We start from the raw sequence: 72089 nt of genomic DNA on the forward strand, positions 1-72089 counted from the left end.
CTATTTTTATAAATCTCTTTCTTCTTATCTTTATTTATTTTAAAAAAAAAGATTCTTATTCTTTATATAATCGCTTAGATATTTAACTATTATTCTTATTAATATCTTTTCTAATATATATAATAAAACTATTAATCTATATAATTTAAATTCTATATAATTATCTTTTTTTAACTTTTTTAATATTACTATATTAGCTTTCTTAAACTTTTAAAAGTAATATTCTCTTTTTAAATAAATTTAAAAGAGATAGATAAACTATAATAATAGTCTTCTTATTATAATTTATAAGAATTAATTTAATATTTTATTAATCTCTAGAGTTTTATTAGATTTTAGCTAAAAGATAATTTATAATATCTCTCTCTATATAAAAATATAATTTATCTATATTAAAGGGAAATATATTATTTTAATAATATTAAATAATTCTATCTAAAAAAATTAGAAAAAGAATATTATTTATAATATCGCTATTTTATTTTTAAATATAATAACTAAATTTTTATCTAGCTCTTTTAAAAAAGAAAATTAAAAAAGAAATTTTAATTTTATATTATCGTTTTTTATCTTTTTATTAAACTTTATATTCTCTTTAATAATTATAAGACTTTATAGATATTATTATTAAAGTTAATAGTCTTCGCTCTTTATAAAATCTTCTTTTATTATTAACGCTATAATTTATCTAATATCTATTTATTAATATTTTCGCCTTTTTAATAATAATATTATATTTTAAAATTTAGAAAGAGCTAGCTTTTATTAATAACTTAATTTAAATTATTATAATCTTAATAATCTTTTATAATTCTTTTAATAATCTTTTAAGATATTTATTAAATTATTTTAAGTCTTTGATTAATAAGAGAAAGAGAGTATATCTTAGTCTTAAAGTCTTTTATTCTATTTTCTTTAATTCCGCTATTTTTTAAATCTTTCTAGATATTATTAAAAAGTTCTTTATATATAATCTTATTCTTATTATTATTAATAAATAATTAAAGTTATATTATAAATTTAAAAAGACTTAATACTTTTATATTATTTTTATTATTTCTAATATAGTAAAACTAAGATTAATAGCGCTTTTATATTTTTTTACTCTTTATATTATCGCGTAATTTGATAATAAAATATTTATATATTTCGCTATAATTATAGCTATTAAACTATTTATCTTTTTATAATATATATATCTCTCTAAATTATTTTAATTAAAATAATATAGATTAAAATCGCTAAATAGAATATACTCTTTTTAATTATTCAATTATTTCTTAATTATAATTTAATTAAAGAAATTATTTCTATTAATTAATATTAAGCTTAAATTATATATATTATAAATAAAGATTAATCTTAATTAATTTTTACTATTATTCTATAAAATAAGATTTTATTAACTATTCTTTATATAATTCTTTATCTCTCTTTAATCTTTAGTAAATAGCTCTTATTTAAAACTATATATTCTTTCTCTCTATATAAAATATAGATCTTTAAAACTATAAATATTAGCTTTTTATAATTTTAAATATTATATATTAAATTATATTCTTATATATTAAATCTTATTATTATATAATATAGATATATATTTATATTTCTAATATTTAAAATATTAGATTAATAAAATTATTTAATTATATCTCTTAACTCTCTTTATCTCTTAACTCTCTATTACGCTATTTATAATTAATTCATTTATTATTTCTAAATTAGAAATATTAATAATTAGCGAGAAATAGCGCTTCGACTTTCTCTCTATTATTATTATTATTACTTAAAAATCGCTTATTTAATATATTTTAATAATTACTAGCCTTAAATAAATAAAAATTTATTATTATTTTTAATCTTCTTCTTAATTATTATCTAATTCTTTATATTAAATATTACGATATATATTCTATATATTATTATGAAAATCAATTTTCTAACGATCTTAATTAATTAATATATCTTTTTTATCTACGTAATATTATATTTTAATATCTCTCTAATCTTCTCTATTATTACTTTTATTATTAATTTTTTACTCTTTATTCTATTTATAACTACGATATATTCTATATATATCTACTATTTATTCTTAAATATTATTAATAAGTATTTATTAATCATATTTATTTCTTATATAGATTCTCTCTTCTTCTCGCTCTTTAATCTTACTATTAATTACTTTATTCTTTTTAAATTTCTTATTATAATTATATTAGATATTAATTAAATTGCTATTAGATTTTTTATTAGATTTCTAAATATCTTTTTAAATAAATTATTCTTACTTTAACTATTTATAAAGAAATTTCTATTATTAATATACTCTTTTAGCTATTCGTTAACGTCTATAAGCTTTCTAATTTATTTCTTTTTTAATAATTTCTTTAATAATATTCTCTTTTCTATATAAACGCTATTATTTAATTTATATTACTTCTAAAAATCTTCTAAATAAGCCGAAGCGTATTTAAATTCTTAAACGATATATTTTTAATAATCTTTAAAGATATAATCGCTATTCTAATCTAGATTAATATAATTTCTCTTATAATTTCCGCGTTAAGATCTTTCTATAGTATACTCGACTATAATATTATCTTCTTTATTATATTTCTTCTCTTTATTATATATATCTCCTCTTTTTTCTATACTCTATCTTTATCTTTATTTCTTTTATATTTCTTCGCTATAATATCGATTATATCTTACTTATATTTCTTAAATACTTTATCTTCTATTATCTATTATAGTAAGCGTACTTCGAATATCTTAATATAGAATTAATAATTAAAAGATATAATAATTTTAAATTTATAATTAACTATATATATAAATTTAAGATTTTTTAAGTTCGCTTTATTTTATTTTTATTATATATATTAATTATAAGATTATCTTATAAAAGTAAGATTAGAGTTAATAATATTTTAGAGATAAGATTAAAGTTAAAACTAAGAGTTAATTAAATACTTATATTAGATATCTATTATTAAGTAATCTATACTCTTAGCGTATATTAATAATTATAATTATAATAGTTATTAATTATTAATAGTTATAATTATCTTATCTACTATTAATTATAATATTAATTACTCGCTATAGAAATATACTTCTAAGAATTTCAAGTAAATATCTTATTATGATGTGGAAGGTTTATAAAAAATGAAAAATGAAAATTCGTTAGTTGATTCTCTGGTTTAAATGAATTGCCGTAGCTATCGGCTTTACTAGCTATTATTATTTCGAGACTTTCTCTATCGATATATTAACTAAGGCAACTAGAGAGGTTTAGCAGTTTTTTTAAAAGAAATAATTTAAAATAAAAATAGTTCTACTCTTTTACCGCTAACTCGATTGAGTAATATCACGAACTTCGACGAAACCTTTATCGAAGAGTTATAAATCTCTTTAAATATACTTATTCTTCTTTTTTTATTATATATATATTATAAACTTCTTTAATAATAAAGCTTTCATTATAACGATCTTTATAGTTATATTACTAGGTTATTAAACTATAATCGCTATTATATTACGTTATAGATATATTCTCTTAATAGAGTATAAGTAAATCGAGTTTAATTTAGATTTATAAACCTCTAAACGATTACGAAGAATTATACGCTTTATAAAAGATAAAATATATATTTTTATATATTATTTTAATCTAGAAAGTATTAATTATTAGTAAAGAATTCGTCTTAATTTTAAATTTACTTTATATTTAATATTATATAAGCTTTTATAATTTAGATTATTATATAAACTTATATAAATCTTTAAACGATTAAAAGTCTATTTATCTATTATTTTTAATAATATACTTAAATATTTACGAAGGTATTATAATTTAATACTATTATAATATTTAACTCTCTCTTATAATTAAACTCGATTATACGTTTATACTATTAAACGACTTAATAAATATTATAGATAAAGTATTATTTAGACTTTTATTAATAAAATATTTCGAAAACTATAAAACTAGAAGATAAGAAGGATTTCTAATACTTAGTTTATAAAAAATCTTATAATATAATATAGATAGTAGTTATATATTTAGACGATCTTATTAGAGTTATTTATAGTCTCTATAAAGAAAAGATAGTAGATATAAAAATGCTTTAGATATTTAAAGTGCTCGAAAGACTTAATCGAGTATTTAAAGAGAAATCTAAATATTATTATTATTATCTTTTTAGAAATAAAGTTTATATTTATTAATGTTATATTATATCTTCTTATATAAGCTTAGTCTCTATAAGAAAATAACGCTTTAATAAAACGATATTAAGTGCTAGAGTTATAGTAAAATATAATTTTAAATAAATATAAAATCTTTAAATCTTTAATGTCTTTAAATAGTAATTAAAGATAAATCTTTTATTTATAGAAGAACTTTATTAAATAGCTATATTATTAATAAATTATTATATTTATTTTAGAAATAATAAGAATATAACTCGCTTCGAAATTCGATTTTCTATTATATATTAATATCTTAATATTATAGAGTAAAATTTTAATACTTAGATTATTTATATACTTTTTATAATTAAAATTAACCTTTATTAAATTTTTATCTTTATTCTATTATATATATAGATTATTCGAATTATCGCTTAAACTATTAATATATTTTATTATTACTATATAGCTCTTAATTAAAATTTATATATCGAGAGAGATAAAGTCTTCTCTAAAGTCGCGAGTAATTAAACCTTTTACGTCTATTTATTTAATCTTCTTATAAGTAATATTTATACTAAGAGTAGATAATAAAATCGATATATATAAAACTAAGTATTTTCGTTTTTTACGTCCTCTATCTTCTAGAGTTAAACTTTATTAAATTTTTATATAACTATTTATTAATCGTTTAAGACGCCGTAAAGAGTATATATATATCGAATTTTATTTTTTCAAGCGCTCTCAAATTCGTAAAGAGTTTATTTTACGATTTTAGATATATTGCGAAGAAATTTTATTTAAATTTATAAGTATAATTACATATTTCTAATAGCGATTAAAGAAGTTTTTAAGAAATTAATTAAAGTCTTAACTAAAATACGATAATAATACGAAATATAAGTACTTTTTACGTAATTTCTAGATAAATAAATATATATCTTATATAAGACTATACTTTTAATATAAAGTAAAGAAATCGTTTTTCTATAGAAGGATATTATAATTTAGATTTAGATTTTTTTAATTTATATACTTTCGATAAGGCTTCTAATATATTCTATATATTATTTATATATATATTCTATAATCTTAGAAAGTTATTTATATATCTCTATATTATCTCTATTAATCTCTAAGATATCGTTTTACTTATTATATATTTTAAATCCTTAATTAATAAGTAATCGCTACTCTTTATTATTCTTTAATACTTATTAATAAATCTTTATTATATTCTATATAGCTTTAGTAAGAGTATATATTATATTATTTTTATAAGTTATTAAACTTTAAGTAAGACTTTTTAATATAAAGTTCTACGTTTTCTCTAGAAGCTTTTAATTTTCTATTAAATATATTACTTCTTTTTTTATATTAGTTAATATAAAAGTAAGTTATTTTATTTAATTCTCTATACATCTAATATAAATTAAATAATTCTTTATATTATTTTAATAATCTTTAATATCGTTAATTATAATATCTAACTATTTATTTATTTAAATTTTATTAAATAATATTTTAAATTAATTAAGTTAAGCTAGTAATTATAAAACTAATAATTAATATATAAATATTATAGATTAATTTATTAGACGCTTAAGGTATATAATTAAAGTTATTTTTAATTCGATAATTCCTTCGATAACTATAATTCTACGATTCTTCTTTTTTCTATAAAGCTTATTAGAGGTTTTCTTCTTCTTCTACTTTTTAATTTATTTATATAGTATATTAAATAGCTCGCTTATACTACTAAGATTCTTAACTATAATATATACATATAAATTTAAAAAATTATTATTAGAGATAAGATTATTCTTAAGAATAGAAAATTTTCATTTTAGTATTAATATTAACGAGTTAAATAATAAAGATTTAGATATAAAGCGATTGCGTAATATAGAAGAATTATTAAATAATATAAAAAAGTCGTTATTTAAGATCTCGTTAATATTACTCTTATTATTATCGTTATTATTTTAATCTATAATCTTATTACTACTAAATATATTATTCTTTCTCTTTTTATTACTTATTCTCTTATTTAGATACTTATAATCTTAATTATAATTTTATAAGTCTTATAGCTTCTTTTTCTTCGCTTATTTATTAATATCCTTTTTCGCTTTATACTTCTATATTATTAGTTTTTAATTATCTATTATTCGAGTCTATAGATCTTTACGTATTTAATAACTATATCTTAATTTAGCGTTCTATTTAAGCTAATAGCGTCTTCGTTCTAGATATTTCTTTATTTAACGATTAATACTATAAAAAGAAAACTCTATATTCTTTATATACTTTTCTTATATTCTTATCTAAAATATACGCATCGACTTCACTTTATATCTCGCTTAATATTTTAAAATAATATTTATAAGAAAGATCTTATCGTCTTTTATTATACGTTTTTCTAAGATAAAATAATAATTAGATTATCTTTTAGAGTAGCGTTTCTTTAATATATAGAGTTAAGATTAAGAGTTAATTAATATAGATTAATTATTATATAGCTTTATAGCGTTAAGATTATTTATCGATAGTAAGTTATTCTTATTACTAGCTGACGATATATATACTCTCTTTTTATCTTTTTTACTTCGCTTATTATTCTTTCTTTTCTTCTAAAAAGACTTTAAGTTATATAGATTCTTCTCTTTTCGCTTATAAAGAGTTATATTTAGATATTACGAGATCGTAGTAATATTAAGAGATATATATATTATAAAAGATAGCTAACTTCTTAATAAAGTAAGGTTAACTTTAGATAATTATAAGACGTCGATTATAGATATTTATATCTTTATAAACTATACAAGTAAAGGCCTATGAATTAAATTCATGAAGTTGAATTCTTCTAAGTTAAATCGAATTTTAGCCCTAGTCCTAAGTTAAATCGAACTCTAATCGCTTACTGTAAAATTAATTTAATCTATATAATATATAAATACATATATATCGAGAGGCGCGCTAAGGCCTAATTAGAAAGGTATATTAAGTGTAAAGAATTAATTCGTAATAATTGTCTATAAAAAATAGAGAAAGGTTATATTCTTATAGTAAGAAGTATCGAAATATCGGAAAGAAATGAAGATAACATATTAATTAGTGGTATAAATCCCACATTATCTCTTATCGCAGTAAAATCTTTCGAATAATAAAAGAGCTGTTAGAGTAAAATATTGAATGATTTTAATTCGTCTAAATATATATCGTTCGATATTTCTTCTATAGAGATCTAATTAACTATAATCGTCGTAGTAGATTCTTCTCTTATAACGTTATTATAGTAATATATTATATTAATATAATAAGAATAATAGACTAAGTTATAGTGGTGTTCTTCGCTTACTAAGTAATAATTTAATATAGAACCGTGGAGAGTATGTGACGTGGGATCTTAAAGAGCTGAGCCGTGTTTTTGACGATGGTGGCCTTATTACGGCTTGGTTTCTCCGTAGTATTCTCCGCATTTACCTATTGTAGTTCCTCTTCTTACTTCTTCTCTTATAGAGTATTAGATTAAATAACTAGCTAAGTAGCTAACTAAGTAAATAACTAATATAATGTGAGATCTTGAAGAGCTAAGCCGTATTCTTAACGATGATGGTCTTATTACCGCTTAGTTTCTCCGTAGTATTCTCCGCATTTACCTATTATAATTTCTTCTTTTACTTTTTTTCTTATAAAGTATTAGACTAAGTGGCTAGCTAAGTAACTAACTGAGTGGATAATTAATATAACGTGGGATCTTAGAGAGCTAAGCCGTATTCTTGACGATAATAGCCTTATTGCCGCTTGATTTCTCCGCAGTATTCTCCGTATTCGCCTATTATAGATCCTTCTCTTATTTAACTAAGTGCGAGGATATCGAGGGTAAATATATTTATATAGGTGGAATTAATAGAATTAATAGAGTGGTAAAAGAATAATAGTTATATAAATATCTGGAAGGATTATTATTCGATCCCGAACGCGTTTAATATAACTATTATATTTGAATATTAGTTTAACTCATTAATAGTAAGCTAAACTTTATAATTTTTACATCGTTAGAAAGCGTAAACTAATCTCTATAATTTACGAAATTATAAAATAATAGTATTCTTAGAGAGCTCGTTATTTTAGAGTGTAAGACTTCTATATATAGATTTTTAATAATTACGAACGCTAATTTATTTACCCGCGGTGTCTAATCAAAAAGCGTAGACCTAATAAATTGATAATTGGCTACATATATAAATTCAAGGTTTTCTAATTCAGCTCTATCTTATTCTTTTATATATACTAATAGTAAATATATCGATATCTAAAATATATTCTCGCTTAGTTATTTTATATAAGAGATATATATAATAATATTTAGATAGGTGAATACGGTGAATAGATTATTTCTTTATTTTTACTATATCTAAATAAGTAATTATACTAAGATCTAATTAGATAATCGAGCTTTTAGATTAGTAATTTAAATTATAAATTAGTAATTTAAAAGCTCGATTAAGTTTTAGACTACGCATTACCCTATATGGTCAGTTGGTGGCGTTATTACCCTTTTTGGTTTTAAATCAGTCTTTTAAATCAGTTGCTAAACCTCCCTATTGACGCCACGCGAGATCCTAGGCCAACATTTACAGCACAACCACTCAAAACTTCCGTTCTCCCCCGTCCGATAGGCTCAGAACTCAATTAACAAGTCGTTCTGTCTCTGTCCTTTCAGCTTCCATCAAAGATCGATGACCGGCATGAGCAGTCACTGATAGCGGGTTCGGACTCTCAAACTCTCATCCATCTGCGCATCCAGAGACACTTCTGCAACGCATAGAGTGATGGTACTCCAGTAAGAAGGTGGCAGCACGATCTCAGTGAGGCATCTGTCCCTTTCAGCGCAAGCTTTACCAACATCTCGAAACAGTCATCGCCATTATCCTTCGCGAAGAGATCGATTAATGCACACTCCGTGCAGCCCAAGGCATGCCAAGCCCGCTCTATGCTGTGCTACCCATCGACCGAAGCCTGCTTTGCTGGACATGAAAAGCCCATGCTGAGCGTTTCCGGCATGGTGGGGCCCAAACGACCAGGTCGATATTTTCCTTTGCCTTGTATGTGTCTGCAGTGATCATCGCCTGCACAGTATCCGGAGCGCAGGGCCGGCTCTGCCCTCCAAATAAATATTCTATCGTCCTTATGATCATCTGAGCTCTCATGCAAACCACAGAGCCCAAGATTGTCTCCAGGGGAGAAAGCGATAGTCGGCGCACTCGCAGTATCTCCACGCGTCAAGGCGCCCGATAGTCCGGACTACTAGTCCTGACGGCCGGACTAGTCTAAATTGAAGCTATACAAATTGTCTATAGTTCGTTTAAAGCCTGGACTAGTCTAGATAATTTAGACTAGTTTCGAACTATTAGTCTACTTATATAAAGACTCTTCTAAAGCTTTTATTATATTATCTTCTTTTAAAGTATTAATAATAGTATATAGATCTATCTTCGTAAAGATATCTAATTAAAATTATAATTTCAAATACTCTAATAGCTTAATAGTCTCTATTTTAGAATTATTTTTTTAATTTAATATCGTATACTTAGCTCTAGAAAATATATATTTTAACTTTAAGAATATAGTAGAAATTAAGTAAATATTAATGATTATCTTTAATAGTAGAGAATATTAAGTATATTATTAAGGTTCTAATTATTAATCGAATATTATTATTATATTATTGACGAATATAAAAAGATCGCGAATATATAGATCGAGTTTGTTATTGACTATAATTTTCTATTTTTTATTTCTATTCTTTTACTATAAGTTCTTATTTATAATCTCTTTATTAAACTTATTAGAGAAATATCTTATTAGATTAATAGAGAATTGATATTTAGTCTTCTAAAACTTCTTTATTATAGCCTTTATATTTAATTATTATTTAGAATTTTAATTATTAAAATAGCTTTATTTAATTATAGAATTAAGAATAATAGTCGCGATATATATTAATAATCTTTTCGTTTTATTCTAATACTTTAATAGCTTAATAAATTTAATTTAAAGAGATTTATATATAAATTTATAATTAGCGAATTACTTTATAACGTTTTTAAATATATTAGTTAAAAAGTTTATAATAGAAAGAACTTCTTTTAGAGTAACTTAATAATCTTTCGTTATCTTAATAGCGTTATAAAAATTATATAGAAAATTACGAATATAAATAAGCGTTTTCCACTCTTTAATAGTTAGTAGATTCTTTTAAAGATTAGTTTTCTTATTAATAATAGTTATAATAATAGTCTTAATTTTTTCGATAGCCTAATTAAGTATTAAGTATTAAGAGTTTTATTATATTTTATTATTATATCGTAATATAAGATCTTTAATTCGATTTTTAAAGAATTATATTCGCTAAGAACTTTCTATAATTCAAATAATAATATTATATAATTTATCGAAAGATTTTAATTTACGCTATTACTTTAACTAGATATCGAAAGAAGATATAATCTTATTCTTTAAGTACTTATAATTATTAATTATTTTTTTAAAGAGAAAGTTTTAAATTACTAGATTAATTATATAGTTATTATATTAAAGATAATATTACTTAGTATTATAGAAGACTCTCTTTTTATTTAACGAAGTAGTAATAGTAGCGATAAGAGTATTATTATTATAAGCGTTATTTATAATAAAATATCTTAATTTATTATAAATCTTATAGTTATTAAGTATATTAAGGATAATTATAATTTAATTTAAGTTTAAATATTTTCTTTATAGCTCTTAAAGGGCGAGAGTAATAGTGTGTAACTTCGATTTTTTATTTATAAAATATACTATTATAGCTAATAGTTTAAGATGATTTAATAATATCTATATATTATATATAATATAAATATTTAAAAGAGCTATAGCTAGTATATATCGTAATCGCTTTTTTTTTTCTTAAAAAAATCTTTTATATATATCTTAATAATAGAATTAGATTTTAAAAGTATTCGATTAATAACGAGATTAACGTATTTAAGAAATATTCGAAATTCTATATTTCTAACTTATTTAAAAGGAAGATTTGAAGTTATAGTCTATTAAAGATATAGATATTTTAGAGTATTCTTATCTAGATTAATATCTATTAACTTCGCTCTTCTTTTCTCTTTTAGTTATATATTAACTTTTACTCTATAAAGTATAGCTATATTATTATCTATTTTATCTTATATTCTCTTTTTAGCTATTATATTAATTATAGAATTAATAAAGTAATTTTTCTTTAAATGCTAAGAGATAGCTTTTAAGTTATTACTATAATTATAGATCTTTAAGTATTAATTATAGACGAATTTATTATCGCGTATAATTCTATATTTATAAATTATAGAGGTTTTAGTTTTTTATCTCTTATTAGATATCTCTAATATCTAAGAGATATTAGACTTCGAGTTTAGTATTTATAGTAAATCTAATATAAAATTCTCGAATTCGAAGAATATAAAGGTATTTTCTCTATTATTAAGTCTTTTTATAGATTTAATAAATATCTTATTAAGTATTAAATAATTATTTAAGATCTAAGAAATAGATCGTTTCTTTAGCTTAATCTTAGAAATTATTAATCTTTAAGAGTCGATATTTCGTATACGCTTAATAATCTTATTATTAAAGGTTACGAACTTTATAGTAATATTAAATAGATTAATAGTAATAGTAAGAGTCTTTAATAGCTCGAAATCGCTATTATTATATATTATAATAATATATATATTAAATAAAGAATAACTGTTTATATGACGTGTCTTAGAGAAAAAATCTAGTCTTTAATTACTATTAAAAATACGTCTATTAGACTTAAAAATATACGCTTATAAATTAATTATTAAACTATTAAGACTAATAATCCTAGATTAATTTATTAAATACCTGGACTAATCTAGGATTATTAATAAAATCATTGGATTAATCTGAACTATTGGTTTAGTAGACTAGTCCAGACTAATAGTCCGATAAATAGTCCAGGACTATCGGGCGCCTTGCCACGCGTCCGCCACTCTGGGCGACGTCGTCTTCGTTCACAATCCATACTCCTCGACATGAAGATGGATACCCTGCGCACCGGTACCTTTATGAACTGCCCGTTCATCTGATAACGTAGCTACACAATTTCGTACCGTGGAGGTCAGGCCCTTGCCCCCACAGACTATAACGGAGGTTTCTCCTGCCGACGCCTCAACGGGTTTGCGCACAAAGCTCGCAAGACTTGGTCTCCCGAATGTATACTGGACTGAGCTGCCTTTCTCAGGACTACGATCGTGGTGTCCTTTGTTAACTCTGATCCCCACACTATGCTCCTCTCCTTCTATCGAGCCTTCGATTTTGGAATCAACAACGACCTTGTCGAAGCTAAAGGACGATCGTTCTGTCTTCGTTTGCATCAGAGTCTTAGCAAGCGTGTCGAAAGAGCTGAAATTCGACGGATTGCCGATTTTCAATGCAGCGTCGTCTTCACAGGCTGGATCCTCCTCATTGCTTGTGACGGCAACCATGATATGCAACGAAACCTTCGGATTAGAAGCTGCAGCGAGCAGCCGTGAAACGTAGCCGTCGATGTGCGATTTATACCTAATCAATAAAAGGCAGTCAATCCTCCTTACGCAGCAAGGGTCTTTGAGGACAGTGTCAAGAATTGGGAGGGTAAATGAGGCACCGGTGGATGCGGAGATGAGAACGAGAGTCTCATAAGTGTTCCAAGTTGGAAGGTTGCCGAAGGGACCTGTCAGGAAGGCTGTCACCGCAGCTGAGGAGGTGGCCTGGGAGGAAACAGCCCGTCGGAATAGCTTTCGTGTGAAACCAGAGCGAGCGCGTATGATCAATTGCACTTTGTTGGGGCTCTTCTCGCGATTTCCTCCATCCGGGATGTTTGCGATTGTGAAAGGGTGCGATTCCAGAGGTCCTAAGGTTGGGCACCACAAGAGCACGTGCTGCCCAGCCTTCCAAGAAAACCCAACATCATGGACAGTCAGCACTGTGATTTCTCCAGCCAAAGCCTGTATTTCCGCGGAGTGGCCTAGTCGCTTGCCTGCAATCAAGCCGAACGTCTTTTTCCGAATGGCAATGTTACGGCAGAGCAAGATACAGAATTGGTACACTCGACCAGAAAGTGCGAAAGCCACTGCCATCCAGACGTTATATGATGCATACGCAGGCACGTGGCTATGCAATAGCCACAGGAAAACGCCGGCTGAGAGGATATGCTGAAGCACAAAGAATTCGTAGCACAGACGCCGGAGAGGGATGAGAGAGCTGATCGTAGTCCAGGCCAATACTGCCCAAAGTCCAAAGCCGTACTTGACCATCGGCATCATCGCCAATTCAATGCGAACGAAATCCGCCCGCACCCATTCACTTAAGAAAAATGAGCCGTGGATTGTGACCGTCACAAAAAGGGTTCTAGACACCCATCTATGCAGCCAATTCATATCGACATAAGATGATCCGAGAAGGTAGCTGGCAATGTTGACTTTGCCAGCCAGGAGAAAGATAAAAGGGACCTGTGTGACAGACACCCATGCCGCTCTAAATCCCACACGCTCCCAATAATATGCATCGTGGATAATAGACCCTGTTGTCAGGAACAAGGCAATGATGATCCAGTATGTAAGTATGACCAGCGACGGCCCTAGAGGCGGAGGAGTCAACCACGCGCAGCCCGGCCGGATGAAGTGGACCACTTGAGGATAAGACACTTCTCTGAAGATTGCGACTGATGTGGCATATGCTCGGGACGCCAAATCCCGAGGTCTCGTAGGATGAGAAAGGGAAAGCGCACGCGATGACCGTTTACTTGAAAAGAGCACAATCAGCATCGTTTCCCAAGGCTGCGGCTTAAGGGCCCGAGATCGCAGGCCGTCAGGTAAGGCAGGATACTGACCGTGACCAAGACTCGAAGGCTCCAAGACCTTTGAGGAACAATGCAGACGCGAAGAAGGCGGCGACGAGGTACCAGTACATGCGAGCCAGCATCTGGTTAAGCGGCCGAAACATGCCATCTGAGCCCATATCCATCCCCGTGCCCTCCATACCAGACATGCTATCAAGATTAGCCATGGAGGATGAGTCCATGTTCTCTTTCTCAATTCTTGAGCCGAGTCGTTTGCTTAGAATCTAAACTGTGGAAGACGCTGACGGCAAAAGGTGAAATAGGTAGCAGCTAATCGTATGGGAACACGCTTAAGTGTAGCGTGTTCCCATACGATTATTCTACGTCAGATGGTGCTTTGATGAAATTTGCCACATGGCGACACTCTTTGCTGAGTGAGGGACCGAAAGGGTCCGATCATCTCTCGTCTCGTTCAACTGCACATCGGCAGCAAGTGATAAAATACTAAAGTGGTATCATAACGGTCGGTTTACGGATATATCTTTCGGACCGTTTACACTAGCTTCATGTCGACGCCCTGCAGAAACTTGCTCAAACCCACGCAAATAATCCGCAAAGTCTCCGTCACTTCCCAGAGCACGTTTCAATGCAACGTGGGTATCTAGTGCATGTTCACAGGGTCCAAGGGAACACGCGACCGAGGCAGACCGATCTCCGGTACGCTACCAAAGCCACGGTATAGGTTGCCATATCCGCCCTGATGCTCATATTATTTATTCTCCGGCTTGTCTATCGGCCAATAAGCAATAAGACGGCATTGCTTTCGATCGTCCATTGCTCACCGGCTTTGAATGGCATCCAACGTCGATGACATCTTTTACCGCCCCTCTTCCCGAAAACCTTCTCAAACCCTCTCACATCTGACCATTGAAGGATGACAAACCAGTCTCCTCTGCTGCTTCATCGTGCTCGGCCGAGACGTTACTTTATAGATCAGATACATGCAATCGCCATCAATGTCATGCCGTCCTCTGGGCATCGGCCTCGTTCGCCGCATGTTTCTGCTATTCGTTTGGGGACCCATGCTGACTACGTCTCCTTCTCCACATACGCTCCTAGTGCTCCAGCAAAACATCTCTGATGAAATGAATATTTTCCATCTTGATGCACCTGTGTTGTCTATCAATTCTCACGTCTCCAATATCACTCACTTCATCACACCGACATGATGGATATGTCCTCTTCGTCTTCCGCATCCATGCCCATGCCCTCCTCAAGTTCCATTACAGCCACGATGTCTATGTCCACCATGCAAATGGTCTTTTACACCTCTACCACTACACCGCTCTATTCCACCTCTTGGACACCCTCAACCACGGGGCAGTACGCTGGCACCTGTATCTTCCTAATAGTTCTCGCCACCTTTTTTAGAGCCTTGTTCGCGTTACGGGCGGTCCAAGAGCGGAGATGGCAGCAGATGGAGTCAAGGCGCCGGTACATCATTGCGGGCGCAGATGAGAAAGAGAATGACAGTAGGTCGAGCGCGGATGGGTCGAAGATGAGCGTGTCCAGCGAGCAAAGTAACGAGGGGAGCATGGCTGTCTTGAAGGGGAATGTTTCGGCCGTCCGGCCGTGGAGAACAACGCAAGATGTGCCGCGAGCGTGCTTGGATGTGGTAATTGCTGGGGTTGGGTATCTATTGTAGGTTTCATTTCGGCTCTCTTTTCACCTTGATATTACTGACTATGATTCAGAATGGTGGCAGTCATGAGTCTGAACGTAGGGTACTATATGTCTGTTCTTGGTGGCACATTTCTCGGCAATCTGCTTGCTGGCCGTTTTTCAGCCGCGCCTACAAGCCACTAAAGCCTGAGCCGCGAGGTCGAAGCCGAGAGTATTTGACACTCAAGTATCCATGCGAACACTCCGGATTCACGTGTCATTTTCAACGCCTCAACGGTAACCCTGTCTTACCCCAACGACAACTCATCACCTTAAGCGTTTCGAAATAGGCAGCGAATGATTTTTGAGCAAGGGCAAGAGAAAATAATGACCGAGAGATGGCGCTCTCATTGACAAAAAAAACAACACTAGTAATGTAATGAGGAGACAATTGTGACATACCTTTCGAGCGTCTCCGACATTTCGGACATCTTTGTGATGTTGTCGCGCTTGACTCCAAAGGCAAGCACGACAACGTCAACATCAACAAAGAAATCACCAGCCAGAGCTGTTTGCCTTTTTTCCTGCTCTTAGCCGATTGATTGCTAGCTTTATAGAAAAACAATGGAGCAGCTTCACCATGATCTGGCCACAGATCACAAAGTCATCATACAATGTCTTCGGTCTAGCGTGAGCAGGTTTGCGCATATACCCCGTTACATGGCCGGTAACTTGAACGGATCAGCGGTAAAACTCGCAAACTTGATCAACTAATGTGTTACATACATGTACCGTGTTTTGATAATCAGAGCGCCTGTGTGGCTGCGTGGTCCAAGAACGATGCCATCATGAACAAATATTGGAACAACGCTCGCGAAACAACCGTTTCTTTGGGAGCTGGTATTGGGCTTGCCGAAAACCAGCACTGGCATCTTAGAATACCCTTGCCAATCCAACCATTTATCACCTTCCTTCATTTGGAGCTCAACAGCACTGCCATTACTAGCCACACCCTTTAGTCTATCTTACTCTTTGTCTTTACTCATCATACACCCTTCCCTTCAAGAAATGTGGTCTTTTTGAAATTCTAAAATCACGAAAGTTCCATTCTCAGACTTTAATTATCAAGACGTTTTGAGCAAATCAATTCAAAAATATCTTACCTAATAAGAGGTATAACTTGATCTTGGCATCCTAGATTATTCGGTCTTCTCTCTTCCCTTTGGCTAGATCAAGCACGTTTGTTTCTTTCTCTGCACCTTCTAGTCGACACGGCGACCTCACAGCAGCGAATCCAGCAGTGGTGGATCCTGCATCAATGCTTCACACCATTCAAATCAAAGATACACCTAACGGCCAGAATGAATCAGAGCTAGGGAAGAGGCTAAACCTGGCCGTTGGAGGCAGTGGAGTAATCGGACGCTTGTTGTCGGTTGTAGCTGGGGGGGGGAGATTGGAAACGTGGTCATTGGGTGGGACTCGGCGGGTGTACTCGGACTGACTGGAGTTGGTTGGGTCATACTGTGCGAATAGTGAGGCATGAGAGGCGGTTGTCCAAGCCTTCGGACTGTAAACACTCCTAGAGAATAAGACGCAAACTCTTTATTGATGGAAAGCAGTTGACGTGTATCCTACCGCATCTTCTGCTGTTATCTCCTGGTTAGTCGTGGTGGTTTCATGGCTAAGATTACATGCGTATTGTAAAGCATGTTCTGCTCTTGTTCCCCTTTCATTCCGAATATCACATTATGAGTTTTCTGCCATATAAACGCCATCGACCAACTCACGCGCAGCACGCGGCGTTCTCAGACGAAGTACTTGTCAAAGCAATCGTGGTCAGCAGAGTGCTCGGCTTGAAAAGAGGATTCTTACATGCTTGCAGCGCCCGATGCATCCCAGGAGAAGATGAAAAAGCCAATAAATGCTCCTATGAAAACGCAGACGAGTATGTATCCGTTGTAATACATGGCCAAGAGCATGATCAAGTACGCAACGGAAAACTGCAGCGTGTAGATGCCCGCGCGAATGGCTTGCTGGAGCACGCTTGGGACATGACCAGGTGCTCTCAGCGGTAAAGATCTTTCCCATTCCCCCAGTAAAGGAACAGCCGAATGAGGAGGATCTTCCATGTTGCTGATGTCATTGCTGTCGGCACTACCCTTCCTGTCGGACTTGGAGGTATTGAAAGCACGACCTGCCTCGTAGTCATACGTGGCGTGTTGCTGGATCAGCCGGTCGTATTCGCGCTGCAAGCGGCGCGAGAATTCGAGAAGAAGCACAAGGCCGATGACGCAGATGCATGAGCCGACAAACATGCCTCTTGAGGTTATGTGCCATGTCGTCGATAGGAAGCACGCGTCGAGGGTATACCAGTTCCAGAACATCTATAATAAAATGTAAGTTACGTAAATGAGTATTGGAAAGTCGTGGGCAAAGGACGATACGTACTGAAGATTTGCAATTCACCGAGCTACCCATGTCCATACCGGGCATACCTGGCATGCTCATTTCAGGTGCCCCAGTGGCGGAGCTGGGTATTGGGATACCTGGTGTTTTTGTTACCATGGCCGAACCCATTGAAGTTGTCATCATGTCCATTGCGAGTATGATGGTTCTGTATGTAGGCTGACTTCAGGGAAGCTGTCAGAGGCTCATAACATGTAGCGTAGCCTTGGCGGGAGACGTGGCGATAATTTGCCAGGTAAGCGAAGTGAAGGTGCCAGAAGATGCTTTAAGCAAACGAAATCATGAATGCTGAAGCAGCCAGTCTTCTCACATGAGTGTCTCAGGCACGCTTTCAAATGGAGCTGAGTTGGGGGCGTCGGCACTATCGTTGAGTTTACATCCTTCTAAGTCGAGAAGGGTGGGCCAAAGACGCTTACGCAGGTCTGCAGGGTATGAATCACGGTTCGATCGTTTGTCTTGCTCGTTACAAGGCCATGTCACAACGTGTTTCACTGTAGGGTTGTTTGTCGTTGCATTACCGATCCTTGTAGCAGAAAGTTCGTGTGCGCAATTTTGAGCAAGTATTCGGTGAATCCGGAAAAATACACCGGCGAGCATGTGCGAGAGATGCAACGTGTGTATCTGGAAAAAAATCAAGTTGATTCAGTCTTCTCCGACAAGCAAAGATCTTCATCTAACTGTGGACTTTTTCATGGCACGCCTGTTATTGATTGATAGTAACAGTAGTATCTTGGTCCGTTTTCCTTATTGCTGTTGATCAGAAACACCAGTCACAGCGTTCTAACATCTTTGATGGCCAGATACTCTTTCCTGTGTAAGAAGGCCCCTTCTCTGGATCTTTTCGATTACACTTCTTTCTCAGCAATGTTCGTCCGATAACGCCAGGTCATCAGAACAATGACATCAGCGGCTCATGTCATGTCAATGGCCTCAGGCGCCTCTTTACAGGCCTGGCCCACGAGAAGCAGAACCTTTTCCATCGCTGGGTCAGTTGTTCGGTGTTCGGGCTCATTTGCCTCATACTGTGCCCTTCATAGTCGCGCCTCGGCATTATGGAGGATACCCGGCTCTGCACAAGCGATACTACAACCCTGAGGGTCCCGAGGTCAATTGACACCCCATCTTCCTTATACGTGGTTGTGTCTATCCAGATAGTAGACGAGTGTACCAGCGTTGGCGATTTTCTTCGGGATTTTTGTCCCTTTCCTGCCACACATCCGTCACCGATTGTATAAGACATTTTACGACTCGCATTTTTTCCTTGCTGTAACCTACGTCGGGCTTTGCTTTTGGCATCTTTGTCATTAGGGCCGTTCGTGGGCGTATCTTTGGGCAAACATTGGCGTGGTGGTTATTGTCAATCTTCGGACGTGTGTCCTAGCACAACCAGTCTTCCAGAATTAAGGGTTGATGTCCTGGTTCCTCAACGTTTTCCTGGAGATTCGGCTAACACGGCTCCCTCCGTTCCTCGTCGCCCTCTGTCTTTCTGTCTTTTACACCCATGCTTTCTCTATCGCTTCCAGTCCCCAGTCGGCAAGCGATCGACATAGTCAGAATACCTCAGAGGTGCAAACAGTTAGCTTTTTCGTGCGCTCACATGCAGGATTCACACGCAAGCTCTCATGCTATACAAGCAATAACAATAATAGCCTATACACTTGTAGATAGACGGCCCGAACTGTGGAAACGGTCGTCGCATAGAGAATGAGTACGACACAATCGTTCTTGTTGCTGGGGGCACCGGGAGTACACGCTGGCCCCCGGTACTACAGCACATTTGGCTGGAGATGAAGGAGTATACTACTCGCACGGCAAATTTTAAGCTGCTTTGGGTAATGCGAGACACAGCGTCCCTAGGATGGGTGTCACAGAAGCTAGGGGAAATGTCGCATTTGGCCACTGGAGGGACAGTCATGACGGAATTCTTCGTCACAGGTCAGCCTCAGCCGGAGGAAAGGTTGCCTCTAGGAATATATAAAGGAAAAGCTGAAGCTGGCGATAGATAGGATCCTGGAAAGAAATCATGAGGGAGCTGCACGACCAGTAGTTCGGGCCCGGGCGAATTACAAATTCATACCGAATTAATTGATATATAAAGCTCTAGCTTTATATGGTGTTAAAGGTTTTTTTTACTAATAGAATCATATTTTATATGCAAAACAGCCTTATATGTCAATAGTTCGCAACAGTGGGACTGTGGGTTAGTGGGTTCATTATGAGGCCATAGCAGTGGTGGCTGTTTGATCAGTCGTTCTATTATTATACGATATGCATGCGATATATGATATGCGATAGTAGGGAGATAGGTGGATATAGCGAGTACTATTTATATGGCTACTATATTAGTAGTAGACTCTTTATTTAAATTATTCTCTTTTAGAGTTATATTATTATTCTTCTTTTATAATTAAGTCTATATATATTAATCTTTATTTAACTATTATAAGTATTATTCAACTATTAAAAATATATTCTATACTCTTATATACTTTATAATGGCTCTCGCTATTACTATTAAATCTAAAAAAGCGGTTAAATAAGCTATATCCGCCTTTAAAGTTATTAAAAAGACTTTTAACGCGATTAATAAGGTCTTTAAAGCTAAGAAGGCTATTAAGACTAAAATATCTTTCTCTCGCGAGGAGATCCTTATACGCGAAACGCCATTAAGAATTATTAATTTAGACGAGATTAAGAAAATACTTTCGCTTATTATTAAAGTAGATCTTTAAGAGTTAATAGCTTAGCTATTTAAGGTTTAAGAGAAGCGAAATTATTACTAGCGTTATAAGAATTAGATTTATAAGCTACGCCGCTATTATCGTTATTATTATAATTATAAATATCGTTATTATTACTTAAATATATCGAATTCGAATTTATTTAACTTTAAGTTAGACTAGAAGAAAAGAAGAAGAGTTTTCTTTTATTACTCTAAAGGTAAAAAGCCCTTTTTTAATATTACTAAAAGATTCTAAAGTATAAATATTAAGTACTTTAAGTAAATCTTCTTCGAGATTTTTAAGATTAAAAACTTCGCTAGATTAATCTATATATATATTACTCTAATTAAGAAGAATAAGAATATTAATAGCTATAACTATATAATATATTATTTTTATATATACTCGATAGTCGTTAGTCGCTTTATATATATAGATATAAAGAAAAACTTAAATAAAACTCTTTATACGTATATTATTCGCTTATTACAACTATTTATTATCTATAAATTTAACTTTATCCTCGTTTACTACCTCGCTTTTATTACTATATATATTTAAAATAATTAAAATAACTTTAAGACTTAAAAAGCGAATAATTAGAGTTATAAAGATCTTCTTATATTTAGAGAGACTTATATAAGTAATAATAAGCTAAATATCGATACGCCTAGCCCTAATAAGCCTATTATAGTTAAAGGAAATAGAATTTATAAGAGTTTTAATAGAGGTAACTATATTTGTAAGCGCTACGTCTATATATATATCTATATAATTTATTAATAAAATCACTTAATAGATAAATATTCTAAGACTTAAAACTTAGCTATAAATAACTTTAATTAATTATTATTAAATAATTATATTTTTAAGATAGAATAACTTTTAGAGTATTCATAGGTGTCTTAGTCGCTATAATATATATCTAAGAAGTTTTTATACGCGCTATACAATTTACTAAACTCAGATTTATTCTATTAAAGATCGTTAATAATTAATAACTAATTTAAATAATTAAATAATTACTTAAATCTAATATTTATTAGAATTATTTCGACTATTCTTCAAAAGGGCGTTAAGATAGATTTTCGAGATTATATTCTAATTTATTATAATTAAAATTATCTATTAATATATTAAGCACTCTAAATACTATTAATAAATCTTTAAAAATAGCTTTAATAGTATTATCTAATCGAGGTTAACTCTTAAAACGAGCTTTAATATATCTATTCGTCGCTCGATTTAATATTAAAATACGATAGAGATTAAAGACGAATTTACGATCTCTTATTTTTATATAGTTATTTAATTAATAATAGTATTTAGGCGAAGTAGGGTATATTAGAATATATTATATATAATAATATAATAAAAGTACTATTATAGAAAGACTTAATAGTCTAATTCGTTAAAAGAGATCTTAAAGATATCTTTAGATATATATTTATCGCTATATCTAATTAATAACTATTTAATTTTAATTATAATAAATGCTATTAAAAAGAATAATATCTACTATTTAAACTACGTATATTATTATTTCTATTTAATCTCTTTATAAAGATCTTTATTTAAATTTTAATCGCGATTTTTTTATAGAAAGTAGTACTCTACTATTTAGACGATTTCTTCGTAATTCTTTTACTAAATAATAATATAATTATATGTATTTAGTAGTTCGATTAGCTATATAGCGAATTAGATCTTTAAATTAATTATATAAAGAACGTTATAGATTTTATAGTCGAGTTTCTAGAAATTAAATTCGATAATATTTATATAAAGATGAGACTTTCTTTGGATAAGCTAGCTAAAATAAGAATTATGATTAAAAACCTTCTAAAAAAAGGTAATTATCTTATATTAGGAGCTCGAGTTAGCGATTAACTTTATCTTTTTTACTATTAAAATTATAATTTTAGAAAGAGTATTCTTAAGATAACTTTTTAATATTCTTCGAAGGTCTATGATAATTATATAAATTATAGGTAATATAAGAGTAGACTTATTATAGTGGGATATCTTTCTAAAGTACTAAAATAGCGTTATCTTAATACGCTATATTAATAGTCGAGTTATGTAATATATATAAATTAATATATCTGAAAAATTCGATATAAGAGGTTATATTTTAGACTATCTCGATTATATCTAATTAATTTAACTTAAAAACGTTTTTAGCATTAAAATAGCCATACGTTACTATTTTAAAGATATATAATTTAAAGAAATAAAGGTCGTTTATTACGCGATAAAGCTATAATTATCTTAATTATAAGAATCTTACTTAGTTCTCTACTATAATAATGACGTATATATTAATAAATTATATAAATCCTTTATATACGAGCTAGTTATAATCTTATTACGCGATATAGCTATACTAATAGCTACTTATAATATTATAATAATATTTACTTAAATATCTACGAAGACTAATTAGCTAGTCGATAATCTATTATATTTTTAATATCGAAAAATCGCTAACGTATATTTATAGCTGAGAGATTTTATATCTCTACTAAAATAGGGCGAGATCTATTAGAATATTAATATAATTAGATCGTACTATCTTAAGAGACTATACGACTTCTCTAATAGAGACTTATTATTAAAATTAGAAAGATATATATAACTTTAATAAGATCCTACACTATCTATTACGCACTTATAGGAGTCTAATCTCTCTTTTTAATAACTATAAATATTCTTATAGACTAGATTATTAATCTAAGTACTCGCCGCGTTAAGTCGAAATCTATAAAGATATATCTTATCGACCTTAGATTAGTTTATATAGATATAAAGTTCGATAATCTCTTAATATTTTATTATTTTTAATTATAATACATTATTATAGATAGTCGACGTCTTTATAGCGAAGCTAATATAAAAGAAAGACGTTTAATCACTAAGAATCTCTTATTTTAAATCCTTTCTTATTTCGATAAGTTAATCTATATCGAGGCGACGCTATATATATCCTTTTATCTTATCTTCGCGATATTCCTACGCGTAGATAAATTTACTTATAATAAATAAGATCTTTAATAAAAGAACTTCGACGAATGATTTCTTATACGTCACTCGATGAGGCTATTCGATAATTACCTAAAATTTACACTTTTAATATCTAAAACGAACTTATTTTATTATAAAATTATACTTATAATAGCTATATTAGACGATAATATATACGCAGTTAAAGTCTTATAATATCTCTTTAGATAAAAAATCCTATCTAATATACCGCTATTTTAGCTAAGAGACTTCTTCTTTACTAAAAAGATTATTATTAATAATCTTCGCGAGGTATTAACATTACTTAATATTAAGGGCTATTATTTAGATTATTTCTTTTATAGAGAAATTATAATATTAGTATATAACGTCGACTTTAATAATAATAAGATCTAATTATTAGGCCGTTAAAAGTCAGATTTCTATTATCTATATATCGTTATTTATTTAGCCTATATATTTAGAGCATTACTACGATACTAGCACCTTCCAATCCATTCGCGCTAGTGCTATTAATTTCTACTACTTACTACAATAAATATCATTAGAAATCCTTCTTAAGACCTTTACTCTCTTAAATAATATCTTAGATTTAGAAGTTTTTCTAGCGCTAAAGAGCCTTTTTTAAAGCTATTTATATATTTAAATATCTAAAAAGATCTTAGTTACTCTAGTATTAGATATACTTAATTATATATCTATAAATCTACTTATATATACGAGATTTCTATATAGCTTTACTATTTACGAATACTAATCGCAATAGTAAGATTATAGATTAATAAGTCTATTATAAGACTATAGTAGTAATGATTATTTGATTAGCTATTTCATTATTATACGATATATATACGATATACGATATACGATAGTAGGAAGATAAGTGAATATAGCGAGTATTATTTATATAACTACTGTATTAGTAGTAGACTCTTTATTCGAATTATTCTCTTTCAGAGTTATATTATTATTCTCTCTCCTACTTACATCTATATATAGCTTCACTTCAGGTTATATCGCTTAGACATAGAAGTTTTTCTAGCGCTAGAGGGCTTTTTTCGAGACTATTTACATATTCAAATATCTAAAAAGATCTTAGCTGCCTTAGTATTGAATATATCTAATTATATATCTATAAATCTACTTATACATACGAGATTTCTGTATGGCCTTACTGTTTACGAATATTAAGCTTTACTACTATTGCCGCTAGTTAGTAAGCTGAGAATTAGAGGATAGATAGCGTATTATCTATCAAATTAGTACGCGTAAGAACGTATTTCTTTAGTATATTCTTTATCTATTCATCTACTATAAGACTATAAAGAACGATCTCGAGTTAAATGCGTAAGGGTAACGAAGAATAATAGATATAATAGTCGAAATAGTATATATAGAATAAGTATAAAATGACTAAATCGATTATATATAAAATAAGTATAAAAAGACTAAAATAATAAGATTAAGATAATTAAAGTAGATACTTAATTAACTATATAGATAACTAAGTAATCTTTATACTCTCTTAGAAATATTAGCTTTATATAATTAAACTCTTAGTTATTTTAAAATAATTATTTAAAATTATACTTTATATATAAAATAGTCTTATAGTTAACTACGACTTTATATATTAATTAATTTAATATCTTAAACTATAAGATTCTTAATATTTTTATATCTCTTATTAAAAAAATAGACTATAAATTTATAAGTTATTAATATTTAAGATATAAATTTATAAGTTATTATTTTCTAAGATATGAAAATATAAGTTATTACTAATATTTCTATATCTATAAATTATTAGAAGAGTATTTTAGAGTATTTTAGACTATCTATTCTAATTATTAATAACTCGAATCATCGCTAAAGAGTTAAATAGTAGTATTTATATTTCACGCTATAGATATTCTTAAGAAACTTCGTAGAGTCTTCGAAGAAATAATTTCTAATATTAACTCGCTCTATAGATAATAACTTATAAAATTATATCTCTATTAATAATATCTTATAAAATTATATCTCTATTAATAATATCTTATAAATTTATATTCTATTAAGATATGAAAATATAAGATAGAATATAATTTTATAAGAATCTTATAGTTTATAGTATGAAAATATAATTCGCTCGTTCGAGTCTATAGTATTTAAGATAACTTAATCTAATTAAAAGAATATCTAAATTAAGTTATTACTTAATTTTTAATCTTAAGACTTCGAATTTTTAATAAAGAAGTAGATGAAAATTTAGTAGCCGGAAAGGTATGGTATTTGATATGGGATTTAGGCAATTTTCGAGATACCATTCCAAAAGATATAGGATATTTTCAATCCCACTCGGTATTTTTTACATAAATTACCGTATTTTAAAATTGTCCCGTATAGAAGAGATTAGCCTCGTTATAGAGCTTTAAGAATTATAAGATTTTATAAATAGATTATATAGATATAAATTTTCAAAGAAAAGAGATAAAAGTTGAAAAATTCTGAGTCCAAAAAATCCCATACCTTTCCGGCCAGTAGATGAAATACGATTCTCGAGCGAATAAATAAGAAGAGGCTTATAGATATTATAGGCGAAGAAAGAAATATTAAGATATTACTAAGCGAGGTATATAGAAACTTTACTTGCTACGAGTAATTAAAGATTGAAAAGAAGAAGATAAAGCTCTTTAGTACTATTCTTGATAGGGTGTATGCGATTTTCCCTACGCTAAGAATTACGAATCTTTATATATATACTACCTCTAATTATATATAGTATTTTATAGAATTCTTAATAAAAGCTTTCGACTAATAGTCTATCTCGTTAAATTTTATTTAAATTATTATTAAATATAAATAGAAGATAGAATCGTTATATAGATATTATAATAGCTATTTTATTCTTTTAATTAAGTTAGAATTAAAGTTATTTAATTAATAATATAATATAAATATATAGAGAAACTCTTCTATTATATTTATAAACTATATTATTATTACTATATTATATAAATAGTATTTTAACTCTAAAAAGTCTTTTATAAGAAAAAGAGATATAATTATTCTATTAATTATTAATAATATATAATCTTTATTCTTTTTAAATATAATTATAAGAGAAGATAATATAGATAATATAGATAATATAATAATAATAAATATATCTATTATATCTATTTTTAAAATACTTAGTTAAAATCTTATTATTAAATCTTATATATCGATTATATTAATATTAAGACTTAATAAATTAAAGTCTTTTAAATAATAATATCTTAATTTAATAGAGTTTAATTCGCCGCTATCGAGTTAATTAATCGAGTTTTTAAATAATAAATTATTATTAAATTTCTTAATTAGTAAATAACGCTTTATATATATAAAAGAGATAATATTTACTTAAATACTTATTAATAAAAGTCTAGCTTTTATAAGATAATCGAAAAGTTTATATATTTATTACTCTTTCTAATTTAATTTATTATTAAAATACGAGTATCGATAGTAATTTAATTTAATAATTAATCAAATTCTTAACTTAATTTATAGATAATAATTAATAAGAAGAAGAATAAAGAGAAAATAAAACGTTAATAGAAGGCTTTAAATATTATAAATATTTTAAAAAATTAATAATCTTATATATAGAAAAAATATTAAAAAATATAAAAATCGAAAGAAAAAAACGAGGCTATTTTATATTTTTATTATTTAGAAAAATATTATTAAAGTTAATTCGTTTAATAAGAATAAGATAAAAATTATACTATATAAAATTAATATAAAATTATTTTAAGAGAGTAAAAAGATTATAGTTAATATTAAGATTAAGAGATATTACTTAAATAGCGAGTCTTTCTCTCTATATTCATTATTAATAATTTAAAATAATAAAGTTTATAAATATATTATATCGCTTAAATATATATTATATTATCGAGTTTCTTTAATTATAATATTATTATATAAACTATTTATTATAATTAAATAGAAGTAATTTAACATTTAAAAGATTAATATAAATAAATATAATTTTTAAAAAATTATTAAATTAGAAGTATAAGAAAGAGCTCTAACTTAGTTTAATATATTTATATATTTATAATAAATCTAGCGTTATTAAGAAAGAGCTTATTATTAATAAAATTATCTTTATATTAATTATATATAGCTATTAAAACTAGTATAGAGATATATTATATAGATAAAATTAATAGAAAGAAGATATAATATAATAGAAGATATCTTTATTAAGATATTAGATTATAGAATTAAGTAGTATATTAAGAATACGCTTATAATAATAGCGATAAAGCTTAAAGTAATAGATTTATAAATCTTTTCGATATTCTAATTAGCTCGAATTCTATTAAATAATTACTTTATATCTAGATTAGAAAGAATAAGAGTAATTTTATTTTCGCTATTAGATATAATATTCGAGCTTAGTAAAAGTATATTAAAAAGAATTATAATAATTAAAATTACTCTAAATCTATTTATTATATTAACTTCGCTAAGAACGTATAAAGATATTATTCTCTTATTTTATTAAATATAATAAGCTAAATAATAATTATTAAGAAGAACTATAACGATAGACTTATTATAAAGCGATCGTTTATAAATTAATTAATGAATGATAAAAAAATAAGTTAAAGCTTAAATAGAATTAAAAAATAAGAAAAATAAGAATATCTAGTAGTTTATTCTTATAATATTTATGATTCTAATTATTATTCTAATTATTACTATTAATAAGAAGATAAATAGCTATATTAAATTACTCTTTATATTCTCTCTCTCTTAATAAAAAATAAAAAATATATTCTATATATCTTAATCGAATTATTATATAAATATAAAAATTCTAATTAAGATATCTTATATATATATTATTTTATTATATAATATTATAAATATATTATAATATAATATATATTATTAAGATCTTAAATCTATACTAATAAAAGAATATAATATTTAACTATATTTATATTATACTCGAGTACGATATAATATTACTTAATATAAAATATCTTATAGAATATAAAATATCTTATAGAATATAATATATCTTTTTAGCTAATAAATACTCTTATAAATTATAAGATTATACTCGTTAAATTATATATATATTAACTTATTTAAATACGATATAGATTACTTATTTAAATACGCGAGTAACTATTTCTTAATAAGCTAACTTATAACTTTAAGACGTTTATTAAACTCTTATTTAAGTTAAAGATAATATCGTATTAAACTAATTAAAATTTTATTTATTATATAATTTATATATTTATATAATATAAATTAGCTAGAATAACGTTATTATTATAAATTTATTAAAATTCTTTTTAAATAAAAGCTTAAATAGATTTTAATATAAATAATAATATTACGATAGCGATAGCGATAATATAAAAAATCTATAAATCTATAAAAGAGCTATATTAAGTCTCGATAATTAATAAACTATATATAATCTTAAATTTAAATAATTCTACTATTATATAATATAATTCTATCTTCTACTTATCTTTAATAATAATTTAAATAAAATTTAACGAAGTAGATTACTAGTCGAGAGCTCTTATTAAGAATTCTATAAGACGCTATAATTCTTAAGAGAGAGAAAATTCTTATTATTCTAATATATCTTAAATTTAAAAATTTAAATCTTAATTATTCTTATATAGATCTATAACTATAATTAATTATAATCTAGAAATTATAAAATAAATATTTTATATATTTAAGTATTTATTATTAAAGTATTTAAAAAAATTAATTTATATAATATAAGAATAATAATTTAATATTAATTTAATATTACGCTAAAAAGTTTTCTCGACTATTAAATAAATATTAAGATTTTAAAATAAAGTTATCTCGATTATTTTAAAGCTATTAAGATGATTTTATAAATTCGCTATTAATTTATTTTATAACGAGTAAAGGCCTATGAATTAAATTTATAATTATTTTTTTAATTAGAGCTATCGAGTAAATAGATAAGCGATCTTTAGTAAGCGAACTTTAGTAAGCGATATTTAAATTCCTTACGCTTTAATAATTATAAGACTATATTTAAAAACTCTTTTTTTTATCTAAAAGCCTATATTTTATTCTATAATTTAAAAAAAAATCTTAAAATTTTAATAGAAAATAAAAAAGTTATTCTATATGTTAATAACGTATATCTATTTTTTTAATAATTAATAATTATAGACGCTAATTTATTTATTCGCGATAACTTAATTAATCTAATTAAAGAGCGTAGTAATTCTAAATTTATAATTAACTATATATATAAATTTAAGATTTTTAAGCTTAGCTCTATCTTATTCTTTTATATATACTAATATAACGAATAATTTAAATATTTTATAATTTAATATATATTAAATTTTATAAAATTTTAATAATTTTCTAGATTATAGTTAATTGTAATTATGAACCTATATAGAAAAATTAAAATTTTTGATTTTTGATTTTGAGATGTGCCAGAAATGGGGGAAATTTTTTTTCTTTTCTTAAGGATTATGCAATCAGGGGTAATTAGCCCGGCGAGGTGTCGCAAAAAATTCCCCGCCGAAAGCTTTCGTTCTGCTACCATATTTGTCCTTTTTATTCTTCGCGGAAATCCATGTCCTATTATTCTCACAGGCTGCCAGTTCGATCTTCCTCCATGCTTCACGACTTCTCAAAATTCATTCTAGTGACCGAAACACAAAGTGATGCCGACAACCTTTGCTTCCTCTTTCTATTTGACCTCTAATGTCGATTGCCGAGGTATGCTTGGAAGACTACTTACAATATTGAGCATGTCAAATACCATCGTCGATCGCCGAGCCTATCTCTCTAAAGCTGCAGTCCTTTTTCTCAGCGTCCCGTCGTTGCATCGGCATTTGAAACATGGCATACGGAGTACTGCAGGGGCCCATACTGCCTGAGTATCTATTGGATGAACCCCACCGTACATGGAGACGCTTGCCTTGAACATGAGCTCCCCACCAATGACTTGCAATCTTTCCAGCAGCCACTCCCAGAAGAGGCAGTTGATCTGTGCTTTTGATCCGAACCCACCTTGCCACCTTCACCCTGTGACTCCTGCCTACAAATACCCGCTTCCCTCTGCGACTTTCCTTGCTTCTTACATCTTCCCGATAACACCTTCCAGCTTCCACGATATCACCATAGTAGAACAGTCGCGTCACATTCGCCCTCAAAAAATCGCATCCTTCACAACAATACTGACACAAGCCTTACTACCTTTTTTCACCCAGCAGTCTATACTCCAGAAACAAAAAAAACATGGGTCAGTCACCCATTTCATTTCTCCACGTTGCCCTCTCGTTTGCCTTTCGTTTTCCCACCCTCCAAACATATTGACGTTCGCCTAGCTCCTGGATGCTCTTGCAGCTGCGGCAGCTCATGCGCCTGCCCAAGCGGAAAGTGCACTTGCAAGTAGACACGTTGGTGCGCACTGTAGAGAACGGTAGTCCAGTATTGATTGATTGACTGACTGGCGGACGGCAGATGAGAATGTCGGGAGAGAGGCTCTTCCGAAGGGATGGTCGTTCGGATGGTGGTGCATTCTTATCGTGAGGGTTTCATGCATTGATGGTCGTGGCGGTGGCTGATGGCTGATGGCTGATGGTTATAAGTCAGCAGTACAAGTTGAGAGGCATGATTGATTATTGTTCTCTTCGTTACATGTCACATTCCTTTGAAAGCAACGGGTTATTTGTCCTTTAGGTCCTGAAGCAAGCTCTTCCTGTGTTGCTGCAGTAGTGCTTGAGAATACGAATCTACTACTGTCGTCCTTGGCAAAACAGCATGCAATTGTATATACTATGTACCTCGGAGAGCCCCGGTAGTCCGCCCTGTGGGTATTGAGCCCGCGTTTTCCCATTCTCCGCTCACAGGCGGCCCGCCATAAGTGTCGCTGAACCGATCGTAATGAGCCCCACGAGCATACTCAGTCCACCATATGGATCGATAGTCTGGGCTTCTGAAGCCTTGGCAGTGCTGGTAGCGGTAGAACCAGTGCTAGTACTGGTGCCGGTAGAAGTGGCCGGGTTTGAGGTTGCAGCTGCGGTGGCGGGAAGAGAGGAAAGCTTCGCATCAGTCTATCATCATGATTTTCTTGTCAGCGCTTTTTGTTTGAACAGGACTTGGAGCCTTGATCAGCCTCCAGAGAGTGTACTCTCACAGCATGTCTCAAGGCTCAAACTCGGGTTTGAAGAAAGGGACAAGCACTGAGGAAATACTTACAGTGTACGCCGCGGACAGGCCGGTCACGTTCTTGCAGATACCGGAAGGCGTGATGAAGCCGGCGATGAAGTTGACCGTTGAACACTTTAACATTCGGTATCAATAAGTAGACTGCGAAATTGAGAAATAAGCAGACTCACCTGATACAAAATTCCATCAGGCGCATCCTGCACAACTCCAACAACGCCCTTTGAACCAGCCCAAGTCGAAGGTACCATAATACCAGTCTCGCAGTAGTCTCCAAGACCCGTCTGCACGACGGCCGGCAATAGATCTGACCAATTCCCTGACGCGGTCTGATCAAGCGTGGCGCGGAAGAGCCAGGTTGCCATGGGGTGGATGGAAGTCATTGCGATGAAATCGCCGCCGACGTGGAAGTCTGTGACATTGTCCTTGGAGAAATCGACAGTGAAGCTTCCGCAGGGAGGAGTGGCCTCGAGACTGTCATCGAAGCCTATCGTAGGGGGGAAATTGAGGAGAAAGTGCGCTGTTGATTGACCAACTAACACGCCCGTCAGGCAGAATGCTAGACTCGCAAGAAACCCCATCTGTACTTTGGGATCGCTGGCTTTCCAGTACTTTCGAAAATTGCAGTGCTCAAGTGAAATGGGGTTACTCCGTAGAAGGAAGAACAGGGAGGTTCTAGCAGAGAGTCTTACGAATGGAGATACAGCACGCAGGATCCAACATTCTGCAAAGCTAAGCTTGTGACCGGCCCTTGAAATGGTAAAGAGTAATTGTTCATTATTCCCTTTGCGCATCGGCAATTGAGATTCTTTCTTTCTTTTTTTCTTCCTCTGAGCGAAATTGGCCGACCTGAGCAAGTTTGAGCGAATTATGCATGTCAACGGTATTAAACGGTATTGGCGTACCGTTACCGAGATTAGCGGTGCCTCCCACGGTATTAGTACGCGTTCAGGTATCTTGCACATCGCTGAAAATTGTCCTTATCTTATTCGTTCAGGAACCCATGAGCCTGCATCCCCACTCGGTCCTGGGGAGAGCTCATCCAGAATCTCTCAAGTCTCTCTTTCTTGTGCTTCTTCTCTTCCGCTCCTGCAAATAACTAGAGAGACCTTCTATTGTTGTGAACCACTGTCAGAACAACATCCGCCAGATGATTTGATCCATAGCCATGGTACTCCTATCTCTTTTCCTCCTGTTGGGTCTAACTCAAGCCCAAACGTCTCCCACCGCTGTACCGAACAGCCTATCGATGCCGGCAGCGTCGACAAGCATGGCCATGAGTGCAGCCGCGACTTCCTCTTCCCCAGACTATAGCATCACCGCACTGGCGGCGGTCATGTCGCAGCCGTCCTGCGTATACAACTGTCTAATTCCGATTGGGTTAGCCGACCCGTCGGGTTGCGACGACGTCTCGAACGACTGCGCCTGTCTGAGCGCCCCCAACGACGTCTTGGACGTTCTTACCGGCTGCGTTCATACAGTCTGCAAGTCTAGCACCAGCGCGTACGCTGCCACTGCGACGAGCCTTTACGAAAGTTACTGCCAGAGCATCTATGGCACAGCAAGCTTTTCGCAGGCTTTTGTCGCCGAGTCTTCAGCGGCAGCGTCAAGTAGCATAGCTGCGGCCATGAGTGCAAGTAAAAAATCGAGTACAAGCATAACAGCAACAGCAACGCCAAGCCCTACTGCAAAGAGCTTATCAATAATGTGGAAACCGTCTCTGTTAGTCGTCCCAGTCCTAGAATCTTTGCTTCTTGGTGTCCCAGAGATGGCTTACACAAAGAACAGTTTTGTAGCGAGCGTTGCTGCAATTTCTGGTATTTGGGTTCCCTTCGTTGTCTAGAAAATGAACGACACAGGAAAAGCTTGATCAAATTCATGTACATTGAAAGGCATGATCCATGGGGGTGTCATCAGCTAAGAATTCGAGTACGGAGCATTACGCCTACACTATAGTGTCAGCGGAGGTGTGTTTCTTCATCGAGAGACCTTGCACCTCCCTCACGTTGAGAACTGATGTCCGAAACATTTTCCATCTCTGCCTGTTCAGTCGTTTCAAGTCCGTTTACAGATCAGCATTCGTAATCCAAGCGCTTTCTCGACGCTGATTTAGCCTGTTTAAAGAACCTACCAGGCGAATTATCTAGTGTTAGAACTTCGCAGAATGAGTTTTGCCTCAGACTTGTGGAGTTTCGAGCCAGCATCTGAATTGGCCATCGAAACGAAAGTGAGTAGTGGAGCAACGACCCTTTTCCCCTGATTTCTTTCAGAGCAACAGGAAGCTTCCATGGGAGATTTTGCAGGATTCGATATGTCGGCGATTCCATCGGATAGCAAGGCATAGAGTTTCGACGACGGGTTTCTGACCTTGAGATAGATCGTAGTAGAAGGAACATTCTCTGTCGATTCTAGTAACGCATAGCAATCAGAAATACTGGGGGGCGACCTTCATCTTCTGTGGAGATTTACGACCGCCATAAGAGCCACGTGTGAGTTCAACCATCAAGCTAGTCAAGACTTTGATGGGGAAAAAAAATTGAGAGTCCCTCCACGTACGGCGCCCTCCCCCCTCTTTTACCTCTGATGAGGCTTTTGCAGGTTTGCAGGGGAATTCTACAAAAACCCGCTTTTTTGGAGGTCACTCCCACCGGAGTCCACGATTGGTGGAATTTCAAGTCTCGATGTACCGCTTCTCCGTCTTTAAAGGAGAGAACAGCCTGGACGGAGAAGTTATCGAAAGACTAATGATGATAAGTTACCGCTTGACCATTCTGACCTGCACCTTGCTCAAACGGCTAGGCACCATCTCGACGCTCTTCGTATGCGTGCCCGGATTGATGTATTTCCCACTCATGCTAGTCGTCGACTGGGCAATTGACAGAGCAAAACCGCTACCACGAATAGTGGTATAAGGACTGCCACACTCTAATCAGTCGAAGTCAGTGCATAACAACTCGAATTTGGTATTGCCGCCGCGGACATTGACGTTTGAGGATGCGTTAGAAAAGAGAGGATCAACGCCGGTGAGGTACTGAATCTGATCTGTTTGAAACCGAATGTTGTAGAACCGTCGTCCGGGCGTTCCACCAGTAGCGGAGACCGTCGCTGGTCGCGGTGAAGGTGACACAGACGCCGGTAAGACAGGCGCAGGAGCCTGCTGGCCAGAGCCTGAGCCTAAGCCTGTGCTTAGGCCAGGAGTGAAATTTGTACCTCCGAGGGGAGGAGCGAGTAGAGAGAGAGACAGCTGCATTTGATGAGAGTGAAGATGGTCGTGAGTAAGTCGGCCGGCGCCCATGTCCCTGACCCCCTCCTTGGTGTCCGAGGACATTTTAGGATCCATTGGGGCGAGAAGGAGTCTCACAAATGCATAGGCCAACGTCATATAGAGGGGCTTGTGCGTCGTATTAGGGGAACTAGAGAATGTTATACACCCGAAATCAGATTCAGCACTGGGCCGGAAAGTAGAAAGCAGAATGCTGAACGTGATTTTGTACTTACAAATGAGTGTATGCTTCTGGGCCTGCAGTGAAATGAGTGCGCAAGGACTGTCAAAGCGGTGAACAACGATATGAGAATGATATAGCCTTGAAGGTAAGCCACAATCCGCACAGCATCTGGCGTACCCATCCATATCCTGCTTTTGCTGCCTTTTGTCTCTCGACGTTATACTAGATAGGAGCTGAAAATGCCCAAGGGGTATATTTGGACTGCACTGCAAGTTTTGTCAAGCTTTGACACATAATAGTCGCACACGATCCAAGCTGATGAAAGTGCAATGTAACCGGCCTATCAAACCAGTTCATTGACTCTAAGCATTGTCTGGAGGAAACAAAGTCAAGATCTTGATCTATCAGTGTACTGTTTCGTGCATAAATGACGGATGGCCTTGCTTTGTACCTCAGCATCTCAAATAATTCATCGATGTCGCATGCCTCCGTTCTATCATGCTATGGAAGCTTGAAGCACAAGCGTATGAGCAATGCCAAATCTTTGCGACAGAGTATTAATAGTCCGCAGAAGCGCAGAAGCTTAAAAGCAAAAAGAGACCTCTGTTGTGAGAGAACCGAGCACATCTGAAGTGGTTAAAAAATCTAAAAGAGTTTCAGCTGGGCAGAGGGCAAAGATTTGCCATTTCCAGTCAATGATATTCAGAATTCCGAACCCTGTACCACAAACCATGCTGTGGCATTGACTCGCGCTCTAGTCGTCCCTCCGATGGAATGTAGATGGACTGAATGTGTACAAGCAACGTGTATACATAACCGCCATAATCTTAGCCAGGTGTCCCAGCGGCTCTCGAAGCCCAAGAGAGGCAAAGCGTATTACCGAACCACTGGTGCCATTGGAGATTAGACAACGCTGCGCGTCGTTCGTAAGATCTGTGGAAATCCAAGAACAACTCGAGTCGCAGTTGGTTACCAGATCTACTCGATGTGGCTATCTCCCTGTAGCGCCCTATGCCAGCGAACATCGGATTGTTCCGCTTGGTGCAATTTTTTTGCCGCCCTCCGTGCGCTATCACCTGCAGCGGCTTGGCCGCGTACTGGGACAAATACGGATACATTGCAACAGTTGACGTTAATGACCGCTCCCCGGAGGTGGTGGAGACAACGATGGAAAAGCTGGGTGGGGTGAAGAGCGCCGGTGACGCAGCAGGGAACTGGCAAGAGACTATCATGTTTACACGTGACAGTCAGCGGGACGCTGTTGAATTTGGGTACTCTGTTCGACGGGGGCAAATTCAGTTCGGCGTTACTCGAGTGGTTTCTGCTGATGATAATCCGAATCGTTGTCAAGCTCATCAATTGTCAGCGCGAACTAAGATTAGATCTCCACATCCACAATCCGGTCTAGGTCCGAGACTTTTGTGATGACGCGCTTCTGATCGCATCCTTCAATAGAAAACCAAATCCCCGACATGCTACCAGCGTGTCTGGTATTGGTAGACATGAGAATGAGTTGTCCTTGCTTCCTGAGCGAAAGGTTTACTACCACTGCTGAGTCGCCAGAGGTCATCACCAAAGGTTCTGCACAGCGCTAAAAGTAGCCCTAGCCCTACTACGAGTAAAAGGTCTTGTTCATCCTCTAAACCCACAGTGACGTCCATATCCCCTCCAACTTTTTCTGCGCGCTACTGTATTGAAGGCGATATACATATACACGCAGTCAATATGGTGGCGTCCTTGCAGATAGCTTCCCTTGATAACTCCGCGAGCCATGAAAGCGTTTAAAAACAAGTGTCGAAAAACCCGCGTTCTTGAACAACCTGCAGACTTATTCTCAAGCCACGCAACTATTGCTTATTTGCATAGAATCGACGATCCCGACTCTTGCTTAATGTCCCTCTACGAGCGGAAACATAGACTTTTCCCTGCTGAGTTCCACATCTTGCCCTGTTCTGCGAACCTAACGGGGGGTCAGACGCTGAACCCTCATGCTCAAACAAGCTTGAATGTGGCTCAAGCGCCTGCAATGCTCCCTGCTATGCTACCTGAAAATACTCTAGGGGGGTGCACTGCCCTAAAGCCTCGTACCCACACCATTTTGGTGTCCTCGATGCTGCAGTGCCCAAATTTTCTCAAGAGCATCCGATTTTCACAGAGGTATCTCGTTATGGAAAAGTGAATTTAAACACAACTCAAATCTTATCATTCGTTCCGTACTATCTAAGGACTGCGAAAAGCCCCTCCCAGAGACGAGTCTCTTAGCCTTTTCCAATGTGTCTCATCAAAGATGGGTGTTAATAAGCCCAGTCGACTCCGTATTCGATTAGTAAATCTCTGACTTGTCGTGCCCTTTGATCAAAGCCTTGTGGTACATTGTCAGAGGCATTACGAGAAGCAAATTGTCTTTCGAAAGCGTCCAACTTTTCTCTTCTCCGCGAGTCTGATTTTCCTGTTCCTGCATATGTTCTGTATGCGGCAGCGCAGTCAACGATTTGGATAGATCCTATGGTTACATGAGAGGTTTCTGTAAGCCCTTCACGTACTAAGCTACCTGTGCCATGCGAAATTGGAATCGTTCTCGCCCCTTCATCATCTCCTGCCGGTGGGTATTGGGTGGCTTCGGAAACCCAATCATCAAGAGTTTGTTTGCGGCTTGTCGTGTCAGGGTGGCCAGAGCCTAAGGCTGTCTCGGAAAGGCCAACAACTTTCGACATCAGAATCAAGGCTTCTTTGTGTGATTTCTGTGCATGCCATATTACTGCCAGATCGCGCATGGGTCTGAGTGTCTTTGGATGGCTCTCGCCCGATATCTTCTTTTGCTTGTCCACCACTTGTAGCGCGAGTCTTTCTGCTTCTTCCCATCGTTCTTGTCCTTTGTATACCTTCATCAGGTTACCCATGCTGGCCAATGTAAAGGGATGGTCTGGCCCCAGGCTTGTCTGTCTCGTATCTACCACATGCAACGCCAACACTTCTGCTTTTTTCCACTGTCCTTGCCTCATGTATGTTAGCGATAGACTTCCCATGTTATTCAGAGTCATAGGATCTTCTCGGCCAATCTGCGTTATGTTTGCTTCCATGATTTGCACTTGCAATCTTTCGGCCTCGCTCAATCGTCCTTGATGGGAGTAAGTCGAAGCCAAGTGGCTCATAACGAGCATTCTCTCCGGCACGGTCATCCCCATGTTTGAGCTCACATCGATCGCTTGCAACTGCAACTCTTCTGCGTCTTTCCATCGTCCTTGGGAAGTATAGATTGACCCCAAGCGAATCATGTCCGTCACTGTGGAGGGATGCTCCGGGTTTTTTCTTTTTTTTTCTCCCCACCACTTCCATTGCTGTTTCCTCCGCCTCCTTCCATCGTCCTTGCTCCTGGTACATACACGCGAGAGTCATCAGAATACTCAGGATCAGTGGATGATCCCTCCCCAAAACTTTCTCTTTCATTTTCAATATTCGTAAAAAATATTCTTCCTTTTGTCCTCGCTCACCCTGTAAGTATGCCGGCGATACGACTGTTGGTAAGACTAGACTAGTGCCAGATTCCTCATACTGCTTAAATCAGTCAACGGTATTGCGCGAACATCAATCACTGATCGGTACCTGCACTGCCTCTATTTCCTTCCTTTTCCAAAATTCTTGTTTTGTGTTAAAGGAGGACAAGACTTCCGAGATGTTCATGGTGTCTGGGTTTTCGGAGCCCAATACATTCTTCCTTATTTCCAGCACTTGCTTTCCTAGTCGTTCGGCCTTTTCCCATTTTCCTTGATCGTGGTATATTGTTGCTAGATTACTCATGCTGGTCAATGTGACTCTATGATCCAATCCCAGTTCGGACAGACTTGCGGTCATTACTTGCGTCTGCAACAACTCAGCCTCTTTCCATTGTCTTCTTTCCCCATGAATCAATGCCAGGCTGCTCCTGGTACCCAGTGTATCTGGGTGTCTTTCCCCCAGTGTCTTTGAACTCCACTGTAAAACCTGTGTCTCTAGCTTCTGAGCCTCTTCCCATCGTTCTTGCATGATTAAGACATTGGTTAATGTCGACTTCAGAACTCCGATGATTCGATGATCGACTCCCATAATGCTTTCAGCATCAGCAATCTCCTTTCTGATGCGCGATGCTGCTTGGTCCAAATTTCCTTTCTCGAGATAGTAATGAGCACCTGTGGTTGATCTGGCTATGGTATGACCTCGATATAGAGACTGATTGTAGATACCTTCCCGAGGAGATGATCTCACTTCGCCGTATCGTATCCGATCGATCTCGTAATTGAGATCTTTCTGCGACCTTGCAGCTTGCTTTAGAAGAGCTGAGGCTTTGACGTCATCCTTATCCACGCCCATTCCAAGCGTGTAGCATAATGAGAGCTCAAAAGCCGCACGTTGTGAACTAAGTGCAAGCGTAGAAGACCTGAAGACTCTCTCTTCTAGGCACGCGGCAATGTGGGTACGAACCTTATAATGAGATTGGTACAAAGGAAATATTGACAGAGCCACCTAACTACAGTTAGCCTAAAATCATACATGAGGAATTGGACTTCACTTGTACCCGAAAGTCCTTTGGGAACTTGGGCCGATCACTTGCAATCGTCTCGATAATATGGGGGACAAGAATTCTGCCCGTAGTTTACCTAACATGCTCTTCGAACATGAGCGAACGCCTTACCTGTTTGGTGCAAGAAGACGCACTAATTGGCCGAAGTTTGAGCATCGTTCAGCTGGTTCAATGGCCAAAGACAGATCAAAGAGCTGGTGGAGATGGCGCCTTTGCTCATCATTCACATCGTGCGTTTCGGTAAGCAACTGATGGGCAAGGGCTGACGTCGCTTCTTTCGATTTCAAATCTTCGTAGAAATCGCGGTGTGCGGTCTCCCCACCATGGTAGCATAAAAGCCACAAGCAGAACATACCAAAAGAGTAGACGTCCATTCTGACGGCGCTGGCGCCATGAATTGGACGGTGATGCCATTCTGGAGCGGTCCAATGTAGAGTTCGGGGCATGAGTATCATGTCGTTGGCACCGCCAAGCCAAGTGGAATATCCAAAATCTGCCACTTTCGCAACGTACTGCTTCGAGTCATTTTCAAATATCAAGACGTTTGCAGGCTTGATGTCTCCATGGACAATGCCTTCTTTTATCAGTTGCACTGTTGAGACTAGAACAGATTCTTCGATTGCTCACCGTTCAGATGCAAATCTGAGACTGCCATAGCAACTTCAGCACATAGCCTAATTCGGTCCCTCAGATCCAACCTCGTCCCCGCGCCTTGCTCCATCAACGTCTTGAGATCCCCGTGTTGGGTCTTTTCAAACACTAAGACGGGCCATACCCTCTCGCCATCAGGTTCAATATCCCAGCATATTCCCTCGAGCCTATTAATATTTGGATGACCACGTATAGATCTGTGGCCCAACACCGATATCTCGGCTGCCAGCGCTTCGAATATTGCTGTTTTCTTCGCCTCGGATAGAGCTAAATCGACGGAAGATAGACGTTTGAATGCAAAAGCTGTCTCCAGATTGACTGAAGATTGGCTTATTTCTGCTGTACCTCCCTTGCCGATACTGGCCTGTCCAACATCCCATGAGATTGGAAGGAAACCAATATTGAGACTTTGCGCAATCCCGAGGAAGGTGAGAAGATCATAGGGTATGTCCGTTGCTGCTACTGATGCCAAAGTAGCACTTTGGGAGAACTTCCCCGAGCTTGTGAAAGACATCAATCTATCTAGATGGCAATATGATGACATGATGCACCACTTGTCACAGACCAATTTGTCGGCTAGCTGTCACTGCTTTTAGCGGACTGGTGCTTGACGTCGTCTACTGTGAAGGGTAAGGGATTTCCCATCTCATCAGACAGTCCAGGCACCCACGTGTGTTGGAATTCGGATCACGTGACTCTCGGCGCCAAGGCTTGGCGGTCACATAAGGCACCTTAGCTCGCCCATGTCAAGTCGCTCTTCTACTTTCATAGAACTTGATAATAATATGACTGAGTATTTTATATTATAGTACTTCTATAGATTATAAGTCTAAAATCTATTTAAGAACTATTATACTATAACTATTATTCGTCTCTATAGCTATAGCTATTTTTAAACTTTTAATATATTAATATATATAATAGAATAAAATAGAGTTAATTTAAAAAATCTTAGATTTATATATATAGCTAATTATAAATTCGAGATTATTACGTCTTTTAGCGAGACTATCTAAGTTAGCTCGCTAGCTCTCTCGAGATTTCTTATTAAAATATTAAATATATATTATTTACTTTTAAAATAACTTTTTATTTCTCTATTAAAATTTCTTAATTTTAATTTTAATTATAAACTATAATTTATATTTTTAATACTAAAATAACTATAAAATTTAATCTTATAATTACTTAAAGATAAGAAATTTAAATATCGCTTATTAAAGTTTATTTATTAAATTTACTCGATAGCTTTTAATTAAAAAGATAGATTATAAACTTAATTTATAGATTTAAACTTATAATTTATAATATCTAAAATAAATAAATATATAAAAGAATAAAATAGAGCTTAGTTAAAAACTTTTAAGTTTATATATATAGTTATTATAAATTCGAGTTCTTTATAATCTTTAATTAGACTATTTAAATTAACTTAATAGCTCTTCTAAGTCTTCTTAATACTCGTAAATAATAAGATTATATAGAAAAAACGTATATATAAGCGTATATATAGATAGATAATTAGATATATTTAATACTAGAATAATTTAAATCTTTCTAAATATATAAATAACTTAAAAAAACTCTCTAGCGTTAATAAAACTTTTATATCTAAATAATATACTCTAAAGTAAAAAATAAAGCTATATATAAATATTAGTAGAAGAGAGAAGAATAATATAACTTTAAAAGAGAGTAAGTCGAATAAAGAGTTAATTATTAATATAGTAATTATATAAATAATACTCGTTATAAATATATCTCTCTCTATTATCATATATCGTATATTAATAAAACGATTAATTAAATATCTAATTATTTATATATATATACTTTTACTCGAACTATAAAGAGTAATTATAGACTACTATATAGATATTATAAATTTATAAAAAATATCTTATTTAATTTATTTAGATTAAAATAAAAACTCTTACTTCTCTTTTCTTCGCTATCTTATAATATATCTTAATTTTTCTCTTATATTTATATTTTAAACTTTTCAATTTCTCTCTTATATTTTTAATTTAATAATTTCTCTTATATATCTATAAAAAATTAATTTATATAATTATATATTAATAAACGAGTAAAGGTCGATAAATTAAATTTATAATTTTTTTTTAATTAGGGCTATCGAGTAAATAGATAAGCGATATTTGAATTTCTTACGCTTTTATAATTATAAGACTAAATTTAAGAATTATTTTTTTTATTCTAAAAGCTCATATTTCGTTCTATAATTTAAAAAAAAAAATCTAAAAATTTTAATAGAAAATAAAAAAGTTATTCTATATGTTAATAACGTATATCTATTTTTTTAATAATTGCGAACGCTAATTTATTTATTCGCGATAACTTAGCTAATCTAATTAAAGAGCGTAGCGAATCTAAATTTATAATTAGTTATATATATAAATTTAAGATTTTATAACTTAGCTCTATCTTATTCTTTTATATATACTAATAAACTAATATATATAAAAGAATAAGATAGAACTAAGCTATAAAATCTTGAATTTATATATATAGTTAATTATAAATTTAGAATTACTACGCTCTTTAATTAGACCGACTAAGTTAGCCCGCTAGCCCTTTTAAGCTCTCTTATTAAAAATTTATATATAGAAGTTTTATACTCTAAAATAACCAGCTCTCTACGAATACTATTACTTTATAATTTCGTAAATTATAAAGCTTAGTTTACGCTTTCTAACGATATAAAAATTATAAAGTTTAGTCTACTATTAATAGATTAAATAGATATTTAAATATAATAATTACATTAAACGCGTCCGAGATCGAATAATCCTTTCACCTATTTATATAATTATTATTCTTCTATCTCTCTATCAATTCTATTAATTCCACCAATATAAACACATTTACTCTCGATACCCTCGCACTCAGTTAAATAAGAGAAGGATCTACAATAGGCGAAGACGGAGAACACTACGGAGAACATTACGGAGACAGTCATCAGCAGCAGTAACACAACAGGCCTACTCTCCACGATCTTACACCAATCCACTCAGCCAGGGCAAGAGAAGTCACTACAGCAGGTAAATGCGGAGAACACTACGAAGAACACTGCGGAGACAGTCATCAGCAGCAGTGACACAACAGGCCTACTCTCCACGATCTCACATCAATCCACTCAGCCAGGGCAAGAGAAGTCACTACAGCAGGTAAATGCGGAGAACACTACGAAGAACACTGCGGAGACAGTCATCAGCAGCAGTGACACAACAGGCCTACTCTCCACGATCTCACATCAATCCACTCAGCCAGGGTAAGAGAAGTCACTACAGCAGGCGAATACGAAGAACACTGCGGAGAAATTAAGCGGCAATAAGGCCCCCAGCACCAAGAACACGGCTCAGCTCTCCAAGATCCCACATTATATACTCTCTACGATTTCACATTAAATTATTACTTAGTAAGCGAAGAACACTACTATAACTTAGCCTATTATTTCTACTATATTAATATAATATATTATTATAATAATATTATAAGAGAAGAATTTATTACGACGATTAAGTCTCTATAGAAGAAATATCGAATAATATATATTTAAACGAATTAAAATTATTCGATATCTTACTCTAATAGCTATTTCATTATTCGAAAGATTTTACTACGATAGAAGATATTATGAAATTCATACCACTAATTAATACGTTATCTTTATTTCTTTTCAATATTTCGATACTTCTTATTATAAAAATATAATCTTTCTTTATTTTTTATAGGCAATTATTATAAATTAATTCTTTATACTCGATATACCTTTCTAATTAAATCTTAGCGCGTCTCTCTTTATATATATATATCTATAGATTATATAGATTAATGAAATAACTTTTTTATATTATATTAATATTATATAATATTAAGAACTATTTCTTAATAATAGCTTTAATTAAAAAAATAGATTATAAATTTAATTTATAGATCTAAACTTATATTAATTTAAAATATTTATCTAAATAATTTATTTAAGAATTATTTTTATCTTTTAAAAGAATATTAATATAGCTAATATATCGCTAATCTTAATCTCTCTTATTAAGATTTATTTCTTTTATATTTATCTTAAATAAAATATTAAAATATATTTAATATTTTACTTACTCTAATTATATATATAATTATTTAAAATAATATTTAATACTCTATTTATATAGAGAAAATATTTAATTTTAATTTTTTTTATATATATTTAAATAAAGATAAAAAAAATAGTTTTAATTAATTTTTAATAAAAAAGTCTTTAATTTAACTTTAGTTCTTTTTATTATATTAATATTCTTATTTATTTAAAAATCTTAAATTAATAATAATTTTAATATATTTTTTATTTTTTATTTCTTTAATTTTTTATTAGCTTTTATATCTTATAAATATATTAAATTTAATTTAAATTTAAATTTATTTTATTATTATATTTTAATTAGCGAGCTTTACGATCTTTAAAGCTTATAATATATTTTCTTCTATTAAAATCTCTTTTATTTTATATCTTTATTTTTTCTTTTCTTTTATCTTTCTTCTAATATAAAAACTATCTTTTTTAATTATTAAGTATATTTCTCTTATAATCTAATCTCTAAGAATTATTTTACTTAAAATAATTTATATTAAAGAGATCTCTATCTTTATTTTTAGAATATATATATTAATTACTTTATACGCTTTTATAACTCTTCTAAAATAGTTATTTTTAATTATTTTTAAATAGTTTATATATATTTCTTAAGCTTTTCTTAATTTCTTTAATATATACTATATCGTTATTTTATAAATTATTATTAATCTTATTATAACGCTATATATTTATCTCGCTTTATTAATCGTAATTCTTTAAATAAATATAATAAATATAAATAACGTTTTATACTATAAAATTATCTTTATTTTAATTTTCTTAATATAAGATTCTTATTTAAGTTTTTTTTTAATATAAAAATCTAGAATTTAAATACTTCTTTTAAATTTTATAGCTATAATTCTTAAATCGATAATTATTTTTATATTAAACTTCTTTAAATTATAAATAAAATATATTAATTTATACTTCTTAAAGATGATAATTATTTTATCTATTTTTATCTATTTAAAATAGATCTTATAAACTTATTTAAAAACTTTATAATTTCTTCTAATAGATTTTCTATAAAAATATAAAATAAGATACTTTAGTTATTAATTAATTAATTATTTATTTATATACGTTTCTACTTAAACTATAAGAAGTAATTATAAGTTACTATATAGATAATATATATATTTATAAGAGAAATCTTATTTAGTCTTTTTAGATTAGAATTAAAATCTTTACTTTTCTTTTTTTACTATCTTTATAATATATTTTAATTCTTCTATTATATTTATATCTTAAACTTTTTAATTTCTCTCTTAAGTTTTTAATGTAATAATTTCTCTTATTTATTTTTGAGAGATTAATTTATATAGTTATATATTAATAAGTAAATATTAATTTAAAAGATTTATCTAAATAATTTATCTAGTAATCGCTTTTATTTCTTTTAAAAGTATTAATATAATTAATATATCGCTAATTTTAATATCTTTTATTAAGATTTATTATTCTTTATCTACTTTAAATAGAATATTAAAATATTTTTAATATTTTACTTTCTTTAGTTATAAATATCATTATCTAAAATAATATTTAATACTTTATTTATATATAGAAAACTTATAAATTTAATCTTTTTTATATATATTTATATAAAAATAGAACTTTTAATTTTAATTAGATTTTAATAAAAAAATCTTTAATTTAATTTTAATTTCTTTTATTATACTAGTATTTTTATTTATTTAAAGATTTTTAATTAATAATAATTTTAATATAATATCTATTTCTATTTCTCTAATCTCTTATTAATTTTTATATTTTTTAAATTTATTATTATATTTATAATTTCTTCTTCTCTATTAAGATCTCTCTCGCTTTATATTTTTTTTTTTCTAATATAAGATTTTTTTTTTAATTATTAAATATATCTCTTTTATAATCTAGCTTCTAATAATTATTTTATTTAAAAAAATCTCTATTTTTATCTTTAGAATACGTATATTAATTACTCTATATACTTCTATAACTCTTCTAAAATTATTATTTTAAAGAATTTTTAAATATCTTATATATATTTTTTAGATTTTCTTTAATCTCTTCGATATATATTATATCGCTATTATTTAGATTATTATTAATCTTATTATAGCGTTATATATTTATTTTATTTTATTAAATATAATTTTATAAATAAATATAATAATTATAAATAATATCTTATATTATAAGTTTATCTTCGCTCTAACTTTCTTAATATAAAATTTTTATTTAAAGTTTTTATTAATATAAAGATCTAGAACTTAAATACTCTTTTTAAATTTTATAACTATAATCTTTAAATTAATAATAGCTTTCATATTAAATTATTTTAAATTATAAATAAAATATATTAATTTATATTTTTTAGAGGTAAAAGTTATTTTATATATTCTTATTTATCTAAAATAAATCTTATAAACTTATTTAAAAACTTTATAATTTTTTAATTAATTTTTTATATGTTAATAGATAAATATTATTTATAAAAAAATTAATTTATAATTAAAGTTTACTTTTAGAGTATTTTTTAATAAGTAATATATTAAAAAATAGAAATAAAATTAATAATATTAAGAATCTTTATTAAATATTAATTTTCGAGAACTTTATTATATTAATCTTTCTTTTTAATATAATAAATATAACTTTATTTTTTAGAAAGCTCTTAATCTATTTTATTAATAAATTTAATTTTTTTTTTAAATTATAAAGTAATTTTAATAAAAGATATTATTAAAAAGATTTATAATATTAAAAAAAAAGATTAATAGTATTATCTCTATTATAATTTTAGATTATATATATTACTCTAATTATTATTTCTAATACTATTTCTAATACTATTTTTATAAATCTTTTTATTTTTATTTTTATTTTTATTTATTCTAAAAAAAAAGATTATTATTTTTTATATAGTTATTTAGATATTTAACTATTATTATTTTAAGCTCTTTCTCTAATATATATAATAGAATTATTAATTTATATAATTTAAATTCTATTAATACTAGCCGAAAAGGTATGGTATATTCCATGGGATATTTCATATCAAGTAATACCATATCGTACCCGGGTATGGTATGGGTAGGGTCGGATACCATATCATTTTTCTGGTATGGGTTCGGGATCTTGGCGGTATATCCCACGGTATGGTATATCTGTGGTATCATACCATGGAATGGTATATGTATGGGATATCCCCACTGAGATTTCTATATTTAGAAGTATAAGTAGCTATTCTGATCATCATTCTGGCCAACCATGGCTACCACTATCATCTACCATGGCCACCCCTACCATGGCCACCCCTACCATGGCTACCACTACCATAACTACTATTACCATGGCTACCATATGATAGTAGGCTATTTCAATAATAAATAGTGGTAGCCATGATAGTGGTAGCCATGGTAGTGGTAGCTGTTAGAATGTCAGGTATGTGATGTGTAGAACGGACGGATCAATTCTCCAGAACCTCTCCGGGGCCAGGTTCTAAATATAGTACAAAATTAGGTAGCTGGAAAACATGGTGGCTGGGATGCGCGGGGGCCACATTTCGATGGTAGGCATGGTAGTGGCAGGCATGGTAGTGGCAGGCATGGTAGTGGCAGGCATGGTAGTGGCAGGCATGGTAGTGGCAGGCATTGGTAGTGGTAGCCATGGTAGGGGCAGCCATGGTAGGTAGCCATGTAGCCATGGTAGTGGCAGCCATGGTGGTAGTAGCTATTATGTCGGATTTATCGAATAAATGTATCTAAATATAGAAATTCCAGTCGGGATATCCCATACAAATACCATTCCATGGTATGATACCACAGATATACCATACCGTGGTATATACCGCCAAGATCCCATACTATACCAGATATAGGATCATGCAAATCTCAATAACCCATATCATACTAGAGTATAATATGGCAGATCAATATCTCATATCATACCATACCTTTCCGGCCAGTAATTCTATATAATTATTTTTCTTTAACTTTTTTAATATTATTATATTAACTTTCTTAAATTTTTTTAAATAAAATTCTCTTTTTAAATAAACTTAAAAGAGATAAATAAATTATAATAATAATTTCTCTATTATTATTTATAAAAATCGATTAAATATCTTATTAATTTCTAAGATCTTATTAAATTTTAATTAAAAGATAATTTATAATATCTCTCTCTATATAAAAGTACTATCTATTTATTTTAAAGAGAAATATATTATTTTAGCGATATTAATTTATTCTATTTAAAGTAAATATAAAAAGAATATTATTTATAATATCGCTAATTTATTTTTAAATATAGTTATTAAATTTTTATCTAGCTTTCTTAAAAGAGAAAATTAAAAAAGAAATCTTAATTTTTTATTATTATTTTTTATTTATTTTAATAAATTTTTTATTTTTTTTAATAATTATAAGACTTTATAAATCTTATTTCTAAAATTAATAATTTTCGCTTTTTATAAAATTCTATCTTTATTTTTTAATTTTTTAATTTTTTTACTTTATTTTCTCTTATTATTAATACTATAATTCGCTTAATATTTATTTATTAATATTTTTACTTTTTTAAAAATAATATTAAATTTTAAGATTTAAAAAGAGTTAATTTTTATTAGTAGCTTAATCTATAATATTATAATCTTAATTATTTTTTATAATTATTTTAATAATCTTTTAAGATATTTATTAATTTATTTTAAAATTTTAATTAATAGAAGAAAGAGAGTCTATTTTAATCTTAAGATCTTTTATTTTATTTTCTTTAATTTCGCTATTTTCTAAACTTTTTTAAATATTATTAAAAAATTCTTTATATATAATTCTATTTTTATTATTATTAATAAATAATTAAAGTTATATTATAGATTTTAAAAGATTTAATATTTTTATATTATTTTTATTATTTATAATATAATAAAAATATAATTAATAGCGTTTTTCTATATTTTTATCTTTTATATTATTATATAATTTAATAATAAGATATTTATATTTCTAATTATAGTTATAGCTCTTAAATTATTTATCTTTTTATAATATATATATCTTTTTAAATTATCTTAATTAAAATAATATAAATTAAAGTTATTAAGTAGAATATACTTTTTTTAATTATTTAATTATTTTTTAATTATAACTAAGTTAAAGAAATTACTTTTATTAATTAATATTAAACTTAAATAATATATATTATAAATAAAGATTAATCTTAATTAATTCTAGCTATTTTTTAGCTATATTTTTAATATATATATATTTCTTAATAGATATTCAATTTCTTATTAATCTTAATTAAGCTTCTTATTAATATAAAAATAAATTCTTATATATTTTTTAAATTAATATACTAGATAAAAGGCGATAATATTAGAATTATATAAGAATTTATTATATTTTATAGAATATAATTTTTAAATAATTAGAATATTAATTTTTTAGATTATTTAATCTATAAATAAAATTATTTTTATTTTCAATTTTATTTTATTTTATATTATAAAAGTTTTATTCGCTAATATTTTAATATAAGATTTTAAATTATAGAGTTTATATTTTAATATTCTTTTTAATTAAAATCTCGATTAGATTTTTAACTTTTTAAATTATAGTCTATTTAATTATTATAATTATTATTATCTTTATTATTAAAACTTTAATACTCTTAATAAATTTTATATTTATAAAAAAAAAATCTCTCTTTTAATAGAGAATTATAAATGATCTTAATTTTTCTATTTTTATGATTAATTATAATATCTTATCTATTATAATATTAGAATTCTTATATAAATTAATTATATCGATTATTATCTTTTATTTTTTTTTAAATATTATTAATATAAATTCTATCTTAATTTTAATAAGATTTATTAATAATATTCTCGAGTATTTATAAAATAAGATTTTATTAATTATTCTTTATATAATTATTTATCTCTCTTTAATCTTTAATAAATAACTCTTATTTAAAACTATATATTCTTTTTCTCTATATAAGATATAAATCTTTAAAATTATAAATATTAATTTTTTATAATTTTAAATATTATATATCTAATTATATCTTATATATCGAGCTTTATTATTATATAATATAAATATATTTTTAAAATTCGAGTTATATAACTCTTAGCGATTACGTAATATAATTATATAATATATCTTAGCGTATTTATATCTAGTCGCTCTTTTCTTTATAGTAACTCTATAGTTAATAACTAAGTATCTTATCTTATATTTTTATAGATTATAAATCTAGACTTTACTCGATAATTATTATATTATAACTACTATTTATTTTTATAATTATAATTATCTTTAGATTTTTAATATTTATTTTATAATATTTAAAGTCTATTATATAGAGATAGTAATAGTTATAAAGATATTCTTTTAATTTTCTTAATAATTTTTTTTTTTAAATAGTTATAGATCTAAGCGAGTATAATTCGCTAATAATATAAAGAACTAAAAGTTATTTTCGCTCTTATTTTAAGCGAGTTAAGATATATCGCTTTTAATTAAAATATTAAACTCGCTAAATATATTAAGTATATAATTATATTATTATACGATTAAATTATATTATTAAGTTTTTCTAAATCTTACTAATTTTTCTAAATCTTACTAATTTTTACTAAATTAGAATATTTAATTTTATTAAAAATAGAGTTATTTTATATTAATATTAATTTTAAAATTATATATTAATTATCGAATTAATAGCTATTAATTAAAAGTAATTAAATATTAATATTAATAGTTTAATTATAATTTAAAATATTTTAAAGCTAATATTATTATCTTTTAATATATTTATAAATCTATTAAGATCGAAATAATAAGAATATTTTATTAATATTAATTTTTAAATTTCTAGAAGTCTCTTAAAAAAGGAGATTAAGGCTTTATTATCGAATTCTTTTTTATAATTATTTATATTCTATTATTATAATTATAAATTTAGAATAATCTTCGAAGTCTTATAATAATAGCTAGCGATATAAATATTTTAAATTTAAATTTTTAAATAAGTAATATAAGAAAAGTATTAATTCTTCTCTAAGAAGGAGGTTTATATATTTATAATAATTATACTTCGTATAATCTTATTAAAAATTAATCTTTATTTATAAACTATTTTTATTATTAAGTATTTTTTATTTTAATTATACTATTTATATTTATCGTAGCTTTATATATAAGTATTTTTTATTTTTTATATAAAAATTTAAAGTTTAAAGATAATAGTTAATTAATATTAATAAGATTTTTAAAAACTTTAATAATAATTAGAATATCTATTTTATTTTCGCTATTTTATTATATAATAATTTTATTAATTTTAAATTTAAAATTAGTAAAAATACTTTTAGCTTTATAAGCGATATTAAACTATTTAATCTTTATATTAAAAAATTTATTTTATTTATTTTAGAATTATTTTTAAAGTCTTTCTTTAACTTTATTATCTTATTTAAAATAATAATTAAATTACCATTATTATCGCTATTATTACTCTCTCTATTAATATTCTATATATTATTATTTAAACTATTTTCTAATAATAATTAATTTAAATAATTAATTATAATATTTTATAATTAATATTCTTAATTAATTTTAATTTAATAAAAATAGTTTTTCTCTAATTTTTATTATTATTTTAAAATTTAATATAGAATATATTAGATAGAAATAAGATATTAAAAACTAATTAATATTTAATAATCTTTTATTCTTTATTAAATTTATTAAATTTAAAATTTATATAATTATTTTTTAATATTTTAAATATAGTAATTATTAATTTATTAAGATTAATTATAATAATAAATTTTTTTAGATAATATTAAATATTATTATTAAATATTATAAATTTAAGAGTTTTAAATTTTATATAAAGCTAATTCGCTAATTACTCGATATTATTTTTATTTTTAAAAAAGATATTTATTAATATAAAAAGAACTTTTATAAAATTATTATTAAAATTATTAATTTATATAAATTATTTATTTTATTAAAACTTTTTCTAATTTAACTCTTTTTTATAAAATTTAAAAACTCTTTTAATATCTTTATAATAATTTATATTTAGACTTATAAGCTATATAATAATAAAATTATTAAATTTAATAAAATTATTTATATCGCGATAAATAAATAAAATTATTTATTATTATTTAAAGATAATAATATTATTATATACGCTATTTATAATAATAATAATAAGAGTAAAAATAAATAATTCGCTAGATATTATAAAGCTAGCGATTTAGAAATTAATCGCAAAATTTATTTTTTATATAAATTTATTAAATATAAATTTAGATATTTTTCCGTTAAATATTAAATTAAACTCTTTTATTTAAAATTTAAAAGATTTATATCGAATAAAAAAAAAAGAAAAAGATTTAAATTATTATAATTAATTTAAATAATATAGAGAAAAGCTCTAATATTAAATATAAGTATATTAAAGAGATATTTTTTAATATTTCTATTTTAGAGAAGAATAAATATCTTAATATTAATTATATTTTTTTAAAAGAATTAAATTTAATTATATATTATATAAATTCTAGTCTTAATAATTTTAATATTTTTAATATAATTAATAATAAAAAAATTATTAATTTAATAGTTATTAATTTTAGTTTAAAATATAATTTAATAATTATTAACTTTATTAATTTATATTTTTATATAATAATAAACTCTAGCTACTCTCGCTATTTCTTTATTACTTATTTAATATTTATTATTTATAAAAAGATCTATTTTTATTTTATTTATAATATTAAAAATAATTAAATTTAACTCTTTAATCGCGATATTATTAATTTAAATTACTTTATTTAAAATAAGTATATAAATATTATTTTATTTAATATCTTATATATACTTAATATAAGTATTAATCTTCTTTTTATTAATAAACTTTTAAATATTAATATTATAATTAAATTTTATAAAATTAACTACGCTTTAATTAAAGATAATTTAAAATTTATAAATACTTATAATTAAGATCTATTTTTTCTTAATCTTTAAAATAATTTAAATAACATTTTAGCGATATATAATATTTCTTTAAATTTAATTTATTAATTTTAAATATATTTATATAGATTATTTAAATTAATAGAATTTAAATAGATTTTTCGCTATAGTAATAGATATAAATTTTATTAAGAATATTATAAATAAGTATATTTATAAATATTATATTATAGAGCGCTAGAAGACTATTCTCTATATTAATTCTATTATATTTAATATATAATTAAATAGATTTATTTATAATAATTTTATAGAGTCTTTATTCTCTATTAATTTTAATAATTATAAATACTTTATAATATTTAAAAATAATCTTATCTTCTATTTTAAAATTTATTATATTTATTATAAGAGTAAGATTTTCGCTATATTCTTATAATTTAAAATCTATTTTAAATTATATAATTATAAAATCTTTTATATTCGCTTTAATAATAAGAGTAAATATATTTTTAAAGTCTTTCTTAATTATCTTACTTTATTAAATATTAAATAAAAATTTATTATCTTTAATAACTTTTAGATAAATAATACGATTAAACGTTTTAAATAAATCTTATTATATAAAATATATTTTATTTTATTAAACTTTTAACTTAATAAATCTTTTTAATTTAAAATTATTATTATTACTAATTATCTAATAATATAATTATCTAATAATATAATTATCTAATAATATAATTATCTAATAATATAATTATCTAATAATATAATTATCTAATAATATAATTATCTAATATTAATATTATTATAATCTTTTTTAAAATCTTCTATTATTAAAAATTTATTCTTTTTTATTTATATATAATTAATTCTATTATTTATATAATAAAATAAATTTAAAAAAAGTTTATAAATTACAGTAAAAAGTATATATTATTAGAGTATAAAAAGAAATATATTTTTCGATTATATAATCTTATTAAGAAGATAGTTATTCGCGTTAATAGCGTATATTTTATAAAAAAAATCTCTAATTATAAATTTCAAAGAAGAAATTAAGATTTATAAGTTTTTAAATAAATAATAATATTTAATAATATTAATATTCGCTATAGAAGAGATATTAAATAAATAATATATTATTAATATTTTAAAAGATATTAAATTTAAAAAAGTATTAGAAAATATTATATTTATAATTAAAATAATTATTAAATTTTTAATAATTTTAAAATCTTTAATATTTATAAAATTAAGATTAAATTTTCTCTAATTAATTAATAAGCTAGCGTCTTTATAAAAATCTATATAAAAGTTTTTAATAAGATAAATTTAATTAATTATATAAGAGTTTTTAATTTAAATATTCTTAATATAGATTATTTAATTAAATAATATATTTATATCTATATTAATAATTCGATTTATATTATTTATATAAAAAATTTCCTTAAATTTAGACTTATTATTTACTATTATTAAATTTATTTAAACTATTTATAAAGATTATAAGTTAAATATTATTTAAAGAGTATTATATAATTATTTAAATCTTATAATTTTAAATCTATAGAATTTATTTTCTAATTCTCTTTTAAAGATCTTTATAATATTCGTTTTACTTATAAATTATATTAATAAGTTAAATATTTTTAAGCTTATTATTTATAAATAGATTATATCTAATTAATTATTTTAAATAAATTAAAAACTTTCTATAAAGAATAAGTATAAATTTTTTATAAATAATAATACTTAATATCTTATCTAGATATCTTTTAAGACTTATATTTTAAAAGATAGATAAATTTATATCTTAAAATAGAATCTTAATAAAAAAATTATTCGCTATAAGATATATTAGATTATTTAAAAATTTAAATAATAGAAAGATTATAATTATTATAATACTTTTATATTAATAATAAAGTCTATAAATTATAAAATAATTTTTATATTTATAATAATTTTAGATTAAAATCTAGAGTAAATAGATATTAAAATTATCTTTTTATATAATAACGAGTAAAGGCCTATGAATTAAATTCATAACCATTTTTTTTGATTAGGGCTGTCGAGTAAATTTTGATAAGCGATCTTTGATGAGCGATATCTGAATTCCTTGCCTATAAATATCTATAAGACTAAATTTAGTAATTCTTTTTTTATCTAAAAGCCCACATTACGTTCTATAATTTAAATAAAAAATCTTAGAGTTTTAATAGAAAATAGAAAAGTTATTCTAAAATTAAATAATGTGTATTCTTTTTTTGATTAGAGCTGTGGAGCGAACTTTGATAAGCGATATTTGAATTCCTTGCGCTTTAATAATTATAAGACGTAATTTTGAAATTTTTTCATTATTGAAAAGCGTAAGTTTCGGGCTATAATTTAAAAAAAATCTTAAAATTTTAATAGAAAATAGGAAAGTTATTAAAGGGCTAAAAGTAGAGGGAGAGATTTTTAATAATTGCGGACGCTAATTTATTTACCCGCGATGATTTAGTCGATCTAATCAAAGAGCGTAGATCTAACGAATTAATAATTGGCTATATATATAAATTTAAGATTTTCTAGTTTAGCTCTATCTTATTCTTTTATATATACTAATATAAAAAAAGAGATTTATATATACTAATTCGATAGTTTTAATAAAATTAATATTAAGATTTATAAGCTATATAAGATATTTTATAATTTAAAATAATCTTTTTAAATTTAATATTAATATTTCTTAAAGTATATAAAGAAGCTAAGTTTTCTCTCTATTAAATCGAATAATAGCGTATTTATAGATCTTAAAGAGAGTATTATTATAGCGCTTTATATTAATAATATCTTAATTATTAACTCTAATAAAATCGAGATTTAGCGAATTAAAAAGAAACTTAATACGAAGTTTTATATATCGAATTTAGAATTATATACTTACTATTAAAATATAAGATAAAATACTTAGTTATATTAATTATAGAGTTTTATAAAAGAAAAGAGCGACTAGATATAAATATATTAAGATATATTATATAACTATATTATATAATTATTAAAACGCTAAAAATTACATAATTTAAATTCTAATATTTCTCTTTATATATATTCTTTTATACGCGAAATTTAATAAATACGAAGTTTAATATTAATAGTATTAAAATTAAGTAAATAAGATAAAAATAACTTAGTTAATTTTCGCTAGAGTTTTAGCGTTAAATAATTAAAGTAAAGTTTAAATTAGATAGCTAAAATAAGTTTAGCGTTAAATAATTAAAGTGAAGTTCGAGTTAAGTAATTATAGTAAGTTTAATATTAAATAACTAAAGTAAAATTAAAGTTAAATAATTAAAGTAAGTTTAGCGCCGAATAGCTAAAGTGAAAAGTTAAAATCTAAAAACGACTATATTAAACCGGGCCTTTACTATCAAATTTCACTTTTTATTAAAAAACGATTTTTTAAAAATTTTATTTTTAGGCTATCTAGTATATACTAAAAATCGATTAATTTAAAATTAAAGAATATTTATAAGAATAACTAAATAAAATAATTAGAAGAAATTCTTTATTTTATATATTACGACTAGCTATAAAGTTTCTATAAGATTATTTTAAATATTTAATTCTTAGTAATAATAGCTAATAATAATAGTAATATAGATAAAAGTATTTTAAAAAAGTTTTAAAGATTTAATAGCGATAGTAATAATAGCGCTAAAGAAATAATTATTTTAATATAAAATAGCGAGTTTATAGAGTATTAAATCTAAAGCTTAATAGACGACTTAAATAAATTATAAAAATTATAAAAATTAATAAAATAACTTCTTTAAATTTAAAGTTAGTTTCTCTAAATAGATAATATTATAAATAATATTCTAATTTAATTAATATATAAAACTTCTTAAACTTATTCTTAAATAATATCTTAATAAATTTATTAATTATTTATTATTTAATAGAGATATATTTAAAAATAATATTATTAGTAATAACTTATTCTTATATATAATAATACTAAATATTAATATATTTAATATATATACAAAATTAAGAATTTTTAATAAAAGCTATAATACTCTAATTATTATAATAAATAATAATAATCTATATATACTTAACGCTAAAATTAAATTAATTAAAAAGTTTATATAATTAAACTATTTTCTTAATAGTTTATATTTAATTAATATATTTAATCTTATAAAAGAATAATATTATAATAGATTATTATTTTAATAATTAATTAATAATAGTATTATTTATATTAAAGATATAATTAGAAATAAAATATTAAGTATTCTAATTACTTACTTAATCTATATCTATATAATTAATAAATAATTTTATTTTTTTTTAAATATTAATTACTAATCTTTAATATTATTTAAATATTAAAAAATATACTTAATAATCTTTTAATAAGATTTATTAAGATTTAAAATATATTTAAAAGTTATTAAGATAATAAATATAATATTAAATTAAGTATCTAATATTATATATATAAATAATCTTATAATTAACTAATAAATATAGCGAGATTAATTAATAAAAGTAAAATTATTTTTAATAATATAAAATTTATTATTATTAATAAAAGTAAGTAATAAGATAAAGTTTAATATATTATATTATTCTAGAAATTTCCTAATATAATCTTTTTAACTAAGATATAAAATTCGATTAATATAATTTCTAATAATTATTATATTAAGATAATAGATATAAAATCTTAAATTAATTATTTTAAACTTCTTATTAAGCTTATTCTTAATATTCTATATTTTAATTTTATCGAGATTTATAAATAAAATATCGTTTATATAAATAGTAATAATAATATTATTATTAGTAAATATAGAGAAATTAATAATAATAGATTTAAAATTTAATTTTTTAAGATAGATTATAAGAGTATTATTAATTATATTAAATTTTAGAGAATTACTTTAAATCGTAAAGTATCTTAATAAGCTTATATATCTTATTCTTTTAATCTTTAATCTTAAAGTTAATAAATTAAATAATATAAATTATTTTCTTAATATCGTTATATAGAAAAGCAATTTTAATATTTATTTATTTAAGCTTTTAATTTAAAGTAGTTATTAATATAAAGATTATTTTATAATTTATAAACTTAATAATAAAAATAAAGATTTTATTAAAGTTAATTTTTTTTTATTATTTAAAATCGCGAATAATTTAATAAGCTTTATATTATATAATCTCTTTTATAAGATTATATTTAAATTTATAAATTTTTTAATTTATTAAAATCTAAATCTTGTTAATAATAAATAAATTAACTTTTCCTTTTATAATAATTTCTTAATATATTTTATAATAAAAGTTTAATATAATCTTTTTAAAGATTTAAGATTTATAAGATTTAAAAGAAAAGGCTTTTATTAATAACGCTAGAGAATTTAAAAAAATTCTCTATATACTCTTAAAATATTAAATAAATAATTTATCGTTAAAATTAAATTATAATTATTTATAAAGTAAGTAATAAATTTAAAAGATATCGTTATAAAGGCTATAGAGAGAGTTTTATTATTAAATATATTAAATAATAATTTTTTTAAAGATTTCGAGTTAGCTAGAATTATTAATTAAATTTTTTTAAAAAATTAAATAAAATTAAATAAATTATTAGCTTTATCTTTAATAAAAGTTATTTATTTTTTTTAATAATTCTTCTCTAAAATTATAAATAAAGAGAAAAATAACTCTCGAGATAATTAATAGTTTTAATAAATTAATAATTATTATAATAGATTATTATTTTAATATTATTATATATATTCTTTTTTAAAATAAAAAGTATAAACTTAAAAGAGATATTATTAAATTATTTAATATTCGAGATAATAATAATTTTATTATTATTTAAGAATATATAATAAAAATTATCTTAATAATTTAAAAATTATCTCTTAATTATATAATCTTAATATTTTTTTTAATTAATAATTTTAAATATAATTTAATAAAAATTTATTTATCTAATAATATATAGATAAAAAATATTAAAAGAGAAATTAATATAAATTTTAAAAGAAGTAATATTTTATTTAATTATAGATTAATAATTATATAAATAATTCTTAATATAAATAAATTTAATTTAATATTTTTATAATAAATTACTCTTTTTAAATATTATATTAGTTTTATATTAAATAATAATATCTAATTATTTAGATTTACTATTTATTTAAAAGTTTTCTAATATAATATTTTTTTAAATAATTTTTTTAAATAAATAAAAGACTTTTATTTTATAATTTTAATATTTTATATTATAATTAAAGCGAAGCCGAGTATAATAATAATTATTATATTTTAAATTATTAAAAAAAAATTAAATATAATAAAAATAAACTCGTTAGACTTATTTAATAAAAAATAAATATTAAAATATAAAATAAAATTATTTAGAAAGATAATTATAAATATATAATTATTATAAGAAATATTAAATAATCTCTAAAAATTAATATATATTAAATTATTCTTTTATTTTTTAAGAATAATATAGTATTTATAAAGCTTTATTTTAAAATTAACTATAAAATATAACTTATAAATATTATTAAAAAAAGATTTAAAAAGATTTATTTTTATATATATTTTAATTATCTTTTTAATATTTTAAATATTTAAATAATTTATATAGATATATTATATATATAAAGTATTTTTATAAATTTAAAATTTTTACTTATTAGAGAGCTCTATAAACTCGATAAAAAATTTATTATAAATAAATTTTTTTTATTAATAATAATTAAGATTAGAGAAATATCTTTTTAAATATTAAGTATATAGAAATAGCTTTAAATATATTTAAAGAAAAAATTTTTTTTTTATAGAAAGATTATCGAGAATAAAAGAAAGCGAGTATTATTATTTTTTTAATTATCTTTTAAAAATTAAATTAAAGCTATATCTAGATATATATTAAAAAATTTTAAAATTTTAAATTTACTTAATATTCTTTATTTTATATTTAAAATTAATATTATTAAAATTAATAATTATATAATTATTATTAATAAGTTTATTAATAAAATAAAATTTCTAAAATCTAAAAAAGATCTTAAAAATTAAAAAAATTATAAATAATATATTAAATATATATATAATTATAAAGTTAAAAAGAGAATATTATTATTATAATAAAAGATATAATAATAAAAACTTTATTTAAAAATTTTATTTTAAAAAATTTATAAATTTTATTATTTAAGATTTAAAAATTAATAATAAATATAATAGCGATATAAGCGATAAAATAATATATTATTATAAATTAAATAATTATAATAATAATCTTAATATTAAAAAATTAATTCTTTTTTTTTTAAATTTTTTAAATTTAAATTTAATATTATTATTATTATTATTTTAATTATCTTTTTTATCTTAATTATTATAATTATTATAATCTTTATTTTTAAAAACTTAAAATTCTTTATAAACGCGTTTATAGTTTAATTATTTAAGATATTTTTTAATAAAATAAAAATTCTTATTATAAATAATATAGAATTTATAAATTTATATTTAAATATAAAAGTTAATAAAATTAATATTATTTTAAATATAATATTTAATTAATATAGATATTATAGAAATAAAAATAAAGATATTTATTTTAATATAAATAGTTATTATATAAATATTAAAGAATTTAATAAAAAAATAAAAATAAAAATAATATTAAATTATTATATTTTAATATAAATTAATATAAATTTAAAAGATTTAATTTTATTATAAAAGTTATAATTTTAATTAAAAATTTAATAATATTAAATATATTAGTTATTTAAATTCTTATAAAAATAATAAATCTTTTAATTCTTATTAATAATAAAAAGAAATTTTTTAAATAAATTATTAACTTTATATAATAGATTAATAAATTAATTAATATAAATTTATAATTTATTTTTATAGATATTAAAAATAAGAGATTTATTATAAATTATACTTAGTAGATAGAAGCTAGTAGCTAATGACTTGATATAGCTTAATATATATATTTAGATAACTAGATCTCATAGAAGAAAAACCATCTTTTTTACTACTTAAGAAACGTCTTTCTTAGAAAATGTCTTTCTCAGAAATGAGATTTCTAAGAATCTTACGTTATCTTAATAGTGATAGCAATATCTATATAGCAGTAGCTATTATATAATAACTTGCTATTAGAAATTAATAGAGTCCTTCACTAATATTAGATTAATTCGAAGTTAAGGATTTTTATACTTCTTGAAATAAAGAATCCTTATACTTTTTAAATAAGAACGAAGAATCTTCGTGCTTCTTTATCTTTCGCTATTTCTATATATTTATTAAGCTAACTTCTTATAATATAATTATTTAGGCTTAATAGTTATAAGATTTTATTATCTTCGATTATTAAGTAAGCTCTCTTATTAATAAAACTACTTAAAGAGTTATCTAATATCTTATTAAGAATATCTTTAAACTCGCTAGACTAGTATTATTATTATCGAGAGATTAATAAGTATAATCTCATTTTTTATTACTCGATTCGCTTTTCTAGTAGATTTAATTAGAAAATTAAATAATTAATCGTACTATTCTAAGAATGACACTTCGTTTTTTCTAAGAATCTATAACTTAGAAACGCTATCTTTTTAATTCTCTATCTACTAATAATACTCTAAAAGTAAAAAAATATACCTCTTTAAAGTAAGTTATAAATATCTTATTTACTAGATCTTTAAATAATAATCCTTAACTTACTACTAAATTTAATAATCTATAATATTATTTATTAGAAATCTTAAATATCTTTATTAATAAAACTATTCGTTATCGTAGTAATAGTAAAATAGTAGATAAAGAATTCGAAGTAAATTCTTAAGCTATTAATATAGAAGTAATTATTACTAGTGCTATTAATCGCTATATAAGAAATTATTTAAATCTAAAATTCTCTAGCTTATTAGATTCGCTAGAAAATTTAGAAGATCTAAAAATATTAGAGTAGAATATTATTAATAAAAATAACGAATTCTATTTCCTTAGTAGCGATATCGAATTCTTTAATTCTTTTTATAATAATAAATCTTCTAATACGATAATAGATATAGAGTATATTAAGAAAGAAATCTATTTTTATAATATTACTATCTTTATTAATAGAATTAAGAATATTTTAAGAGTTAAAAATATAGAGCTATTACGAAATAATCTATAAATCTATCTTTAAGACGAAGTATTTAAATAATATATATATTAGCTTACTAATAATAAGAAGTATTTATTAATTTATAATAATAACGTTAACGAATAATGCGCTACTTTATTTAAGAGATTTAAGCTTACTAAAGTATTAGAAATAACTATTATTATTAAGAAACGATATATACTTAATAACGTAATAAGATATTATAAATTATATAAATATATTATAATTATTATTAAAGCTATTAAGATAGTAAAGTTTAATAATAAATATAATTAGTTTAATATTATCTAAAATAATTTTAATATTAAATTCTAGTCTAATATAGATTTACTTACTATTTAAATTACGCTTAATTAATATTTTATAATTATAGATATAAGAAAGAATTAATAATAAATAAAGGCTTCGAGAATAATAAAGATTAGTATAAGTATAAGTAATACTTCTTATATATTAAATCTATCTTATAGAGGTAATCTTAATTAATATAATTAAATAAGAGATATATCTAATCGATTTAGAAACTCTAATTTCTAGAATTTTAATTAAATATAGTAATAATCTTTAGCTTTCTCTAATTAGTAGAATTATTAAGCTTATAATTAATCGTAAAATCGTTAATTAGCTTATTAAAATAACGATCTTACTTATTAAAGCTATTCTTAAAAAGACGTATAATAAGTATTACTAGCTTTATTAATTTTATTAATATAATATTAGATTACTACTAGCTCGAGTTAATACTAGTAATAAAACGCGTATAATTCTCGCTAGTCTTTTTAGTCTAATCATATTCTATATCGATTTAAAGAAGTCTATTAGAATATTACTACTCGATCTTTTTAATTACGAAAATAGTAAATTTATTAAATCTTAATTAATAAAGTAAAGGAATTCGAGAATTCTTAATAGAATTTAAGTTATCTAAAGGATTCTAATAGCTTTTATAACGACTATAATAAGGATTCTAAGAAGTAAAAGAATAAAAATCTTAATTACTCAAGCTTTCACGAATCTTATAAAAGTACGAAATTAAAAGTTAACTTTATTAACTCCTCGCTATTAGAATACTCTTATTAGCGATACTATAAGAAGTTTAAATTTAAAAATAAGCTATTTTATTATCTTAAATAGTAATACTAGAATTATAAACCCGGAAATAAGATTTTCAAAAAATCTAAGAATTTCGAAAACGAGAATCTTAAGAATTTCAAGTATACTATCGAAGTAGATATTTATACTATAAAAATAATTTTTATATTTAAAATTATTAAGTCTATTATCCTAGCACCGTCTAAATATAAATAAAAAATTACTTTTTATAATTTTTAGTATATTAAGATAGATACTCGCCTAAATCTAAATTCTTTTAATATCAAAGTTTATCTAGATTCTAAATACTCGATTATCTTAGATAATTATACTTTATTAATTTCTTTATCTAATTTCAAGAAAAGAATTTAGAAATAAGTATTTTCTATACTAATTCGAGACTATAGTAATAAAATCATTAATATTATAAAGTATATTCTTATAGATTTATACTTTTTAGAAAATCTAGAAAGTATAAAAAAAGCTACTTTTATTAAGATATAGATAAAGATTTATTTAACGAATAATTTTAAGACTAATATATTAATCGAAATAAATATTTTTTATATTATATAAGTTTCTATTAGATTGCGAGTTATAATTTACTATTATAGATAGTTATTAGAATATTAAGATTTTTACTTATTTTATAACGAAGTCTTATTTTTAAATTAAGCGAGTTATAAAAGTAAAGTCTATATTTATATTATTATTTAACTTCGTAATAAATATTCTAATTAACTATTATAATATACTTTTTAATAATTATAATTATCTATTTAAGTCTAAATTCTTAACTTTCCTTAAAAGAAAAGATAATATCTTTATTTATATTATAGATTTCGCTATAACTTTTATATAAATAAGAAATTCTATAAAAGTACTAATTATACTTTTTAGAAATATAAGATTACATATTATAATAAAGTATACTATAAATAAATACTATTAAGTTTCTTATAAATTAGTAAACTTAATAGCTTATAAATAGCGTACTTTAGATCAATCGAAGATAGCTATTATTATCGCTATTATAAATAATTCTATAAATATAAATTATACTACTACGATAAATCTTAATTTTAAATATATATTTTTAAATAACGTAATTATCTATAGTAACGATAAGGCTTACTATACTTTTAGCTTTATTATAATAAAATATAAAGATATCTTTATAAATTTAGAAAGAATTATAGATATTTCTAAAGAATAATAAATATCGATTCTATTAAAGCTAAACGCTAAAGTAAAACTATCAAAAATCTATTTCCTTAATTATAAAGATCGAGAAATAATTAACGCTATTTTCGATAAGCTATAATAATAAGAAAAGCTTCGCTTCTTTATATAACTAACTTTTTATAATTAATCTTACTTCGTAATCTAGTAAGATATATTATAAAATCGTAAAAGAAGGGTTATTATTAATATTTAAGAATTTAACGCTATAATAGAGAATAATAGCTATTTATTACTCTTATAATTAGATATTATTACTTTAATAGTAGAATATATCTATATTTCTATCGTAAACGAAATTATATAATTTTATTAATTTAATATAAAGCTTTTTAATAGATATAAATTTATTATTATTAGTTATCGCGATTAAAAAGAATCTAATATAGCACTTATAAGATATAAAGAATCTTCGCTATATATATAACGTTAGATAAATATCCTATTATATTTACTTTATATTTTTATATATACTTTTATAAACGATATTATCGTTTTTAATAAACTCTTTTAGAAATATAAATCTTATCTTTAATAGCTATTTTAGCTATTATAAGAGAAACGTACTTTTTTAATATTAATAAAATTCTTTTTAGAATTTTCTTTTATAATACTATTAGAATAATATATTAACTCTCTTAATATATTTATATTAGAAGAGAAGATTAAAATAATTACTATATTTTAATTTTTATTAAATTTTTATAATTTGAAAATCTTTCTTAACTTAACGAAATAATTAAGAAACTTAATTTCTCGCTATATATAACGTGCTTAATTATTATAAAAATATAAAATTTCTCTTATTTAAATAATAATAGCTAAATTAATTACTTTTTTAAATTAATTCAAAATAGTTATTATATTCGCTACTTCTAAGAAATAACTAACTAAACTCGTATATAAGTAAACTTTTATAAAGCTATATTATAAACCAACTCGAGAAGAAATTTCTATTTTCTAGAATTTATAGAATACTTTTCACTCGCTCTTCTTTCTAATATACTTTAATTAAAAATAAAAGTTATATATTAATATTAATACTTCTAAAATATAGAATTTCGCTATTATAATTTATTACGTGTGAAAAGAAAAGAAAATCTCTATTTCTATTAGAGAAGATATATAAGTTATAATATTTTTAAGTAAATTAATTAATACTATAAAACGTAATTATTAATTTATAAAATTTAAGATTATTATTATAGTTTAAATAATTCGAAAAATTAGATATCTAATCGAAGTATTCGAAGTATTATTAATAGTAATTTATATTAATTACTCTACTATAATTTAAATCGCTTAATAAACTACGCTTTTTACGTTATTTATTAATAAACTAAATCTTCAACTAATTTATACTTCTTAATATTTATTAAGATTTAATCTTATTATACACTATAAGACTAATAAATTAAATATTATTCTTAACGTATTATTTAGACTTTAAGTAGATATAAACTCTAAAAAAAAGTAAGTAGTACTAGAAAGTTTTTACGAAAGTATTCTAGAATTAAAGAAATAATTAATATCGCTTAAAGCGATCTTAGTCTATTATATAACTCTAATAGAAATAAATAATAACTTTAAGAAATACCTTATTAAGGCGTATAATAAGAATTCTTAATAGATTAAAATTCTCGATTTACTTAAATAACCCGAGCTTAATCTTTTAATAAAACTTCGCTTTCGAAAATATAATAATCTTATTTATAATATTACGCTTAATTATATTAATAAATAATAACTCTATATCTCTAAATCTATATAGTAAGAAACTTTTCAGCTAGTATATAATTAGAGTTTCTATATTAATTTTTATACTACTTATACTAGAATCTCGCTATTAATCTATATTAAAGACTTATTAAAGTATCTTTAAATCTATCTAAAGTACTACTCGAAGTATTAATTTAATTAAATTAAACGATATTTCACTTATAATAAATTTAATTTAATTTCTATATTACTAATTTTATTTTATACTATAATAATAAATTTTATTATCGCGCTTTCTTTCTAGAAAGATAAGAATATACTTTTTATCATAATTTATAAATTCTTAAAAAGAAAACTTTTTATATTAGGATTTAACGAATAAATTATAACTAATTAAATAAATACTTTACTTATTACATTAATATCTTATAATTAAAATATTTTTATTATTATAATTAATAACCGTAATACTAAATTTATAAATATTTTTTAGAAAATTATTTTTAAGAAGCTTAAAACTATTATAATAACTTTGATTACTTATTACTCTTAGATAGATAAATAATTAGAGAGAATAAATTAGATTATTAAGATTATTCTATAATTTTATTTTACTATTAATATAAATAACTAGTTAAGTATACTTTTATTTCTTTAAATATATTTTAATAACTTAGTTATATTAATAGAATTTATATTAAACGAAATCGCTTATAGATTTTAAGTATAAGATACTCTAGAATTACTAATAGACTTATTATTAGAGAATCTTAATTAATTATATTTTATTAAATAAGAAGAGATTAATAATATTATTACTTTCGCTAATATTATAATAAAAACTCGCTATAATAATAGTTATAAAGCTATTAATCTTTATAAGAAATTATTAATTCATCTAAGACTATATTATAACTACTTTATTCTTAATATTAATCTTAAACTTTCTAATTAGAAAATTAAACTATTTAGAGTATTTAAGAAAATCGAAAATTTTACTTATAGACTAAATCTTTTAGATATTATATATATTTATTCTATAATATCTATAGTCTAATTAGAATCTACTTTAGATTAATCTAAAGATTCTTATTATAGAAAATTATATTCGCTATAGTTAATAAAAGAAGAAGAAAAAAATTAAGTAAATCTAGATCTTATTATTAGATTTTCATTATCTAAAATCGAGAAACTAAGTAATAGACGAAGAATTAGAAGAAATATTAAGTATCTAGTATATTAAAAGAATAGTAATAAGAAATATAACGCTTAGTATTTACTATATACTCTCTTCAAAGCGAAGAATCTTATAGTAAAATACGATATTCGAATTTCTACTAATTTCACAAAAAATCGTCGAGAAAAGAAGTATTTTACTATATAAATATCGGCTAAGAAAGCTATAATAGTATTAACTAAAAAAGCACTTACTCTATTAACTTCTAAAGCTAACGCTATCGAAAATTAAGCTACTACTACTAGAAAGCTAGATTATTCTTAAATCTAAATAATTTCTAAAAATCCAACTTCGCCTATATTATAGTCGAAATCTACTTCATTATCGAATTCTTCTACTATTTCTACTACTCGTCGTAATATACGACTTCTAACTTAGTAAAACGCCTTTCTAAGAAAAACTATTCTCGCTAAATAAGATTTCTTCTTTCTACGAAGAAACATCTTTCTAAAGAATTCTACTAGGCTTTCTAAAGGATCTTACTACAAGGAAGATCATTACTTAAAGAAATAACTTTCTTACTATAACTTTCTTTGCTTAGAAAGGAAGTCCGTACTTTACCCGAAGAAATAACTTTCTTTACTATAGTTCGTTCTTTGCTTGAAGGAAGCGAGGACGCTACCTTTCTTTCTTTCTATTGATATATATTATGGATTATACTTAGTAGGCAGAAGCTAGTGACTAATGGCTTGGCATAGCTTAGCATATATATTTAGACAACCAGATCCCATAGGAGAAGAACCATCTTTTTTACCACTTAAGAAACGTCTTTCTTAGAAAACGTCTTTCTCAGGAATGAGATTTCTGAGAATCTTACGTTATCTTAACAAGATTTTAATTTCTAAATAATAGAGCTAAAAATATCTAATTTATAAAAATTTTTAATTTTTTAATTTTTTTTAAATAATTATAATATTAATATAACTTTTAATAAAATTATATAAATTATTTTTATAGCGAGTTTTTATTATAATATAGAGTTTATAATATATTTTAATTTATATTATAATATCTATATTAATAATAATCTTAAAAATATTTTTTATAAATTATTATTTAATTATATTTTTTATAATAATTATTAGATAAAAGATTAATTAAATTATATTAATTTTAATATAATATTAAAGATTTAATAAAATAAAGAAATCTTATATATCTTACTTTTATTTATAAAAATTAAAAATATTTTTAGATATAAAAATTTAATAGAATTAATTTAAATTAATTAAAAATTTAATATAAATATATTTAAATATAATATTATTTATAAAAAATTAATTTAATTTTTAAAATTTAATAGAATAAAATTTTAATAAGAGTTTAAATTTAAAAATAAGATTTATAATATAGTAGAGTTTAATAAAATAAATAATATTAATAATATTAACTTTATTTTAAATTTAAAAAGCTCTTTATCTAAAATTAACTTTAATAATAATTTAAAAATAAATTAATTTAATATAATAATAGAATTAGTGTAAAAAATTAGAGTATACTCGCTATTAATATTATTTATATTTAAAATATTTATAATTATTTAAAATATATAAAAAAGTTTTATTAAGCTTTAAAATTAGCTTAATATAATTTAAAACGTTATTTAAAAAAAGACTTTATATTATAATTTATAATATAATTATATAATAATTTAATAAAAAATTATTTCTCTTTATATTTAAAAGAAAGTTTAATTAAATTTTATTATTTATATTATTATCGCGATTATTTTAATTATTTTCTATTATATTTATAATATAATATCTTCTATTAATTAACTCTTTTATTAAAAAAATTAATTAAAATTAAATATAAAATTATTTATAATTTCGCTTTACTCGCTTATTAAATTTAATTAAAACTTCTTTATAAGATTATTTTATTTTTATAAATATAAAGAATAATTATTTTTTAATCGCTATAATAAAGAATAATTTCTTTTTATATATTAATATTTTAAATATATAAGATATAAATTATTTTCTCTTTTAGCGTTACGCTATTACTTTAAATTAGATTTTAATTTTTATTATAGAAATTATATAATAAAATATTAAAATCTAATTATTTATTATTAATTTTTAATATAGCGAAGTATAAAAATAAGAATATATTATTTTTTATTTTTAGTATATTCTATTTAATATAGAAGTATTAATAATATTTTAATAATTATAACGATTATATAATAAAAAAATATAAATATATAATACTCTATTATAATATATAATAACTTCGATATTATATAATTAAATACGATATATTTTAATTTATTTAAAATTATTTTATATTAAAAGTAATATAATAAATTTATATAATAAATTATTATTATATAATAAATATTAATATAATAAATACGCTAAAAGTAATTATAACTATAATAAATTATAAATAAATTATAAAATATTTAAAATAATTATCGAGTAGAGCTTAAACTTATAATCTATTAAAATATAAAATAAAATACTTAATTATATTAATTATAGAGTTCTATAGAAAAAAAGAGTAATTAGATATAAATATATTAAGATATATTATATAATTATATTATATAATTAATAAGACGCTAAGAGTTACGTAATTCGAATTTTAATACTTACTATTTAAATATAACTATTAAGAGAGATCGCTATAGCGATATTCTTTATCTAAAATAAGAGACTTATATTACTTAATTCTTAAATTATTTTAACTATTAAAATCTTACTCTTATATCGATATTTCTCGAAATTAATTATAAACTAGCTTCTATTAAAGAGAGCTATATCGCTTTAAAGAAATTATAAGAGAACTATTAATCCGCGGTGGGATTTCTTATATATATTATACTCGATATTTATCTTAATATCGCCTATACGATATTATTAATAAATCGCTATTTAGTTAATCTAACTTTAGCGTATTAAAATATAATTATTCGAATCTTTCGATATTTAAGAGATATAATATATTACGAATTTATATATAAAGGCTCTTTTTAAGAGTTTATTAATTATATTAATTCTAATTAGACTAGCGATATAACTCGAAGATTTATATTTAACTATCTCTTTAATATAAAAAGTAATATAATTATTTATTTATTTAAGCGTTAAATTATTATAATATTATCTATTTATAAGATAGAGTATATTAATTAGATATAGATTATTAAAAAAGTAATCTAGCTAAAAAATCTATTTAATTAACTTCTTCGCTTCGATAATATAAATCTTAAAGCTTTTATTATTTTCGATAATAATTAAAACGTAATTATTCTTATAAAGAATATTTAATTTTATATTTATATTAAATATATTAATATTACTTACTATTTTATATAAGAAAAGATTAATAATAATACTATAGATATACGATATATTTCTACTAATAAATAGATAATTAATAAGCTTATTAAGGCTCTTTACTTAAATAAATTTATAACTTTTCGAGATATCTTTAAAGTAAAAATTATATTTACTTATTTTATAGATAGTCGCTAGTTTTACTATTATTTTAATATAATTTTAATTTAATAATACTTAATAGAAGAGTTATTCTATTATA

General features: G+C 25.8%; 7 protein-coding genes across 7 annotated transcripts; 1 reads left to right on the plus strand and 6 right to left on the minus strand.

The window, feature by feature from the left end:
- Positions 1-12281: 12281 nt before the first annotated feature.
- On the minus strand, positions 12282-14331 carry HO133_006137 (uncharacterized protein; the record flags this gene model as incomplete). The annotated part of the gene is made up of 2 exons (XM_037297039.1): positions 12282-14052; positions 14141-14331. 2 exons carry the CDS (start codon positions 14329-14331, stop codon positions 12282-12284), a joined length of 1962 nt encoding a protein of 653 aa, XP_037147613.1.
- A 1052-nt stretch (positions 14332-15383) lies between these two features.
- HO133_006138 (uncharacterized protein) lies at positions 15384-15955 on the plus strand (the record flags this gene model as incomplete). Its single annotated transcript, XM_037297040.1, has 2 exons — positions 15384-15790; positions 15844-15955. The coding sequence occupies 2 exons, from the start codon at positions 15384-15386 to the stop codon at positions 15953-15955; spliced, it is 519 nt and encodes a 172-aa protein (XP_037147614.1).
- A 1664-nt stretch (positions 15956-17619) lies between these two features.
- HO133_006139 (uncharacterized protein) lies at positions 17620-18349 on the minus strand (the record flags this gene model as incomplete). The annotated part of the gene is made up of 2 exons (XM_037297041.1): positions 17620-18135; positions 18200-18349. 2 exons carry the CDS (start codon positions 18347-18349, stop codon positions 17620-17622), a joined length of 666 nt encoding a protein of 221 aa, XP_037147615.1.
- A 13534-nt stretch (positions 18350-31883) lies between these two features.
- On the minus strand, positions 31884-32928 carry HO133_006140 (uncharacterized protein; the record flags this gene model as incomplete). Its single annotated transcript, XM_037297042.1, has 4 exons — positions 31884-32093; positions 32239-32322; positions 32379-32740; positions 32898-32928. The coding sequence occupies 4 exons, from the start codon at positions 32926-32928 to the stop codon at positions 31884-31886; spliced, it is 687 nt and encodes a 228-aa protein (XP_037147616.1).
- A 2032-nt stretch (positions 32929-34960) lies between these two features.
- On the minus strand, positions 34961-35545 carry HO133_006141 (uncharacterized protein; the record flags this gene model as incomplete). The annotated part of the gene is made up of 2 exons (XM_037297043.1): positions 34961-35120; positions 35157-35545. 2 exons carry the CDS (start codon positions 35543-35545, stop codon positions 34961-34963), a joined length of 549 nt encoding a protein of 182 aa, XP_037147617.1.
- A 2400-nt stretch (positions 35546-37945) lies between these two features.
- Positions 37946-38926, minus strand: HO133_006142 (uncharacterized protein; the record flags this gene model as incomplete). Its single annotated transcript, XM_037297044.1, has 1 exon — positions 37946-38926. One exon carries the CDS (start codon positions 38924-38926, stop codon positions 37946-37948), a length of 981 nt encoding a protein of 326 aa, XP_037147618.1.
- Positions 38927-39236: 310 nt separating this feature from the next.
- On the minus strand, positions 39237-41374 carry HO133_006143 (uncharacterized protein; the record flags this gene model as incomplete). The annotated part of the gene is made up of 4 exons (XM_037297045.1): positions 39237-40109; positions 40198-40270; positions 40321-40810; positions 40837-41374. 4 exons carry the CDS (start codon positions 41372-41374, stop codon positions 39237-39239), a joined length of 1974 nt encoding a protein of 657 aa, XP_037147619.1.
- Between the last annotated feature and the right edge of the window lie 30715 nt (positions 41375-72089).

This window comes from Letharia lupina (genome assembly GCF_014066315.1).
Source record: "Letharia lupina isolate WasteWater1 chromosome Unknown contig_23, whole genome shotgun sequence".
In the NCBI taxonomy this organism is placed as follows: Eukaryota; Fungi; Ascomycota; class Lecanoromycetes; order Lecanorales; family Parmeliaceae; genus Letharia; species Letharia lupina.